Source organism: Caretta caretta, chromosome 8 (assembly GCF_965140235.1).
Source record: "Caretta caretta isolate rCarCar2 chromosome 8, rCarCar1.hap1, whole genome shotgun sequence".
NCBI classification, from domain to species: Eukaryota; Metazoa; Chordata; order Testudines; family Cheloniidae; genus Caretta; species Caretta caretta.
The window spans coordinates 89,345,390-89,396,253 of record NC_134213.1 but is presented as its reverse complement, the minus strand read 5'-3'; the positions used below and the strand labels follow the sequence as shown (position 1 = coordinate 89,396,253).

At 40.9% G+C, this 50,864-nt stretch overlaps 1 protein-coding gene across 3 annotated transcripts; it reads left to right on the top strand.

Moving 5' to 3' along the window:
- The first annotated feature begins 3,702 nt into the window (after positions 1–3,702).
- IL12RB2 (interleukin 12 receptor subunit beta 2) lies at positions 3,703–41,117 on the top strand. 3 transcript variants are annotated; one of them, XM_048861789.2, is made up of 17 exons: positions 3,703–3,806; positions 4,102–4,244; positions 10,469–10,559; positions 12,271–12,486; positions 13,530–13,644; positions 16,182–16,357; positions 16,648–16,790; positions 18,166–18,310; positions 21,288–21,367; positions 26,621–26,840; positions 28,016–28,207; positions 29,267–29,368; positions 29,453–29,608; positions 34,381–34,518; positions 36,075–36,162; positions 38,446–38,545; positions 38,859–41,117. In XM_048861789.2, exons 3-17 carry the CDS (start codon positions 10,502–10,504, stop codon positions 39,402–39,404), a joined length of 2,475 nt encoding a protein of 824 aa, XP_048717746.1. In that variant the 5' UTR covers positions 3,703–3,806; positions 4,102–4,244; positions 10,469–10,501; the 3' UTR covers positions 39,405–41,117. The 3 variants fall into 3 exon arrangements, with proteins under 3 accessions (XP_048717746.1, XP_048717745.1, XP_048717744.1); XM_048861788.2 differs by having other exon boundaries at positions 13,494–13,644; XM_048861787.2 differs by lacking the exon at positions 3,703–3,806 and having other exon boundaries at positions 3,855–4,244; positions 13,494–13,644.
- Positions 41,118–50,864: the final 9,747 nt, after the last annotated feature.

Sequence of the window (50,864 nt, the reverse complement as noted above, 5' to 3'; positions counted from 1 at the left end):
GTCCAGGGTATGATCACTCCTAGAATAGAACATTCAGTTCTGGTACCTCATTACCAGAACAATATTGACTAACGGGGATATTCAGAGAAGAAAAATGATTGGAAGGAGTGACTTCAAAGAGAAGTATTAATAGCTTAGGTAAGTGATGACAATACGGTAACAGTCTAGAAATATTTGCATGTTTCATGGACGGAGAGGAATTATTTATGGTGATACAAGGAAATATAGCTAGGGACAGTGTGGCAATATTAAACAAAATTAAAAAGAAAATGTAGGTTGACTGAGGTCTTGCAAGCAGAGTGTGGGATTGTTTACAAGGAGTGGAGATGGAAGCGTGGTGACTTGGGACTTTTCTAAATTGGATTGGACAATGTGGTAATACAAAGAACAATGGTTTGCATGGCAGGGGAACAGAGTAGATGATGTATTTGTCTTTTCTCAGATTTATGGGACACATAGCAAGAAATGCTCTTTCTTTCAAGGTTCAATTCTGAAAGGTGCAGAAAGCGTGTTCTGCACCTCAGTCTAGAAAAACATTTAAGAATGTGCTTAATTTTGAACACAAGTAATCACAGATGCTTAAATGATTAGCTGGATTGGGGGCCAGAATACTCATCATATTGCAGGTTTGAGCCCTTAACCGCATTGAAAAGAGTGACTATTCAAGTTGTTCGCTAGCTTTTAGCTGCCCTGTGAATAGTATCTCCCAGTTCTGCACCAGACTGTTTTAAATTGCTAAATGATGTACTGCTCTTTGTAAAACTGGCCTGCATAATCCTTTGTAGAGAAACAAAATGATGCGCAGAGACCGCGGTGATGAACACAGTAGAAATGCTTATAAACAAACAAACAACTATTTACTGATTTAATACACTGTGAAGAGTTTTGCTTTAATCTTTCGTGACTGTCTAGTGCCTCCACTTTTTGACAAGCTCAGTATATTGTCAGTAAAGCATTTGCATATAGGATATAATAAAAATAATTTCAAATATGATAAAGCCTTGAAAAGGGCAATGGGGTTTGTATGGTGACCAGCACAATGGGGTCCTAGTCCACAGCACTACCACAATACACAAATAAAAATAAAAGATCTAATTACTTGAGCAAGTGTTATTCTTTTAAAAGGCTTAAAGAGATTGCATCTGAATTTCTAGTTTGACTTTTTGTTTTGTTTCCTTTCTTGTCAGACTCCATAACACTAAGCTGGATTCTGATACCCTCGCTCACTGTGAGGTGCTCCTTGCTTCAATGGCACCACTTGTATAGTAATGTGCTATGCATTCGCTTAAGTGATTATTCTGAGAAGTGAGCGATCTTCTGATTTGGAAGCATTTTGCACCCACTTTCCACTGATACAAAGGACTACACACAGTGCCCTATTGATGAACTGAGCCCCAGCATGAGCAAGGGAGTCAGAATCTAATCCTTTATGAATAATAGGAATCTTTGTTTTACAAATGGTAGAAAGACTATGCTGGAACCAACTGTAATGCAAAGAACTCTGAAAATAAAAGAGAAAAATTAAGCGTTCAGTATAAGAACATGTAGAAGTGGGGGGAAAAATTCACACCTAAACTGAAACTGGGGAAATTTGTGTTTTCATAATGTATGTGGTCCAAAACTGCACTGTTCACACAAACCAGTGCTGTGAACTGTCAGCAGTTTGGTTTTTTTTACTAAAACTACTTTGGGTTTTGGTAAATGGAGGTGCTGAGGAAGCTGAAGTTCACAGATTAATCCTTTGGACCCTTCAGACTTTATATGCATCTTTGGGCATTCATTTGGTTGGCCGTCCAGAGAATACCGGTCTTCTGAAATTCAAGCTAGTCAAGGGGATGTCATTATTATCTGTGCCCTCTTGTTGTCAGATCCTGAAAAGAGAAGCAGCAAGGACAAATATACAAATACATTTTTTTAAAAAGCTAAATTTAGGTAGAAATTGACTATATTTTTCCTTAAAGTTTTGTAGTCTGTCCTATCAGATAATACTGAGCATGTGATTACAGAAAATTAACTTTAAAAAGCTCTTTGGAACACGTAGTTTGAAACAGGAGAAACTATAAGGCAAAGGATTTCCAGCACATGGAAAGAAAAAGTCACATGGGATTAAGCACAGAACAAAAACTACTCTCCAAGTTTTCCTATAACAGGAAAATACAATGACAATAGCTTTGTCTTTGTGTCACTGCTCAGAGAAAGGAAAAAAATTAGGTGGGAGGGAATGTTTGAGCAAAATCCTTTCAGCAATTCCTTTTCTTTCTCTCCAAATTTCTAGAATGTTACAATAGGCACGCATCCTATACTCTGGTCACCTAGCCCATATTTTAAAAAAATAAAAATAAAAATGCAGAGGACTGCCCCCCTCAGCCCACCATCTCCTTGAGAGCTATTTTTGTTTGTGTTTTTTTAAACAGAATTTTAAAAGTAATTAACATTTGAAGAGTGGGCATACACAGCAGATTGTGTGTTGGGTTAGACATTGCCCACTTAAACAGCTGTAATGTAGGTCAGGGTCAGCTTGAAGTTGGGGAATACATTGTTTTCAAAAGTTGGTTAAGCAGCAGAAAAGGTTGGACTTTCCCTAATTGTTGTTTCTTAACCTGTCCTTTTCCATCTTGCTGTCAATGCTTCAGCCTCCTTGCTGTCTCCAGAAGCGTTTTGGAATTTTTTGGAATATTTGTGAAGATTAAAAATAGAATGTATCCTTCAAGTGATTTAAGCAACTTCAGCAGATTTCAAGCTTTTAGACTGTAAGCTCTTTAGGGCAGGGACTGTCTGTATTTGTACAGCACCTACCACAAGAGGGTCCCTGTCAGTGGCTGGGGCTCCAAGGCACTACAAATCATATAATCATTACGAGGGGCATGATCCAACACCCACCTAAGTCAAGAGAAAGTCTCTCATTGGAGCAGAACCTGTAGATTTGATGATGCTACTGCAGAGATTTTAAACAACAACCCACCCCCGTCCCCAACCATGGAGGGGACGGAAGGTGTGAGCCAAAGGGCTGGCAGGATACTCCCCAGCCATGCAACTGGCCCTGCATGAGCAGACTGCGAGTAAGGGTGGTATTAATAAATACAAGCACCCAAGGGTGCTGGAACAATTTGTATAGTGTGTGTGCGTGGAGGGGGGAGGGGTGCTGAGAGCCACTGAACCAAACCCTGAACCATGAATATGAGGCAAATCGCTTCAAACCAGGGGGTGCCGCCGCACCCCTAGTTCCAGCACCTGCACCCCTGAGCTCTGCCCAGTGGCTCCTTTAGTTGACGCGGGGCGGGGGGGCTCATGATGGTACCCAGCGCCTCTCACCAGCTTCCACCGCTCTGAGTATGCTCAACGCTATCCCCGCCCCCGCCCCCGCCAAACCCGGCTCTCTCCCCCGCCTCCCGCCCTGCGGCCAGCCCTGCCCGGGGCCGGGGCGCCGGCGCCCACAGGGGCAGAGAGGCGCCGCGGGGGGTTCCGCAGCAGCGAGCTCCCCCGGTGCCCCCGCGGCGCGGTTTGCCCACGACCCGGGCAGGCCGCCGGAGGAGCCCGGCTCACGCGGAGGGCTGAGCCCTGCCCCAGCCCGGCACTTCCCCCAGCGCTCGAGGGCTGCGCGCCCGCGGAGAGCCGCCGCCAGCAGCGCCGCTCGGCCCGGGGGCCAGGCCGCGAGCCGGAAAGGCCGGCGGGGCGGGGCGGGGCGGGGCGGGCGCCGGGGGAGGGCAAGGAGCGCTGTCCTCGCCCGGCTGGTGCTGCGCGGCGCACGCGTGTGCGCGGCTCCGCGGGGCGGCGAAAGCGCGGAGCCCGGCTGGCGCTGCTGGGGGGTGAGTGGCCCCCGGGCTGTGAGGGGAGAGTCGGGGGGCGGGGGCAGCGCGGCCCGCCAAGAACGGGGTGGGGGGAGTTTCCAGCCTCTTCCCTGGGCAAGGGTCCCCTCCTGGAGGGAGCGGTCCTGTCCCCCTCACCTCAACTCAGCTCACTGCAACCAGGGCACAGGGGGCTCCTTTTGGGGCTTGGGGGTGAGGGGAGCAGCTCAGCGCCGGGCCCCACAGGCTGGGCTTTGAGGGAGTCTCATGCAGGGTCAGACTTTGCCCCCCCCCTTGCCAAATTCCCTCTGAACAGGAAAGCTGCGCCCCCTGAAGCCCGCTGTGGAGACACGTTGGAAGGGACGTGTCATGGTGGGTCAGTGGTGGAGATGGAGCCGGCCTTTCTTGGGTACCTCAGGAGCTCTTCCCTGGTGACTGGAGCCACATCAGTGAAACCAGGCAAGTCTATTCTGTGATCAGAATAAAAGGACAGAGAGAGGAGTATCTTGCCCACAGAAGTTAGAGATGGAAAAGGCCCTGCTGGATCAGCATCCTGTTTTCAAGTTAGTTGAGACAAGCTTTTGGGAAGGAGGAAAGACTATCCTGAATGATAAACTGCAGGCCATGCGTTCAAATATATTTATCCCTGAGAAAGTGCTCACAAACGTTTTTGAGACTCTTACTCCAGGCTGAGAATGTCTGATGGCATTACGCCTTTTAGGAGACAATGTTAGGAATATTAATAAGTACTGACACTACACCATGGCTAAACGCTATTATTAGCGATTCAATACTTACTTCTGTTATTAAGGCAGGACATCCTGCCTTTTTATGTTACAATTACATTTATTGTTATATCAATGCATATTGGATACTTCCACAATTCAAATATGCATTTTTAAAATACATTTTGCAAGCCATTTATGCATAGGAATGGAAATTAAGATATTTCTATTATCTAATGGGTCCAGTCCAGCTCCCATTGAAGCCAACAGGAGCTGTGCCGTTGATTTCAATAGGAGGATGAAGCCCAAAGTAACCATATTAATGGTTAAATATTTTATACATTTATTATTTGTATTACTATTGCACCTACGAACTGTAGGCATGGACCAAGACCCCAGTGTGCTAGATACTGTACAAAACAGAGAACAAAGAGACCATCCCCACCCTAAAGAGCTTTTGCATAACTATCGCTAAATATAAAAATCCATATTACCATGGAATGGTTTCTTATTATTGGATTCACACTATACCCTGTAATGGGTTCCGTTGTCAATAATCCAAATGAAAACTATAAAAATGTAATATTTTGAATAAAAGCCCCACCTTCAAAAAAAAAAAAGTTGGAGGGTCCCCCCCCAGACCATATGATTGTGTTAAGTAAGTTACAGGTATTTTGTTGGTGGTGTAATGGTGCATAAAAACAGATATTAGATTTATTAGTATAGTATTCATGATCCCTAAATAGTATGTGATCTGTCATACTGCATATGCTGTAATGCATGTAAGGTAATGCACTGTCAGAAATCATGCTATCATTAGAAAGACATTTCAAATGTTCCTATCAATGGCAGTATATCCTGCTTAGAATGAAGTTTCTGCCTGAACTCTGAATTTCTTCGCTCTTGGAATGAGAACCATGAGACTTAAAGGTGAACTGCAAAGCCTTTGTGAAGGATATACTTCACAAACTATTTAAGAAGTAAAAATTAGTAGATCAGTTACTTTAACACAATTGTAATACTTTCATGGACACAGAATTCACAGTCATCAGCACTTCTGCATATCATGTAGACTTCATAGTTGTAAGCATGCATAAGCACGGGGTACCTTTTACTTTTTCTTCATAGGTCTGCTACCTCACAAGCTTAAAGAGAACCTCAGTTATCTTTTATTCAGTCTGTGTACAGGTGGCAAAATTTCCCCTTCCTGATGTAGAATCTTAAAGGTTATTGTTTTTTTAAAAAAGAAAGTTTGAAGTTACCTCTGATCTCCTTTGATATTTGCTCTTACATTTTATGCTGTATGAATTTTGCGTATGTGACTTGGGCAGTTCATTTTATAGTGGTTTCATTGTCTAGAACTTATGCAATAAGCAACTCTCCAAAGAAGGATATGAATAGATGCGTTGTTGGCATGTTGACTCAGTACTATGGCTATGGTTTTGCTGTCATAAAGCAAGCTGTCTGAAGGATGTTTACAGTTACTGGGCAATTTCAGTTTATTGGAAAACACCCCATTTACTTGAATCACATTAGTGCTCTGATTGCTCATCAGTATGGTAGCTGATGATTTCAGTGACTGCTGTAAGTAAAGTTTGGCAGAGGCTGAGGAATTTTCAGTTTGAAGGACTTATAATTACAGGTTTAAAAAGATAGTCTTTGTAATTTTTGAAAATCTTACATATTTCATAAACCACCACATATCAACTCCCCTCTGTCTTTCATCCTCAGATAACTCTCAAAAAAGGAAATAGTTCACATTTCTTTGCCTAAACCCGCTCTCCTCCCCCCAAAAGCCTGGAAAATAAACTTCATATTAATGTAAAAATAGATTAGCAAAGACTGGATTTTCCAGAACAATGTCTCAGGCTTGTCCCCCAAAATGTCATGAAAAGGGGTCAGGATTTTCAGAGCTTTAACAGCACAAATACTTTAAAGTAAAGAATTAAATCATGAAAATGTTTCAATAGAAGTATTTTCATTACAAAATGTCAAACAATAAGAGTTATAATAGATTCACTCTGCTGCAACATGCCTGATATACCTTCACTCCTCCAATATATAAAGTTCAAACACTTCAACATCATCTATGTTTTAAAGTTGTTTGTTGTGACCAGAACTAGTATAGGTTTGCAGTTGGAGACAGATATTATTTAGAATAAAATAAATAAATAAATAAATCCTTTGGAAGCTTGAAGCTTAAATCTCTTTTAGTTTTAAAAAGAGTACTTGTGGCACCTTAGAGACTAACCAATTTATTTGAGCATGAGCTTTCGTGAGCTACAGCCTAAGGTGCCACAAGTACTCCTTTTCTTTTTGCAAAGACAGACTAACACGGCTGTTACTCTGAAATCTGTCTTTAAAAAGAGTGTTTGCCTCCACTACATCTGCCTGGGCATTTGTTTATTGTATGGTAGACTTTAACTAACGGTTTAAAAGTCAGCAGTGTTTTTATCGTGAGTGCTGCCTTTCATTTTGTGGAAGTGGATGGATCAAAGAATTGTGGTATTGCCAACTTCCACAATTTTATTACAAGTCTTGCATTGTTTGATGTTTTTTGTAAAGTTCATAGAATCATAGAATCATAGAATATCAGGGTTGGAAGGGACCCCTGAAGGTCATCTAGTCCAACCCCCTGCTCGAAGCAGGACCAATTCCCAGTTAAATCATCCCAGCCAGGGCTTTGTCAAGCCTGACCTTAAAAACTTCTAAGGAAGGAGATTCTACCACCTCCCTAGGTAACGAATTCCAGCGTTTCACCACCCTCTTAGTGAAAAAGTTTTTCCTAATATCCAATCTAAACCTCCTCCACTGCAACTTGAGACCATTACTCCTCGTTCTGTCATCTGCTACCATTGAGAACAGTCTAGAGCCATCCTCTTTGGAACCCCCTTTCAGGTAGTTGAAAGCAGCTATCAAATCCCCCCTCATTCTTCTCTTCTGCAGGCTAAACAATCCCAGCTCCCTCAGCCTCTCCTCATAAGTCATGTGTTCTAGACCCCTAATCATTTTTGTTGCCCTTCGCTGGACTCTCTCCAATTTATCCACATCCTTCTTGTAGTGTGGGGCCCAAAACTGGACACAGTACTCCAGATGAGGCCTCACCAATGTCGAATAGAGGGAAACGATCACGTCCCTCGATCTGCTCGCTATGCCCCTACTTATACATCCCAAAATGCCATTGGCCTTCTTGGCAACAAGGGCACACTGCTGACTCATTTCCAGCTTCTCGTCCACTGTCACCCCTAGGTCCTTTTCCGCAGAACTGCTGCCTAGCCATTCGGTCCCTAGTCTGTAGCGGTGCATTGGGTTCTTCCGTCCTAAGTGCAGGACCCTGCACTTATCCTTATTGAACCTCATCAGATTTCTTTTGGCCCAGTCCTCCAATTTGTCTAGGTCCTTCTGTATCCTATCCCTCCCCTCCAGCGTATCTACCACTCCTCCCAGTTTAGTATCATCCGCAAATTTGCTGAGAGTGCAATCCACACCATCCTCCAGATCATTTATGAAGATATTGAACAAAACCGGCCCCAGGACCGACCCTTGGGGCACTCCACTTGATACCGGCTGCCAACTAGACATGGAGCCATTGATCACTACCCGTTGAGCCCGACAATCTAGCCAGCTTTCTACCCACCTTATAGTGCATTCATCCAGCCCATACTTCCTTAACTTGCTGACAAGAATACTGTGGGAGACCGTGTCAAAAGCTTTGCTAAAGTCAAGAAACAATACATCCGCTGCTTTCCCTTCATCCACAGAACCAGTAATCTCATTGTAAAAGGCGATTAGATTAGTCAGGCATGACCTTCCCTTGGTGAATCCATGCTGGCTGTTCCTGATCACCTTCCTCTCATGCAAGTGCTTCAGGATTGATTTTTTGAGGACCTGCTCCATGATTTTTCCAGGGACTGAGGTGAGGCTGACTGGCCTGTAGTTCCCAGGATCCTCCTTCTTCCCTTTTTTAAAGATTGGCACTACATTAGCCTTTTTCCAGTCATCCGGGACTTCCCCGGTTCGCCACGAGTTTTCAAAGATAATGGCCAATGGCTCTGCAATCACAGCCGCCAATTCCTTCAGCACTCTCGGATGCAACTCGTCCGGCCCCATGGACTTGTGCACATCCAGCTTTTCTAAATAGTCCCTAACCACCTCTATCTCCACAGAGGGCTGGCCATCTCTTCCCCATTTTGTGATGCCCAGCGCAGCAGTCTGGGAGCTGACCTTGTTAGTGAAGACAGAGGCAAAAAAAGCATTGAGTACATTAGCTTTTTCCACATCCTCTGTCACTAGGTTGCCTCCCTCATTCAGTAAGGGGCCCACACTTTCCTTGGCTTTCTTCTTGTTGCCAACATACCTGAAGAAACTCTTCTTGTTACTCTTGACATCTCTCGCTAGCTGCAGCTCCAGGTGAGATTTGGCCCTCCTGATTTCATTCCTACATGCCCGAGCAATATTTTTATACTCTTCCCTGGTCATATGTCCAACCTTACACTTCTTGTAAGCTTCTTTTTTATGTTTAAGATCCGCTAGGATTTCACTATTAAGCCAAGCTGGTCGCCTGCCATATTTACTATTCTTTCGACTCATCGGGATGGTTCAAGTTCTAGATCCTTGAATCACATGATTGTGAGAATCTCAGGTTTCATTAAAAAAAATTGTGTATGGCCCTCATATAGGGTTGCCAACCATCCAGCATTGGCCTGTTATCTCCAGGAATTAAAGATTAATCTTTAATTAAAGATTATGACATGTGATGAAATCTCCAGGAATACATCAACCAAAATTGGCAACCCTAAAGGCTCAAAAGCCAGAAGGCAAATAAGAACCACCCCACTTCTATGTTTAAAAAATTCATGATTGTGTAGGGCCTGATCCATGATTTTCTTGGAGTCAGCAAGACTGATTCCTAGGAGAACATAGAGCCTTTGACGTATAACCTATCTTTTGAATGTGGCAAGGTTGAACTAATTTCCTCATGCTGGAATAACACTTCCCAGAGTGGCTTTCTCAGTAGTGAGGCTGGACTATGCCCCAATCCCTAGAGGAGTTTGGAGTTCATTAACCCGGAAGCTTTCACTGCCTCTCCTACCTGTTCTGTGTATAGAAGACAGCATTCTGGTCCTTTCCACAAGCACTTACTCACTTCAGGGCAATATCTTGGGTCAACCAAGAAAAGTCAGAACACAGACTTTGAAGAGTGGCGGCAAACACTGTGCCCTTCCCAGTCCCCCCTCCCGTGGCTTTCTAGCCAGTGGATCATCCAGTTCGCAAAACCACTTACTGTTCTCTTCTCACCATTTGCTTGTCCTGTCCCCTAACTCCTTCTCCCCTGGGCTCCTACAGAGCAAAATTGCAGAGTTTAACTCTGTAGCACACAAGGGTTGCAGAGTGTCCCTACCTGGCAGGTCGTCTTCCTTGTAGCTATGCAAGGACTAAAATATGGCGGAACTCCAGGGAGCTGGGGAATGTCACCCTTAAGAAGTTCTGGATGACTAATCCTGCTCAGATATACAAAGAAGTGGAAGAAAGGGGAGGAGAGCAAGATGTGAACAGGGACCCTTACACCTGCTTTGCACAGGGGCTAGTCACAGTCTGTCTTTGTGGTTCCTAACCATAAAACACTACAATGGCTAGCACTTGCAGTGGTGCTAACCTCCACATAGCCTTTTTAGACTGGTGGGCTGATAAAAGACGGGCTATTGGGGTGGGGTGGGAAAAGCATATGCTATATCCTTTTAAAGTGCTGTGGAAGGAGGCACACTTAGTCCATATGTTCCCATGGATAGAGTGTCTGCCAGAAGCACTCTAGTCAATGCCCCCAGTAAGACACAATTTATCTGAATGTGAAAGGATTATTTTTGTGTTAAATATTGCAACAAGCATCTTTGGATGCTCTAAGTTTCAGATGTTGTAACAAAAGGAGTATTTTAAAATGTTTTTTATTTTTTAAAACAGGGAAAAGGAATTTATTTCACTTTAGAGAGCAAAATGTTCTCCACATGGCTTGTGCATTTGGCAATTTGGTGTTTAGTACAAGCAGTAACAGGTAAGTGTTTGATTTCTAAACAGAAACTTCGCTTAGAAAATCTTGAACAGTTTAATTTGTTTCTCCTTCAGTCTTTGAGTGCTTTGTTGGAAAATACCTTCCTTATATCTTAGTTCCAGAGGGTCACACTATTGTAACTTCGATGCCTGGCTGGGTTGTTTTCTTGTAAAAAAAAATTCATTTTCAGGTAATTGGATAACGCTATTAAGAGTAGTGGATGTGATTCTCTGTTGCCTTCCGCCTTGTCACTTACACCTGGTCATAGAGGATGTATGACACTACTGTTCTGATTTGGCAGCATTTTACACCCACGGTGCACAACTATAAGCAACCCTACAAAGTGCAAGGCATTGGAGGATCAGGCCTGGTGTTTATTGAATGTACTTTTCAGAACCAAATGGTGCACAAGATAAGAACCAATACATGCAACCATTGGCGACTCACTTTCATTTGTTTATACTGCATATAATCAAAGTTTCACTTCTGTTTGATGTGTGAATTCAAGGCTACTACAGGAAATAACTGCTTGTAAGTTATTTATTTATTTATTTAAAGATAGAGGTTTGCTGTTGGTTACCTGAGAGGCACATCTTTCATACAATCCATTTCCAAATAGGCCAAGCTGACTACGTTAACAAATAAATAGCAATTCTGCTCCATCATTTTCCACTGCCCATATCAGTTTTTTATAAAATGTGTAGTTTCCTTTTTCTTTTAGATTTGTATTGATTCAAAGGGTAGCCTGAAGGGCCACTGAGCAACATCAAATGTATATGCACATCTGTTTGAATTGGGTGTTACACCTTCCTATCCTTACATCTACACAGGAACTATGAAAAGGAAAATAAGGGATATCTTCCATGGAATTTAGAGGGAGGTTTACCATTCACTTCAATAGGGGCATGATTGCTGCTATTTCACCAATATGCATAGTGTTTTTTGTTAAAAGAGAAGATAAATAAAGTTCGGCTATCAGGTGGCTCCTTGGATTGTACTTTTTTCAATAAGAAAGTAGGTTGGCTTTCATTCATGATGTCCCTTAAATCAATGAAAATTTAGTGCCATGCACAAATCATAAACTGGATTATGGTGGAGGATTCTCCTTCGCTTTGTAAAATACCCTATACTTAAGGCCCTTCTTTTTCAGTTTATAACTGATTTTTTTCCAAAAATTCTGAAGTTTTAGAAAAGCTATTACTTGGGTTGGTTTGTTTGTTTTGAAAAACAACAACTTTTACACAAATTTTAGACCACTTTACATGAAAATACTGATTATGGTAAAAAAAATCCAATACATTACATTAGATAGATGTGTAAATTATAAATGTATAAATTAGTCTAAGTATAAATGTGATGCTGTCTGTTAAAATAAAGCAATGTAGTGAAGGATGCATGTGCATACAAATGCATCCCAAGTCCTTAAAAAGAAAAGTGACAGAATTCCCTGGACCCAGCTCCCCACTGTGGAAAGAGAGACGGCAGCTCAGTAATCTGTTGCTATTTTTTCCCCTGTCCTCCTGTCCCCCAGTATTAACCCTGATATTTACCCAAAAACTGAAGTTAATTTTTTGCACTGATTTTCACCCCTTTTATAAATTTTTGCAATAAATACTGATACATTTATAGGAAATTTCAAACAAAAGGCTTTGCACACTCTTAAGAAGAGATCATGTGAGTATTTATACTGTTTGTTTTTCCCATTGTATTGTAGAAAATTGCAAAAGAGGAGACATGATTGCTAGCACAGATTCTGTAGTCCTTCCTGGATCAAACATTACCCTCTCATGCCAGCTAAAACAGGGTGAACAATGCAAGGAGCTAATTTTCAATAAGTCTGAAATAGTCCTTGCATATGGAAGACACACATTTAGTTGCAAATGTAAATCGAATGGAAAAATCATCTGTGGAATTGACATCTATGTTGGAAGTAAGGAGAAGCCATTTCCTATTTCTTATTCTAACACTTCTTAGGATATCAGCTGTGATGTACCTCTGAGAAGCACATCATAAAGTGGTAGTGGGATAACTACTTTAGTGAGTCCATTGGGTGATGGATAGGTTATTATAGTCAGAGTTAGTTAATTATTTAATCTGGGTCAGATTGTGCCTCGGGGTCCTCCATACACTGATCTCCCCCCATGCATATGTGGGCATTCACTATTGTAGTATCATATGCTTTACTTTGGGAAGGGGTTGGACATATGTATCACCAGCCCACTGTATACACATTGACCCTTCCCCCTTTGTAAAATACTACATGAGGCTTTATTAATGTTTGTGCCTCTCCCACCCTCCTCAGTGGAATGCCCCTTTTAGTGTGATGGGGACAAAAGATTCCAAGGCAGTGGTAGATGGAAAAATCCCCAACAGATTCCTCCATTGGAGGGTGCAGGGTTCCCCAAAATGCAGACATAGGGTCTCGGCATTGATGGATCCAGTGGATCCCCAAGATTTGTGATTCAGGGCACAAACTCCCAGTAGTTCCCTTATGAATCCTATTGTGAATAAAAAACTGTGAAATGGGAATCCCACAGAGTTTCTAGTAGCCTATGGGAGCTAATACTCCTGAAGTGGGTTGGGGTTGCATCTCTTTTGTCTCATGGGGAAAGAAAGCTTTTGAAGAGCAGTTGTCAGTTGCTGTAGGCAGGCTTTTGGGCCCCAATCCTATCCAGGCTGTGCAAATTGAGGCCCCTGCATCTATGTGGAATCCCATTGTCTTCACTGGGGCTCCGCACAGTGGTCAGCCCATGCAAAACAGCTTGTAGAAATCAAGGCTTTAATTTGTTCTTCTAAGTAAGTAAAAAGCCAGTCTCCCATAAAAGAGCTAGGTAAAAAGACAGCCTGAACCCCAAATTCTTTGTTTTTAAAAACAAAGGCAACAAAACAAAACTCAAGACTGTGTCAAAGAGGGTTTCTTATTACCTCTGTTACCAGTGTTTACCTCAAATATTGACAAGAGTGTCTGTTCAGATCCTCCAGACCAGCCAGGAAATGTATCCTGTATTCTGTATGGAAGAGATGGGAACCTTACTTGCACTTGGGATAAAGGAAGACTTACTCACATAGAAACTACCTATGTGGTACAGTAAGTAACTGATGGATAAGGTTCTTTTAAACCTACAGTTGAATAATAGCTTGAAAACTTACTATTTCTGGCAGGCCTATTTCTTTTTATTAAGGCCCCAAAAAAAAGTCAGTTGTCTTATGTTTAAACCATTTGGGGAAAAGCACAATGGAGACAGTATATGACTCAAGTTCATGAAAGTGAGTCTAGTTGCATAAGGAGCCTATTCAGCTCACATTTTTCTTGCAGATGCAGCACCACATTACCTCAGCACCTTCTGGGCTAGGCAGGTGCGGGGACTATACCCCATTTCTAGACATGCTTCCCCCTTGAAACTGGATGTTTAATACCGGAACTGGTATTAAAACAGCTGCTTAAGCTTGCCCCTTCCTAGGGAATGTTCTCAAACTATCCAGTGTCCTAATATATGTCCAGGGCAGGTTCTTCTCTGCTCAGTTATGGCATGAGCTGAAATTACTTTTACTAAGAGACCTATAGCTTGTATCTCTGCCATGGAACTCTGCTAGGGAAATGGAAAGTGGCCATTGCTCTGAAATATATTCCCCAAACTTGCTGCTCAAACACAGGTGTTAGGGGGCTTATTCCTTCACCCACTTACTTCCCTGGTCCTTCTCACATGAACAGAGAGCAACAATACCCGAAGTCCAAAGGTGCAAACAATTCGATGTTTATTGGGGTGAACTTCCAGCAAGCATGATTCCAGTTTCCTTCCTTAGTATCCTCCTTCCCAGCTCTGACACCACAGAGCCTTACACCTGTGTCCCTGTTCCCATTCCTGCCCTTAGCCAAACATGATTCCAACTTCCTTACTCCCATTCCCTGTTCCCATTTCCCCCTTTAGCAAAACATGATTCCAATTTTCTTACCCCCATTCCCTGTTCCCATCTCACACACCCACATGCCCACCCACACCCACCCCCCGTCACTTCCTCATTGACTACAGATTATATAGTAAAATTTGAGTTCTGCTTAGCTATACCTTAACCAATCATTTTCCTGAAATTTAACTAACCAATCCTAACATATTGTAACATGATTATGTAACCAATTATATCCCACCACCTCAATTAGTTTACACCCAGCAAAATTAATTATACAGCAGACAGGAACAATCACAGAACCAGACAGAGATTATACAGACAAACAACAGCAAAGTGGGAACTATAATGACAAAACAATACAGAAGTGAGGATTTCACATCCCAGCTATTGATAAGTGAGTTCTTGCCAGACAGGATGCTATCAAACTAAGTTTCCTTTTACATTTTCTAGGCACTTCCCTTTCTCTGGAGGTGATAGGAATACAATCCTGTCCTGATAGTGCCTAACAGCCCAATAGCACCTTATTTCAATGTGACTAGTTTGGAATGTGAGGATGTGACCGTTCGCTTCCCAGCTTATGGCTGCCTCTGCTGCTTAGCCAAAGGCCTGAGCCTAAGCACAGGGCCACAAACTGTCACAGTAAGAGAAGGCCCTTACACTGGCAGACAGTGGTTTTGATTCTTTCTTTTATACCTCTATCACTAGCCAAGTGATAAGAATACACCTAAATTCTTAGAGTATAGGCCTTTACAGACAGGCCTGAATATCTATATCCTAACAACAGGGACCGGAGGGAACTTTCTCCTCTGATCCTATTGAGGACCCATGACTGACTCCAAGGGAGGGATATAGGTTTCCCTATATCCTGCTGTGGAGACCTAGGGAGCTTGTTCTCAGCCCACACAGGCTACCTTGGTATGTGAAAGGAAGAGAACTAGATCGTTTAGGGACTCAAAATGCACGGGAGGTGGGAAACTCCTTAACAGAAACTCTCCTCCCACCCAAGTGGCTGTACCAAATCTGCCATGGAGTTGGGGTGTATTCGTATCATCCTTTACAGCCCAGCTGGACAGGCTCAGCTGCTGCCCAACCAGGCTTTGGACACCAACAAGGCATTTTGTCCTCCTAGAGCACCTGTCATGCTGTGCTCTTTGCCATAATAGCAATGGTGCTTGTATAAATCATGGAAACCTGCTTTCAAGTCTCTAATCTGATAAGAGGGTATACAAGTAGATTATAGACTAGGAGGAAAGCGTGTATCTCACTGTTGTAAAGAAATACGAGGTAGGTTGCTATCCCCATCGTTACAAGAGTAACCTATCCTGGATTCCTTCTAAGCTGCAAGAAATGTATAGTTTTTGAAATAATTTTGTTTTAAAAGTACACCATGGGCCCTGTGCTATCATCTTGGTATAATTTTGTTTACTTTAAAACCTTCCATTGCTTTGATGATATTTTAGGCATTTTAGAAGCTACAGATAAATGCTACGTCATGTACAGACCGTGCCATCTGTTTTCAAGCAGAACTGCCCAGCAATTGAACAGTACAACCCCATATTAATAATATTTTGTTGTTCAAAGAAGAACTTTAGGGCCAGATTCTCAGCTGACATAATCCAGTATGACTCAGTTGAAACTACAATATACATCATCTGAGGATTTGGCCCACAGAGTGTGTGTTGAAGATTTTAATCACAGGTTTATCTTTTGTTCTAGGCTAACAAATGAGACAGAATGCTTAAGTTTTGCAGAAGAAAGTATGAATCCTAAATACGGCTCACTGAATCTGACCAAGTTGAATTTTGAATCCAATTATACAGCTATGGTTGCTGCCTCAAATAGACTAGGAAATGCTTCTTCCCTACCCTTTACATTCATGTTGATAGACATAGGTAAGTGTTACTTGTCTCTTAAATGAGCAGATCTAGGGAGCTGGTAAGAAGAGGTTGAATATACCAATATATGCCGTAGTGAATCAATTTCAAAAGGTTGCCAAAGGCACCCAGAGCTTTGGATGGGGGCTCTTATTGTAAAGTAACAGCAATCTAAATAAATGAATAAACAAGCAAGCGACCCAGTGTAAATTTACTGGAAATTTATATTCCATCATATCTTACACAACTATTTCTAATCACATTGCATATCTAACTGGCTTTTTTTTTTTTTTGGGTCTTTGCTTTAGTGAAACCTCATTCTCCAACAGATATTTTAGTGAAATTTGACAACGTTTCTGAAACAAATTGCACTGTCTTGTGGCAGGATCAACAACAGACACAAAGCTTTCGACTAAGATATCGACCGGTTAACAGTCACTCCTGGAATATGGTAATAATTCTTTCAAGAAAGAAAAAAAAAAGGAAGTTGCTGGTCATTGATGTTTGGTTTTGTTTAATTATTTTTACCAGGTTTTATTTCTTCAAATTTGCATCTCTTCTTGTTGGCACCATATTTAGGATAATGCAATAATCCATATCAGAAATTATTAACTTTAAATTAAACATCCATCATAAACACCATCTTTGGTCTGAAGTTTTCTGCATGTGAGGCCCTAATCCTGCAAGAGCGTATTCATGTACTTAATTTTATGCATATGAATAGCCCCAGTGAAGTCAAATATTTATTTGTATCTTTTCAGGATCAGGGCCCTCATGTCTGACATAGCCCTGTGTTCAGACATATATTAAGTAACTTGCTACACCTCAGCAAAAGTCAGAAATTTTTTAATTATGCTTTCAGAGTTACAAGATATAAACTACAACCCTTGTTAAGCTGAAGAAGGGCTTCATCCAACTCCTATTGAAGTCAATAGAAGTTTTTCCTTTTACTTTAACAGGATCCAAGTTGGACCTCAAATAAACATTAGGGTTTTTTTAAAAAGTACAAATCATATAAAGTATTGAGAACAGAATTTGTGAACAATGGAAGAGTTTGTTATCTTCAGGTTATTAACTATAGAATTTTGTAGGAAAACTGTAAGCCAAAATATTCATTACACTTTTCTTTTTGAAAAGGTTATTCAGGGTTGAACTGAATTAGTTTGCCATTGGTTTTAAGCATTGTATTTTATTTTTTTTTGCTACGTGAGGATAGTTGTAACTCCCAAATTCATATTTCAGTGAGTAACCCCAGAACTTGACAGTACTACAGTAATGAGCAGTTTGCTAAAACTAGAAAATTAGTGAGCCATCAGGAGTTACTATGGTGACACACTAGGAGTCACTATGAGTTATGTGCTTTATTTAAGTTAGCTATAAAATGTTAGACAAAATAATACGCCTTGGAGCAGTTCAAGGAAACTTGTCTTCAGGCAAGGAGCTGACACCTAAACTCCCAATCAGACGGAAGAAGGGCTCCCGGAAGCCTGACTGGTGATCATCTCAGACTTTGGGTAACTGGGCTTGGGGTACTCGGAACAGTATATATTAAGACCTAATTAAAAAAAAAGGTAGTTTTAGGTAAAAGCACTCTTGTTTGTACCAATTACTTATCAAACGGAGGAGCTATCCCCATTGATTTATTCCTGACACCACCGAAAAAAGACCATTAAGTTACCACTGCTTTGGGTTCTGAAAACCCTGGGTAAAAGTACAGGCTTCAAGCAGAATAGAAATTATCCATAATTCATAGCATTACTTCATTCAACCTTTATTTCCTCTTAAGTTTTAACATTACATATGCTTTACATTTAATGCAATTAAAGGTTGAAACTTTAAATTCTACAAGATACAATCTACATGATCTGAAGCCACATACAGAGTATGAATTTCAGGTTTGCTGCAAATTTCACCCTAACAGAGGAATATGGAGTGACTGGAGCACATTTCGAATACAGACTCCAGAAGCAGGTAATAAAATATGCAGTTTGCCACATTAATCCATTGTTTAACATGTATTTAGAAATTGTTTGAGAACAGTTTAATATTAACAAATGCAAAGTGTGGGGCAGATTCTATCGTCAGTTACGGCCATGTAAATTCAAAAGTAGAGCTAGTCGGAAACTGGAATTCGTGTTCATTGGGAAATTCCAAAATGTCAGAAAAAATAATTCATTTGGAAATGGAACAAAAATTAAATTTCTGAAGTTTCCTGCAAAACAGGAATTCCAAAAACGTTGTTTATTATCAAGATGAAATAAAACTTCAGCTTTTCTTTTTGAAATGTTTCCAAGGCTCTTGAAGCCCAGGAGTCCACAGGCAGGGAGCCCAGGAGCCAGGACTCCTAAGAATGCTGAGGAGCTGAGAACCTGGAAGCCCTGGTTCTGGGGCTGTCTGCCTGACATACTGCCCTGTAGCTGGGGACCCTTGGAGCCCGGACTGCCAATGAGCCACAAGCCTGAGAGCAGAGGTTGCCAAGGAGCTGCACCCCTGAAAGCCACGACTTTCAAGCTCTCAGCTACCAATCAGCCTACCAGGTGGTCTCCAAGAGGCCAAGAATGGTGGCAGGAAATCCAGGCAGGCTTCCATTAGAAACCTGCCTGGTTTCTGTTGTCAGTTTCAACTAACTTGACATATTTCTGTGGAACATTTTGATTGAACCAAATTGGCATTTTCTGTTGGAAAATTTCTCAACAGCTCTATCCAGAAGTCAATGGAGTCACTTCAGACTTACACTATTGTAACAGAGCATAATCTGGCCATGTGTTCTGACAGTCAAACAAACACACAGTAAAGTATGAGGTGAACAGGAGATGTTGCCACTATTCCATATTGTAGGAATAGGTGACAGTTTCCAGGAACACATAGTAAGACCATAAAGACAATTAGTATTAATCAGTTTGTGCCAGCTTTAATATAAGATGTGTGATGCTCACTATCAGGTCATGTGTTTGCTTGCTTGACTTCAAATTACCCCCTATGAAATTCACATAGTACAGGATTTTCAGTTCTTCTTAAAGAAGAAAACTTCTCAGAAGTTTGTCTCCCAAAGTTGTGTTAATTTGGCACCAACTCCTTTGATCTTACACATACCTTTGATATATTTGTAAGTTACTATAAAACCTACTGGATCTTACTGTGACTCATGCAATTTACCACCATTGACAGCATCAGTTTCTGTATGAAGCATTGACTGATGCAAGAGAGAAGTGTGAACTTTTCTCCCCACTAACAATTTCCTTCTTGTAACCCTTTGTACGCACATTGGGTTGCTATAGTATTTCAGTTAAATGTTAGGATTTCAGTTAGGGCGGGGAGAAGCATTTTGTCTTTTTCCCAGCTAAATGTGAAATAAGAAACTCAAACTAATCAACAAGTATGCTCTAGCCTCATTACAACTGATCTCAATGGGAGTAGTGAATGAGAAGTCATAGGTACAAAATGGCTACATTACTACCTAAAGTAACTAATGTGCAGAATTCAAAGCTCTGCTTTTAATATAATAATGCATTTTTTAAAAAGCTACTTATTTTCAGGTCTCTACAGGTCTGGTCCTGCCATGGGACATGTTATATTTAAGCACCATTCTGAAATTTCTGTTCATTCAAGCACCTTGTATAGGATGTATGTGAAAATAGCCTTGAAGGAGGAATATTTGAGTTTGATAAATTCATTTTTGATTCTTTGAAGAAAGAAAAACAACCCCTCTCACTGTCTAATAATGCTTAGAATTGGGAGAACTAAATCCTACTTTTTTCCCTCCTTTAGCTAAGATTAATAAGGTTGTGGGAGATTTACAGGTGATCACGGGCAACAGTTCTTAGCATTGCTTATATTGAGAATTTATCTCCTCCTTGCATGCAGTCCCAATCACATTCCAGTCAGATTTGTCCAAGAGCGCCTTGCTTTTGTTTTAGGGTTATTAGTAACAATTTGTTTTTATTTGAGTTGTGGTGTTTTTCTTTAAGCATACATTAGTGAAATCAGTTTTGAAGAACCAATCTGTAGTACCTATTGTTTTACTAGTTTTCTTCTTATCTTGCTACTTTTCTGATTTTGAACTACCTGAGCACGTAGACCAAAAGTTGGTGGACATTCTCCACACTCAATTTTCTTGATTTTTGCTACTGTGGGTTTGTTAAAAACTTTAGCCAAAGCTTATCAGATATCTTATTTCTGCTAAATCTTAAAAGGTCTTTCATGAACATTTTTCTTCTTTGAGCTAACTGCAAGTTTTGACACCACTAATTATTATGAACATTTATTATTTTCAGTAACATAATAAGAAACAGTATATTCCCATTAAGCTTAGAACAAGTGCTCTTTCTACCAAGAAAGTAAGTCACAAATAGATATAAATCGTACAAGAAAAACCCTACCAGAATGTTATCTATGGAGCTGTTGATCTGTCTTTAGTGGCCACAGAAAAGTTTGCAGGTGTTGCGCCAGTAAGAATAAAAAACCATCCAGTGCTTGAGTGCTGTGGCATAACCACAAGTTTAATTGGTTTAGTGCTGAAATGGTATACTCTCTCCAAGTGTTATGCAACTATTAGCAGCTGATCTTGTTAGCACTTTATTATAGATCAAGTGATGGCAGGATGTAGCCTTAAGAATGTATCTGAGTTTTATGGTTTGGGTGGATGCCCTAGAATCTTGGGTTTTTTGTACTTAATCACACCACTAACATAACCTACCTGTCGTAGTACTTATATTGCCATTCATCTAGAAACATTTCTAAATTGCCTCTCACCCTAGACTCTAAGTACCATACATAGATGAAAAATTCAAAAGGGTCCCTTCAGGAATTCCAGGCTGCATGGTTTTGGGCAATTTAAAAAACATTTCTGTTTCAGTTTAATTTTGTTTTCCCTCATACCTTTCAACATTTTGCAGATTTGTATCAAAGTGCAGTCATAAACTCTACACATTTTTTCTCCCCCAACCAGTGCCAAGTGGGTTGTTAGATGTCTGGTACATAAGGCAGGATATGGACTCCCAAACACAGAAGATCATGCTCTTTTGGAAGGTAAGATTTTACTAATCTAAGTGAATTTAAAGGCATATAGTTAAGTTTGAAGCAGGGACTGTGTCTTACCATGTGTTTGAAGAGAGAGGTCTCAGAGCAAGGAAAAACACAGCTGCTCTTCCCCTGCTAAGAGCAGAGAGAGAGCGCGCTACCTCCTTGCCTCTCTTAAGGGAACTGACCAAGAAGGAGAGGAAATCCAGCTACCTGTGAGTTTTCTTCTCCTCTTTGATCAGTTCAGCAAAAGACTCACCAGGCAGGGGAATGTGAAGAGGGAGGAGGAAGAGGAGCCAGTTCCTGGCTGAAGAGTTTTTGGGGTTCCAACATTTCTTGCCAGTGGATGGAGTACGAGTAGCAGTACCTGATCAGGGGAGTAAAAGTGTCCCAGCTAGGGTTTCCCACCCCTTTCCTTTAAAAGGAATGCTCTTCATCACTACTTCCCTCTTCCTTCCACAGAGATAGGAGAGACAATACCCATGTTCTCATCCTCCTCCCCAACATTTCAACTCTCATCCCTGCTGTGGGGAGACATACTTTGAAATATCTTTTGTGGTGTTATTTATATCATCTTAGTCTGAGGATCTTCTAAAATGCAGAAAGTTTCATGGGGCATTTCAAAATTTAAGAACATCAGAATGTCCACACTGGGTCAGTCCAGTGGTCCATCTAGCCCAGTGTGCAGTCTTCCGACAGTGGCCAATGCCAGGTGCTTCAGAGGGAATGAACAGAACAGACAATCATCAAATGTTCCATTCCATCATCCACTCCCAGCTTCTGGCAATCAGAGGCTAGGACACTCAGAGCGTGGGGTTGCAGCCCTGACTATTAGCCAAGATGGACCTGTCCTCCATGAGTTTATCTAGTTCTTTTTTGAATCCTGTTATAGTTTTGGCCTTCACAACTTACCCTAGCAACAAGTTCCACAGGTTGAGTGTGCGCTGTGTGAAGACATACTTCCTTCTGTTTGTTTTTAACCTGCTGCCTATTAATTTCATTGGGTGACTCCCAGGTCCTTGTGTTATATGAAGTAGTAACACTTCCTTTGTATCTGGTAAGTTATTGACACAGTAGCTGCTACTTCTAGTCACAACAAATATGCTTCTGCTAATTAAAAGCAATATATTCAGGCCTTCTCCAACATGAAGTGCCACCGCTGACCAGCTACTTTCTGATAATGAGTTAAGTTAACCAGTCTCAATAAGCTTTCAAATAATGCTTAGGGTGTTACTGTACTTCCTTCCTACCTCTATTCCAGAAACTGGAGGAAGTGAAAATTTGTTATTAAAGGACAGTTGTTGATACGAGTGTCATTTTCTAGCAAAGAGGACTATTACTGTAAATAGATGTCTGAATCAGAAAAACGTTACCTCACCTTGAAATGGGTATTGGAAGGAACTGTGGCTGAGTTACTTAAAATAGGCAGCTTGAGCTTCTGAAGCAAGATGTGGAAGATGTGAAAAGCACTGAACAAACAGATAGTTTGTCATTCAGATTAGTGACAGACCACAGTAGTGACGATTGGTAGGCACAGCAGCTGTTCTTGAAGTCATTCCGATTTCCTGAGTTTGTTTTCCAATTCTTTATTCTCATAAGGAATACACGCACATCAGACTGTACCCCTTCCTGGAAAGGAGAAAAGATGTGCTGGTATATTTTTTCAGGAAATGACAGCTCTCCCAGCTGCCATCAGAGGAGATGCTGAATTAGGGCCTGATTCAAAGCTTGTATGGAAAGACTACATGGAGGACAGTGGGCTTGAAATCGAGCCTTTAATGGACAAGCGAAAGCCCACACGTAGTATGTTCATATTATAAAAACTTACAACAGGGAGATTGTATATGAGGAGGCACAAGAATCCATTTTCTTTCATTAGGCAGACAGACAGATCTAGGAATTACTATTTCTATTGTTCTAATCAGTGCTTCCAGAACTGTCACAGATCCCAAGATGGTGTTCATTAGTAATTTTCCACAGCAGGGGGAGCACAGGTAGAATATCTTTTTGCAGGTATTACATGAGCAGCGATTTTTCTTCTTTATATTTCTCAGTGACAGGACTTCCACCTCCCTCTCTCCTTCTCCCTGGATAGCAGCATCTAATTAATCGTTTTCTCAAAAAAAAAAAAAAGAGAGAGATCCTTTCAGCACTGAAGTGAAGCTAAGGTAGCAGCTAATGGCACAACTTTGCAATGGGGATTCTCAAAGGAGGAGGAGTTAGGTGACCAATTCCCGGTGAACTGATCTGATTGAATGGGATTTAGGTGCCTAACTACCTTAAACTCCTTTGAAAATCCTAGCCATAAGCGTTACTTTAATTACGTGTAGCTGCCTGGTAGAAGATCCATTTGAGCAGAAGCAGAAACACAGTGGGTTATTTTAGATGCACACAAAGCTATCTAGCAAATAATTGCATTGTTTTTCTGGGTTTTTGAATGGAGTCAGCTAACATTGCTGATCTCAGGTTTGTTAGCTTACGGACACAGCTCTGGGAAACGAAGTGCGTTAGCCTCCATGGAACCACCACCCAGGACATAAGCCATTGTTTTACCACAGGTCCCACAAATACCAGCTTTCCATTCTTCTCCTCTACAGAGAGGGAAAGCTGGATTAAAGTTTTATATATTTGTTTCCCTTAAGGAAAAGTAATTTAACAGAATGATGACCTTTCTGTATAATTTGAAACCAACCTATAAAATCCTGTAGCAGGGATAAGACCTATAGTGGTTTGTACAGCCTTACTGAGTTGCCTAGGATGTTTTCTTAAAGGTATAATTGCACCTCAAATAGTTCATTTATGAGCTAAAAGTTTTGCAAAGCTGTAGAAATCATAGACAGGTAGAGAGATTGCTCTGTGATTACTATATAATTAAGGTTCTCTGCCATAGAATTAGTATTTATCTTGGCAAAGATTTTAAGGCCAGAAGAAACCATTAGATGATCATTTAGCCTGACCTCCTGTAGAACACAGGCCATAGAACTTCAGCCCACATCTCTTTGCTGTATATTTTGTTGTATAAATTGCAACGGGCTTATGAACAATAATAAAAATGAGGTAACTAGAGAATGTTGTCAGATTGTAATTTGGTATCTAAGCTACAGAGTAGTGTCCCTTTGATCGCTCTAGTGTCTGCATATAAATAAATTAAAAAAAACAAACCCCAGATATGCCTATGCCATCTAAATGGATTCTTTAAAAAACTGAAGATAGCAGGTTCATAACAAAAGTACATAACAAAAGTTGAAGTCTCAGTTTTTGATGCAAAGGCAAAAATATAAAAACAAAAATTGTAAGCCTGATGCTACTTTGGGAGGATTCTGTGTCAGTGTAATTGCAGCACTCTCCATCAGTAGATGGGGCTTTCACCAGCACACTTCCCTTCAACAGTAGGGGTTTTCATAGATATTAAGGTCAGAAGGGACCATTATGATCATCTAGTCTGACCTCCTGCACAATGCAGGCCACAGAATCTCACCCACCTACTCCTGCAATAAACCTCTCACCTATGTCTGAGCTATTGAAGTCCTCAGATCATGATTTAAAGACTTCAAGGAGCAGAGAATCCTCCAGCAAGTGACCCGTGCCCCATGCTACAGAGGAAGGCGAAAAACCTCCAGGGCCTCTTCCAATCTGCCCTGGAGGAAAATTCCTTCCCGACCCCAAATATGGCTATCAGCTGAACCCTGAGCATGTGGGCAAGATTCACCAGCCAGATACCCAGGAAAGAATTCTCTTTAGTAACTCAGATCCCACCTCATCTAACGTCCCATCGGGCCTACTTACCATGAATATTTAAAGATCAATTAATTGCCAAAGTCATATTATCCCATCATACCATCTCCTCCATAAACTTATCAAGTTTAATCTTAAAGCCAGATAGGTCTTTTCCCCCCTGCTTCCCTTGGAAGGCTGTTCCAAAACTTCACTCCTCTGATGGTTAGAAACCTTCGTCTAATTTCAAGTCTAAACTTCCTGATGACCAGTTTATATCCATTTGTTCTTGTGTCCACATTGGTACCGAGCTTAAATAATTCCTCTCCCTCCCCGGTATTTATCCCTCTGATATATTTATAGAGAGCAATCATATCTCCCCTCAACCTTCTTTTGGTTAGGCTAAACAAGCCAAGCTCCTTGAGTCTTTCATAAGACAGGTTTTCCATTCCTTGGATCATCCTAGTAGCCCTTCTCTGTACCTGTTCCAGTTTGAATTCATCCTTCTTAAACGTGGGAGACCAGAACTGCACACAGTATTCCAGGTGTGGTCTCACCAGTGCCTTGTATAACTAAAACCTCCTTATCTCTACTGGAAATACCTCGCGTAATGCATCCCAAGATCTCATTAGCTTTTTTCACGGCCATATCACATTGGTGGCTCATAGTCATCCTGTGATCAACCAATACTCCGAGGTTCTTCTCCTCCTCTGTTACTTCTAATTGATGCATCCCCAGCTTGTAACTAAAATTCTTGTTATTAATCCCTAAATGCATGACCTTACACTTCTCACTATTAAATTTCATCCTATTACTATTACTCCAGTTTACAAGGTCATCCAGGGTTGTTGTATCTCATTCTGTTTGTATCTGCTGGAAGAGTTCATTGCTGTTTTTGATAGAGTGGAAATGGCAGGATCCTCGTAAACTTTCTCCAGTCTTCATAATATCTTTTCTAACATCCAATGCTGATTCTTTAATAGCTGCTGCATTTGTTTCATAATTACAGAATTCTCAGGAACAGAATGTTACTGTGTAGAAGGCTCTGGTACATCTTGAATATGAAAAGCCTTTATGTATATAAAAACAAAAACACCCCAATTATATTCCAAATATTTGATCTGAATTCATGTATTTTTCTAGACATGATTCCTCATCAGTTATTACAGCCTCTTCTGCTGGCATGTTTGTTTATGCTAATTTTTTTAGACATTGTACCTTTTACTGTTGAGTTAATTATTACTATATTGACCTTTATATTGTACTTGCATTATGCACAGGCTATTGTAAAGGCACCAGACGCTCCTGTGAACTGCTAGCCATAGCTTTTGGTAAGATGTGTAGTTCTCAGACAGCTAACAACATCTTTATCCAAGAGCAGATGTGAAAACTTTCCAAAGTCTCTTGAAGCACTTCAGTTAACTAATTTCAGTTGAACAGTGCTAGTGCAAGGTGCTCTTAACAGTTTTGACAAATTCCTGTTTTTGAATATTTGTGATCTTGCCAGGAAAATAATGGGGAAAAGTAATACAGTATATTTCTTCGTAGGTTATGAAGAAGTCAGAAGCAAGAGGAAAGATCCTGCATTACATACTGGACTTTCAAGCACTAAACCAGACGAGTCCTAGAACAACAAACGTGACCATTACCACACAAACCCACTACACAAGAGTCCTCCCCAAGGTGGATTATAACATAATGGTCTATGCTCATAATTCAAAAGGAAACTCACTTCCAACATCCATCATTACTGATCTGAGTATTTTAGGTAACACCTTTACTGCTTGAGTTGCGAGAAATATTGGCTCTTGCTTTTGAACAGAGCAGAACTCTGTGTTCTGAAGTATTCAGCTTTTGTGCTACAGCAGCCTAAACTGGAAGGTCATTCAAAGCCCTGTTACCTCTTTATACAGTTAAGATTAGTGCTTATGAAGCTTGCTGTCTATGCTATAATTTGTCAGAGCTTGTAATTAATGAGCAATATGATTGGCTCTAAGCACATTGTGTCCACGTATCATGGTTAATATTCAGCAGCTGGACTCAGCTAGCCAGGTTTCATCCTTCTCTGAAGCCTAGGCTGGCACATAGTTGCCTTCTTGTAGCCCAGGAGTAATGCTTATTTTTAAACTATTGATAGGATCCCCTACTGGGCCCTGTCCTAACTTTGCAGTAGGATATTCACAGGGTGCATTACTCCACATGTTGCTTTTTCTGCTCTGCATTACTGTTTCTAGACACTCTCTCCCCAGCTGAGACAGTACGGCATATCTGCTGAGAATGTGTTGATATAGGCCCTCTTTATTTAGGCTGCCTGAGATGGCTAGAGACAGTTGATACATGGCTGTATTGTGAAAAAAGCAGCTGCGTGGACACACCTCAACCATGTTTGTTGTACCAAGGTCAGATCTGTGGCATGGTCATACTTCAGTGGTAGACAGAAACTTCCTAACCCACCTTCGTCACCAGCTTCCCTCCCACAGCTTTTCCCTGCAGAAGAGAGTAATGTGGCCCTGTGTCTGAAAGCAAAATTTTACTATTATGTGGATCACACATGTTCCAGACTCTTGGTGGAAGCATGGGCATTATTAGAATGGTTGGTAGGTAGAAGCCATGTGAAGACCAAGGGGATAAAGGTGTAAAGCTAGCACTGCTCCGGTTGCTGTACCGTGATACAAGATAGCAATAAAAACAGCCAAATGAACAAACCCCATTGTTTTAGCAGCTTAGTTGTAATCAGACTCGCACAAAGAGCTTTTCCCTCTGATGAAGGATTCTGTACACCGTGTAGCACTAAGATGAAGAAAGGCAGCAACTGCAGTAGATTGTATATGTGTCCTCTCACAAGTCAAAATACAACAGACCATGAGTAACAGATTCAAATAAGTCATATTGTTTAAGGGAGTGTAACAGGCAACTTGTGTGTTTTTTTTCCTCCTTTTTAAGATTTACCTCCTCCACAAAGCATCTCTGTTAAACCAATGGGGAATAACAGCATCTTTGTCAGTTGGGAGCCTCCTGTTGAATCCGCAGCCTTCATCAATGGATATATAGTGGAATGGGCAGAGACACGTAGCCCTGAACCCCATCTGAACTGGATAAAAATTCCAGTATCCAATTTGTCGACAACAATATCAGGTAATTGTACAGTTTAGAAGTGGATTCTCCTTCCAATTAGAAAGCTCTTTGTTAGGAACCATCTGATTCACTGTTAATTTCTACTAGACCAAGATGAACAGTTACAGTATTTAAAGCATTTAAAAAATATTTAGTGGCTGCTATATAATAGTCTAACCTAGCGCAACTAAGATTGTCAGTGACTCCTTGTATGTTTGTAACTGGTAAATGGACTGTTCTGGGTCAGTTCTCTCGCATTCCATAAGTAGTAGTCCTTCCAGATGATTTAAGAACAGTGCTACACAAAGTCTGAACACAAACAGATTAACAAGGCAACTTTATCATTAATCCCACCAGTACCACAGAATCAGTACAAAGTATGCTGAAGGACCATCTAGGCATTAGTACTTTGCTTTTTACAGCTATAAATAGTCTTTCTAATATACTGTATTAGGACTGTACCTTGTTGGCTGGGCTTTTCAGGAGTAAGGACCGTGCTGTCTCTGAAGTAGATCAGAAAACAACAAGCAAGCTCATGCTACTACTATCTTGTACTCTCCAGGAGCAGAGTGAGTTACTAGCAGCATCTCACAACCCCCGGAGACCCTTCTAGTGGGAAGGTGCTCATATTCCATGGTTATGAATGTGGGATAGGAGGCCATCACTGGCACTGCTTCCAATTTGGCTTTGCTACAGCAGCCATCTATCATATATATTAAAGCTGTGAACCGTGGAACAGCTTGTTTCCTCCTCTGCTTTCCCATTACTCAAAAATGGTTGAAGAGATTTTCCTCAGACTTTTGACTTTTCTTCCACTGTGGTGGCCTGTGCTGTACCCACTCCATGGCTATATAAAGGACTTCAGTCTTCAGGACTGTTAGCTTGACATCTTTCACAAACATTAAAGCTACTTACACAAACAGAGAGATGATGCAAAGCTGCCAGAGAGGAGAACATAAAGAGCCTCTTGCTCAATGTGAAGAATACATGCAATAAAATTGAAGACTAGTCTCCACTTTAGATGGTTAGTTGGGTTAATAATATTTCAATTGACCACATATCCAATCTCTCTCGTTTCAGAGAACATAAAGCATGATGTGTGCTATGACATCAACGTATTTGCACTTTACAGGAACAGAACTGGGCAAGTGGCTTCAGCTAGAGGATACTCGAAACAGGAAGGCAAGCTCTGGCTATTCAGTCTGAGACGTTTTGTTTAAACTAGCCTAAACATTTGTCCTTAAAAGAAAATCTTGTGTTTTGTAGCACCATCAGCTGGCCCCCAGGTTTATACAGCAGTAAAAGGAGATGGTGTTTGGGTTTCATGGGAAGAAATTCCAGGCCACCAGCAAATGGGCTGTATCACTAGCTACAAAATATACTTGCAGAAGAAAAACTCAGAGGAAGGCCCTAAAGTTTATGGTAGGTATCTGGCAAAAAATAAGTAGAACAGAAACCCTGTTCTTGTACAGGACATTTGAAAATATGAACCCCATTGTTCTAGGTAAGAGAAAAAACGCATTCAGAAAGATACACATGGGCCCAAAAGCCACAAGGCTTGGCTCCAGAGCTGAACTTCCCCAGAGTTTGGAGCCAAAGATTCCAGGTTTTGGTTTGGGCCCCTCTCTACTAAAAATATCTGCAGAAGGGACTGGAGAGTCAGTTTTTAAAAAATGTGTCACTTGTACTAGCAAGACGAAAGTAGAATAAACTAATGCAATTTGATATCTGTGCAAACTGCTACTCTTGAATTATCTACTTAAAGTTGTTTAAACAGTAATTGATGTAGTCCTTTAGTTATAGATTGGATAAGGTAACAGATTTACCCAGAAATCATGCAGGATATACACATACCAATGAAGTTTTTAAGCAGTACATACATATATATATATACACACACACATACATACATACATACACACACACCACTTTCTTATTGTGCAAATCGTCTATTATCCCATGAACACTGTAATTCCTATATCCACCACCCCCTCTCAGAAGAGACAAACCCATATACATTCCTTTCTCAATTGTATCCAGGCACTGCAACAACAGAGTTCTTAAAACACAAATATGCCTTTCAAAATGTCATCTCATAAACATCTTTTGAGGCAAGGGTGATCTTTCACCACTAACCAGTGATATGCAGAGGATAAAAATATCCAGTCATCAGGCAATATCTAGTAATCATTGTACTGCAATAAGTCTTACTACACCCACAATAGTGTTAAATCTTCTGTATGCTTTCTAGGTTCTCAAGATTAATACAAAAAAACTTACCTCGTTGCAGCCACACATGCCCCTCTGTTCTCCTTACTCCTACTTGCATCACTTCAACTGCAAGGTCCTTTACTGTTTTAGAACACTGTGTCTCTCAAGTATCTTCTCCCCAGTCACACATCTTTGTCTTTACATAGCTTCTTTTCATTATTGATTCTGTTTTTGGCTATAAACCATATATAGACTCACCTTTTACACTGTAACCAAACAAAACAAACCCTGAATCCCACTTTTTTCTCTGCTCTCAAGTTTCTTATTGACAGCACCTGTGGGTAAGATTAGGTCAATTAATCATTGTGGGAAGGCCACAAATCTCAGCCTGTAGCATCTCCATGATGCTGGGGTGGGTCTTCTGCTCATTAAGTATGTATGAAGATGGCCTAGAAGACATGTTTCTTTTGACTTTCTTTAAATGAAATTCAGGTCTTATCTACCCAGGTATTTTGGGTCACCAGAGAACTAGTAAGTTTATGACATCAGAGATACCAAGGAAGCGAAACCTAATTGAGACCTTGATGCTGCTTGTGCATGAGTTTAACTTTATTATTGTGAGTAGTTCCACTGAAATCAATGGGACAGTACATAGTAGTGAAGTTAAGAATGTAAGTGTTTGCAGAATTGGAACCTAAGAGAGGAAGCAGTTTATAGTCACTGCTTAAAACTATGGATTTTTTTCTTTTTTAACAACACCCCTTTTAACTAAAGAATTGGAGAAAACTTCTTGGATAAGGATTTGGCCAGCTGGCTCCTACATTATGGAATGAGAACCCTCCCAACTCACATTTCTGAGGCAGCCAAGAATTCTGCCAACAGACAGAGAGACGATTTATTGTTTCTAAGAAAGAGAGAGGAAAAAAAAAAGCAAAAACCACTTCCCACTTAAAAAACAAACAAAAGCAACCCCCCCCCCCGGCCCCCTTACTCCCAACAGCCTCCTGAGAAAATGCATTCAGGCCCTTTTTTAAAAATATATTAGAAAGAAGCAGACAAAAAAACCCACACACTCTCATTCACCTTCAAAGTAATTTTATAGGAGCCAGTTTAGTTTTTAATTTTCGCCTCTGTGCTTTATCCAGTTGGTTTTCTTCCTTATGTAAATGCAGTTTATTTCTACACAAATAGCTAATACAGAGAAGGACAGCAGTTAGGGCACTAGCTTAGGACTTGAGACATGTAGGCTCAGTTGCCTGCTCTGACAGAATTCCTGTATGACCTTGAGCAAGTCAGTTAGCCTCTCTGTCCCTCAACATCCTGTCAGTTAAAAAAAAAAAAAAAAAAAAAAAGCCAGTATTACTCCCCTCCCTCACCAGGTGTTGAAAGAATAAATACATTAAAAGATTATGAGGTGTTCATGTACTACTGTAATGGGGGAGTACAAGATCGCTATTGTCTAGAACAGCAGTTCCCAAAACTTGTTCCGTCGCTTGTGCAGGGAAAGCCCCTGGTGGGCCGGGCCGGTTTGTTTACCTGCCGCATCCGCAGGTTCGTCCGATCGCGGCTCCCAGTGGCCACGGTTCGCTGCTCCAGGCCAATGGGAGCTGCTGGAAGTGGCAGCCAGTTCGTCCATCAGCCCGCGCCTCTTCCCGCAGCCCCCATTGGCCTGGAGCAGCGAACCACGGCCACTAGGAGCCATGATCGGCCGAACCTGAGGATGCGGCAGGTAAACAAACCAGCCCGGCCCACCAGGAGCTTTCCCTGCACAAGCAGCAGAACAAGTCTGAGAACCACTGGGCTAGAAGAAAACATGCCACCGTCTGCACTGATTTACATCCAAGTTCACAGTTTGAGGAATAGTTTTGCTACCACAGGGATTTTGATGAGATTTAATAAAATAATAAAAGCTTAGATATAGGACACTCACTATGGATCTATTCAATGAGCAACTATTAGCTAGCTCCTAATCCTGTGAACAGACCACTTTGTGGTCTGGGGGCTTCTGATCCATTTGGAGCTACAGGCAGGGATTTTTTACATTCAGAAAAACTAGTAATGAATCATCGGTAAGGCTAAGATTTTGTCACAGTATTTTTAGTAAGTGTTGATAGCCGAAAATACTATCAAACTGCAGAAAATACTGCAAGAACTCAACACAAAAAGCAGCCAAGTCAGACTGAAAATTAACTGCTCCAAAACTAAATTTATGCAGTCTGATACCTTGCCAAAAACCCAGATAACAAATCAAGGGAGAACAAATAGAAGTTGAGCAATATGTCTATTTGGGCCAAGAAATTAACATGCTCCACAATCAGGAAGGTGAACTCTTGCGAAGAAAGAAAGCAGGCTGGTGCGCATTCCAATTCTATCGAGGATGTTCTCTAAGGAAAAAATCAACAAGGCAACACTCGCCAGCCTCTTCAATTCAACAGTACTGCTAGCAAGGTTGTATGGCAGTGAAACATGGACGCTGATGAAGTCAGAGGAGCAGCAACTGTCTGTCACGGAGAGGGCGATGAAGAATTCTGGGAATTTCAGTCCGCGACCGAGTTCCCAAAGAAGTGATCAGACAGCAGAGTGAAGTGCAAGACATTGTTATTGAGAGCAGGCATAGTAAAACGCAATGGGTCAGGCATATAGTGAGGCTCACTGACAATCGATGGACTGCAGCTGTTGCTGAGTGGTACCCATGGGAACTGAAACGACCACTCGGCTGACCTCCAAAGAGATGGGAAGATTTTATTGTGAAAAGACATGGCCGTACATGGAGAAGGGAGGCCAGGATATGAGAAGAATGGCAGATGTGTTGTGATCGGTGCAAACTGTACAAGGGCTGAAGGACCGATTGAGCAAGGTGATTTTTAGTAAAAGTCACAGACAGGTCACAGACAATAAACAAAAATTCATGGAAGCCCACAATCTGTCCCTGACTTTTACTAAAAATACTTAGGAGAGGAGGAGGGACAGAGTGCTGCCAGGACTTGCAGCTGCTCTAGCCCCACCACTGTTCCTGCGGCACTGTTCCAGGGGACGGCTGCTCCAGAGGCTATGGGGCTGAGCCCTTGGTCAGTTGGTCCAGTGGCCCTGGGGCTGCCTGCTGGTCAGCTGTTCAGTGGCTTGGGCTGGCCGCCGCTAGTCAGCTGTTCTAGCAGCCCTGGGGCTGACAGCTGCTCCAGTCCTGCCCCCAAAGAAGTCCCGGAAAGTCACAGAATCCATGACCTCCATGGCAGAATCATAGCCTTAATCATTGGGGTAGAAAATGAAAGCACATTTATATAATTTGTAAACCTGCCCCACCACGTCCTATTACAAATGCTGCATAAGCAGACCCCTGTGACCACATGGAGCTGCACTGACTTGAAGTAGGGCTCCAAATGGGAATTTGAGTCCATCCTTCTTGGAGCTCATTGCAGGAGCAGCCGATAGAAAGTAAAAGTAGCTGTTCAAATATGAACACTACTAATCTATGCTTAGTGTTCCTTTACAATTTAGGAATCACACCAGTTAAAGTCGGGCAGAAAATGGTACTGTTAAATTCTTTATGTACAGGACATGGTTATTTACAAAGTCCTTTAAGCATACTTAGTGCTTATCAAACATAGCAATCATAGTCCCTACCCTGAGCAGCATGTGATCTAATTCAGACAAATAGGATAACAAGACAATGGCTCAGATTCAAAAGGGCAAAGGGGACAGAGATCTGGGTTGAAAAAGCTTCATGAAAGAAGCTGCACAGAGATTTAGAGGAGAAAGCAGGGCACTTGGTGAAGGAGGAGCCTGTTCAGAGCACAGGTCATAAAGAAAAATAAAGATGGGTAGCCAAGAGTAGGAGAAAGCAGTGAAGACAAGATTTGGAGAACAAGGAGAGGGAGGGAGCAAGAAGTGAGATGGAGAATTGATGGTTCAGTTCTTTAGAATTAAACAAGAGAAATAAAAACACTGCATTCTTTGTTGATTTCTCTTTTTTTCACTCTTTTCAGTCATCCATAAAGAAACTTCCAGAAATTCATTTTTAATGAAAAACCTGCAGCATGGTGTGAACTATGTTTTGTGGATGACAGCTTCAACCATGGCTGGAGAAAGCCCTATTGGGAACGAGGAACTGGTTTACCTAGAAAGTAACGAATAGCTTCATCTTAAGATCTTTGTGTGAGGAGCTAGCAGAAAGACACCTTAGCCTATCCCTTGCCCCAGCCCTTTCACACAGATTTGGATTGTACCTACTCCCGTTAATCCTTACAGAGAGTAAATAATCAGATATTTTCAGCTGGTTATAAAATTGTGCATGTGTTTTTTTTCTTCCAATTGCCCACTTTCCCCCAAGACATCTGTAGAGACAAATAGGATATGCAAGTAGTAATTTGAGCCCAGTGGGACTGTTCACACGAGTAAGGCAAGTTTGACCTCACTGAAGGTAATAGGAGTTTTGGCACAGACTTCAATGTAAACAGTCCCATTGGCCTCAAATTACTACTTACATATTTAAGCTAGGGATAAAGTAGGGCCTGATTATGCTCACATTGAAGAGAATGGCAAAATTCCCACTGACTCCAGTAAATAAATAAAATAAAATAGTATTATTTCTGAATTCCTGTAATTCTCAGCTATTTCAGATGTTTCCTATATTCAGAATTTTCTCTCTTTGTGTGTGTATTCCACACAATTATGTCTGTAATGCCAGTTACAAAGTCAGACCCCTTTTTACATTTTTTGACTAGAGCTGGTAGAATCAGACTTTCCAACCCCTGGGAAATTCCCATAGTTTGAAATTTGTTTTCATCCCAAATTGGGACAGAAAGTCAAAGAACAAAATTTTACACATATAACAGAAAGTTCAGAAAAATTGTGATTAGTAAATATCAAAAAGTTTCATTTTGGTTTGTCAGCTCTCCTACAATGTACAGTGATTATGTGACTCCCATCATGCACCACAGCAGTTCAGAGGAGAGGCCATGGTGCATCATGGGAGATGTCCAGGTAGGGAGCCTGGCCTGTAGCGAATGGGGGCATGAGGCACCCCAAGTACAGTTCCCATGAGGCACTGTGGCAGCTGAGGCAGACACAGATTCATGTTGGACTGACCTTAAATGAAATATTTTGATTCAGTTCGACAAACTGAAGTATTCAGATTTGAATCGATCTAAACCAAAATATTTCATTTCAGTTTCCCTAACAAAAAAATTAAAAACTTCAGCAAAATCAAAATGTTCCCTCAATGAATTATGATTTTGCAAAAAGTGAATTGTCTGTCAGAAAAATTCCTGACCAGCTCTAATTTTGATTTTCACAGATACAGCATAGTATATTTACAGTTTAAAAGCTTTTCTGCCTAGCTTAGCGCTCGCTACCACAGTCCCTCTTACTGACTCTAGGTTTATTTGCTGCATATGTCGATGTTAAGTGCAGTGGCCCAAGACAAAGATTAAAGGGCTGCATATATTAGACAGTCTTGGGTGAAATTGCCAAATGGAGAGCCCCCTGTTACAAAGTACTCTTTTTTCTTAGCATTTCAGCAGTGCCAAATTCCAGTTCTTAAATGTACTCAGTTCTTTTTAGTTTATGAGAAAGAGAGCATACCCCAGGACTATCATAGTTAAACCATCCACACAGTTGAGTTAGCATATTTAAAACCTGATTGTTGCTGTTTATCAACATGGATTTGCTGGATTTGCAGGTGCTTCTGAATGGATTATTGTTTCGGCTGCTTGCATCTTCTTCGGCATTTCAACCTGCATTTGCTTTGTGCAATCTGTTCAAAAAGCGTAAGTGAATTCTTTTTGATCATATCTGAACTCCAAAAATAAAGTAGAGTTTTCTTTAGAATGTATAATCATGTCTTTTTACAACTTGTTCTAAACGTCTTTGAAATTTTACTTGAAATTTATAAGATGCCAAACAAAATGCATAAATGATATTAAATAAAAACAGAGCACAAAGTTAGGTATTTGTACATGTAAATAGATGCAGGTTCAGAAATGCACCAATTGAGAATGCGCACAGACCCCCTATATATAATTTTTTTTTTCAAGTTTAACCCTTAGGACCTAATCCTTCTCCCACTGAAATGAATGACAAGACTCCTGTTAACTTCACTGAGAACACAATCCAGCCCTTAGACTGAAAACTCTTAGGAGGAGGAATTTGTCTTCATAAAGCAACACACACCAAGGAAATAATAGATGTCTAGAGACCAGAACAAAATATAGGTCATAGAACAGAAGAGCTCTCTAATTATCTGAGGTTACAGAACAGTTTTGATGCCACAAGGATTTCCCTATATCAGCTACCTTCCAAATTTAATTCATTTAAAAACTTGAAGGGTCCACTTTTTTTTAAGATATACTTAAAGTTAAAAGGCAAAGTAGATTATATACTAGCTTGTTGACTCAATGACCACCACAAAATGCTAACAGCAGAGACAACGAAGTTTGGGAGCTACATCAGAAGAGTCATTATCTGGGCCTCCAGCTTAGCAAATTTCAGTCTATATGGTTAACAAAAATATCCAGCATTACCTTAGTAAGGAGCTATGGAAAACAAGAGCTATGGAAGGGATGTAACTCTCATGCTTCTGAACATAAGACAACTTCTAACTATCAGAGTTAGGATGAAACTTCCTGAAGACAGACCACTCCATTACTGCTTACTGCATGAGTTTCTGTTGAAGCATCTGGAAGCATCTGTTGAAGCATTCTGTTGAAGCATCAGCTGGCCTCTATCAGATACTAGCTAGACAGACTACTGGTCTGATGTAGTATGGCAATTCCTATACTTCTAAGGGAGCAGCATCACAGAGGTGATACATTACAGGTGGGAGCTACTTGCAGTGTTTTGTCTACTTTGTGGTAAATTATGATGCAGAATCAGTGTCTCAGAAACAGTCCCGTGTCCTGTTGGCCACAGGAGCGAGAGTAGTGTTTGCAGCTGTGAAGAATTAGGATAGGATATTAAAACAGCAGCCCAGAATGTAGAGTTGAACTACAATCCCTAATAGAACTGGCCAGAAATTTAGATTCTAAGCTTTTGGGGGCAGGAATTGACTTTTGGGGCAGGGGGGGGTTAGATACCCACACACGAGTGTCTAGCACTGTGGCCCCCAATCCCTGACTGGAGCCTCTAGAAGCTATTGTTACACTGTTAGGTGAAAGTTCAGCCTTGTCAGGTGCTCTGCACAGAGTCACTGGGGCTAAGACAAACATGCTTGAGGACCCTTTTTACATCCCAGCACTAGGAGCAGGGATGGGAAGAGACAGTTTATTGGCTTGTAGGGGTGTACATCGTGCAATATTAGTGTACACTTTACATGGTTTAAATTGAAAGTCCATCTAATGGAAAGCCTGGACAGAGATGCATCTTCCATTAGGGTTCAATGTGGTCATATATGAGTTTAGAAAGTCACTGGCAGTTGGGACAGAGCACAGGTGTGTTCCTGTTTACCTGGACAAGTCAAACAGCTGCATTCCAGACTAGCTTCTTCAAGGTCAACTCAAGGCAGAGGTTTCTGCAATAGTCAAGCTTTGAGGTAAACAGATGTGCGGTCCACATCAGAGAGGAAAAAGTGCATGTCTTGGCCAGTTGAAAACTGAATACGAGATTTCTTGTCACTGTTGCCATCTGGGGAATCCAGGAGCAGCAATAAATAGCAAGACCCTGAGTTTGCAAACCGTCTGAGTGTAGGTTGGCAGGTGCCCTCAGCTGAGAGAGCAGCCACAGATGTTAACAAAGCGAAGAATTTGAGAACCTACCAGTCAACATCACAACAGTTTTATCCAGATTGATCTTAAAACTAAATTGCTTTAATACAGGTTCCAACAAAGTAAATTGCAAATTACCACATAGTGGCAGGCTGGAATTTCTACTGGTCCAGACTAAAGCAGTCTACACTGAGTAAAATATTGATTATTTGGTATCTCGGCATTGTGTGGTGTCCCAATTTAATACGTCATTTTTAAACATGAGGGTGTATGCAATATAGTTTGAAGCCATTACATTTGCAGGAATTAGCAATTGTGATTGTAATGCCAACATGTTCAATTTGTTTGTAGATTATGCTCACTCCTTTCCGTCCTTGTACCTCAGTGGTACAGAAAAGCCATTCCAGACCCAGCTAACTCTACGTGGGCTAAAAAGTACTCCTCTGTAGAGGTAAGTCACCTTTCAAAATTATTTTTATACTAAGCTTGTCAAGCTCACCTTAAAAATGATTTTGGCCATACATGTCCATAATCTCTCGGTACAAAAAAAGTGTGAATTTATTATCAGTGGGCTGATTGCAGGAAATTACTTTGTGAATCTTATGGCCTGTTAAGATTATCACGTATCAGCCTGATACAAGGACAATGCAGAAACTTATTTTTAGGAGTAGCAGTATTAGAAAGGATGTTGTGTGGAAGCTATTTGCATTTTGACAAGGTGGAAGATACTATCTGAATAATTAATATTTTTCCTCACCCATCAGGATAAGCTGAACTTGGATTCCAATCAGTTCCTAAGCTACTTCAGCAGTTTTGAAGAGCCTGAAACTATAGAAGTAGAGGAAGTCTTCATAAAAAGGGAACCAATGGCTTTCAAGGACATACCCAGCTTCAACAACTTTAAAAACAGTGAAGGTCATGATTGGCAAACAATAGAAAACAGCGTCGAGAAACAGGAATCCACTGAAAAGAACTCTGAGTACAAACCTTTGGCCTCCAGCTCACCAGATGATGGAGACAATTATAAGTGTCACCTGCCTTACTTGTACAAAAAGGTAGTACTGGAGGAAACAGAGCAAGTTCAAACGGTTTCTGAGCACCTTACCAATCCACTTACAGACGTGACTGTGAACTATTTGCCTTCAAACATATTGTCTCCCATTATGGACACGAATGAAGAAAGCAATGAATTTGAATGCAAATCCTTCTCCATTTTCCCAGCAACTTCTGTTCTGATGCCAATGTTTTCTTGTGGAGGGAAACTTACTTTGGATGCAGTAAAAATTGACTGCAATTCTTTCACAGACTAAGCAGTCCAGCTTGTATGTCTGTTTTTTGGTATTCTGGCCAGGTTCTGTGCACTTTAGTCAAATACACAAATCACAAAATTGTATTTAGTTAGATAGTACCAACTCATCCACTTCATGAAATTTAAAGGAAAGGTGTAAAATCTAAACATACAAATGGTTCGAGTTGTGTTTTGTGTCTTACTTTGTGAGATAGTACATGTTTTACATCTCTTTCTTGTGTGGATCTTATGAGAACCTGCTTTTGAGGTAGGTGACATGTTCATACAGATAAGAAGTTGAGAGTTCTTACAGCAGAGCATACTTATATATTAACTGCCAAAAGTTCCATTGTAATGTAGAGCAGAGGTTCCCTAACTGGGTGAGGGAGGGAAATGGCACTGAATGTATTCTGGGTGTGTATGAGAAGCTTTAGGGGGAAAAAACCCTTACTGTGCAGATTGTACCCACAGCTATGAATAACTCTTGAGGTTTGAGGGAGACAGGGCATCCATCTTACACCCTAGCAGCTGTTCAGTATGCCACTCTTGCACTGCTGCTGGTGGTGACACTGCCTTCAGAGCTGAAGGAAGGTGGTAAGGTGGAAATCCCTTAAACTTAAATGGCTCTGTTTGAATCAGTGCCTTACTGTTTTTAATATTTAGTGAGAGTTGCGTGTTTTTTTTTTTAAATCGGTATATGTGCTAGTGGGGGGGGGACTACTACAAACACAAAGCAGAGTGGGGGAGGAGGGGATGCGATCAAATAAATTGAAGAACCACTGATGTGGGGTAAAGGCTGCCCATCCCTGCCTTGTACCTGTGCAGAATATGGCTACACTGAAACCTTTGAAAATGAAGAAATACAGAGGGCAGATCCACACAACCCTCTCTCATCAACTTTAGACAGCCCACCCCGCCCCCATCTTTGAGGTCTCAGATTATTTTTGTGGAGGGAGACCATGATCGAAAGCATCCCTGTATTCACACCCTACGCATTACTGTAATAATCTTTGTACAAATTATGCCTTGTGAGGTATCTTTTGAAAATTAGTAACTTGCTGGTCAAAATATGGTGAAATGTATGTAGCAACATTATATATTATGTAAAGTTATGAATTCCCCCTGCCTGATATTAGCACATGTTCCAAAACCAGCTGCTCTGCCTAGGCAAACGTGGTTAAACAAGCCTGTTCTAAGTAAAGAACTGTGAGTTTAACCTCAGTTTACATATAAGATGTAAACAGGGCCTTCAAGACAGTAGGGGGAGAAGATGGCAGGAAACAAAACAATTTGGATTTCAGCAAACACAAGTAGGGGAAGAAAGCATGGAGCCTCCTTCACCACCAGACTCCATGTCACCTTCTTTGCTGATTGAATTAACTTTACTTTGAAGAGTGACCCTCAGAAGAATCCACTTCAAAGGTTCATCAGACTGTAAAAGAATGGGGCAGAGATGCCCAAGCTATATCTTTCACCTAAGACAACAAAGGCACCAGCAACTTTGGGCCTCTAGGAGAGATCCTAACCAAGGAAAGGGTCAGTCACCCTGGTGCTGGAAGACTGGGGGTGAGAAAGGCCACCTTAAAACAAAGCCTTCAACCAAAATTTGCTAGTTTAAGTTTTAGACACGTGGTTTCACTTTTATTTGCTTGTATCAATCTCACTTTATTTCATACTTGAAGTCACTTAAAATCTTTTTTACTAATAAACTTGTTTTATTTTTAATCTAAACCAATCCAGTGCTGTGTGTGAACTGAACTGTTTGGTAACACCAATTAAATTAACAAATGGTAAAATATTGACTCTTTACAGGAGCAATAAACCATAACGTCTGAACTGTCCAGGAGAGGGCTGGACATTGCAGAACACATGTTTTTGCGGAACTCCAGGACTGGGCATGCATTGGGGTCACCCTGCAGGTTGTAACTAAGTCTGGTGGAAGCCAGAGCGTGACTGGAGTGTTGCTGACAGGTTGCTGGGGTCAAAGCTGTTGGACCAGCCACAGCCATGCTCAGATACTCAGGGTGTGACCTCCATGCTGCTAGTGGCCCAGGTTGGGAGTGACAGCAGCAAGGTGTTGTGAGGTAGCCTACAGGAGGTGACACAACCCCTCACTGGCCTGGATTGCACCTGAGTGTGACAGAGGGAGTGTCAGGGGAAGGGGCTCTAGGTTCTGACTCATCTCTGCTCCTGCCGCCCCAGAAGTGTCCCTGGTGGGACAGCTCCTCCCTCACCCTTAGCACGCCTCTTCTCCAAAATTTGCATAAGAGATCATCACCAAAGGGGCTGCTTCTCTGATGGGGCAAAGCCATAAGGAGAGGAGAGAAACCACCCCCACCAGGGTGATGTTAAATAAATAAATAATTGATTTCTTTTGGGGGGGGGGGACCCCAACCACCTGGTTTTTATTTCAATTGGATTTTTTATTTAAATATTTTAGATTTTTTTTTTTTTTAAAAAAACCCTGTTTAAAATGAAATCTGAATCCAATACTAATTATGTTAAAGCCTAAATGTATGATAGTCTCTTAAAACATTTTAAATAAATATGCTGAATCCATGGTGGAGCCTCTACCTAAAACTTAAAGGCTGTTTTGCTAGATGAAGGATATTTCCCCCCCCCCCCCCCCCGATTCTAACTTTTGAGGTCAAGTTTTATAAATATGGCACAAATAGGTCCTGTACAGTATTAAGGACTTATCCTGTGGAAGACCCCAGGTGCATTGCTACTGGCTGCAAGACCCTGGCAAAGTCATCACAGGCATTGGGACTTGGCCTCTGACTCCAGGAGACACCATTATGTATCATCTCATCAGGATCATACAGTGAGCCACTGGGTGGTCTCATACTCCTATTTTATAGCTTCTCTCCCCGAGTGCTGATGGGGTCACAATTGGAGAACTGAACCAATCTACCACGGAAACTTACTCTCCAGCCCATGGGGAAACACTGATCTGCTCAGAAACAACCAGCCCTTGCTTCTAGCTGGTTCTGGGCACTTGTCTACTTGCACCTGTACCTTGACAGAGATACAAAGAAATCCATTTCTCAACTGCCCTCTCCATCTCTAAACCCATGGTTCTCTACCTGCGGTCTAATCAGCACACGGCTGCAGCCCATGTGACATCCTCAGGGCCATACAGGGAGTATATATATAGCATGGATGCAGCCCACATGAGAATATACAGAGCTGTATATGCAGCCCACAATGGTAAATAGGTTGAAAACCACTGCTTTAAACAAAATGCTACCATGCAAACGGCATGTGGGTTCATCAGCAGAAGTCCTGGATTGTTAGTTCTTTTGTTTTTTCTGGGGGTATGGGTGGGAGTGGGGCAAGGGAGCTGCATAACAAGGGAGAAGCAGCAAGTATGCAACCAGAAAGGAGCAACATTGGTGTCAAAATCAGACATGGGGAAGAGACAAAAGTCTTGAGAGTGCAGCCTCTAGTGTGAGTTCAACACCTGGGAACTATAGGGGAAAAAACTACCAAGGCTGGCAGGTCATAAAAAAAAAAAAAAAGACCTTATTTGGGAATGTTTTCAAGAAATGCCCGGACCTCTGGGTAAAAAAAAGGAACACATACCACACATAAACAAACAGATGCAAGACCTCATTGTCCGAATGAAACATGAAAAATGCTCTTCAGAAGTAATGGCTTTGACTATGATTACATGGACATCTCTGAACAATCTGGATCAGCTGGTTAGTAAACTTAATTTTTGCGCTATTCTTATGGACTGCCTACCATGTTTTACTGCTGAGGATTGGCATAAATTTGTGTTTTGTGTGGATTACACATTTGAATTTCAAAATATAATTGTCACGTTAGTTTGTTGTGGGAATTACCTTTTTACTGTTACTGGTGGACTTCTGAAATGAATTTTATTGCTCAGTACAAATAAATCTCAAGTGAAGATTTCCTGTTTGAAAGTAAAGTCTTATTAGGTTTTTATGAATTTTAACAAGATTTTTTTTCCCCCCAAAGCATTTTGGTGTGTTGCTAGAGATAAGGGTTTAAATAGATTTTGATAGTCCTTACAATTTATTATTTTCCCTATAAAACTGGGCTTAGAATAAGTTATATCACCTAGACAGTGGTACAGACAGCTGCAGTAGGAGGAATCTTTCGTTTACAATCTTTTTTTAAAAAAGCAGCGTACTTAAGTAATAGAGTGAGAATGACCTTTGTTGCCATTTTGTTTCAGAGGGTTATGAATGTCCATCACCTGCAATAGCTAACTTCAGAGTCAGCTGCTGTTACTGCCAGCAGTGCTATAAAGTAAACATACAAGACACAGACAGTAAATTACCTCTATTTTATTTATATACACACACACGACTTTCATCATCTAGTAAAGCCATGGATGAGTTCATCATCAGGACCAGCAGGAATGGCTGGGAACCACAGACCTCAGAGCCCTGCAACCCTCAGCTTCCCCCTCTGTGCCCCATCAGGTTTGGGGGTGGGGGCAGGGACAGAAGGGTCTCTGGTAGTTGAGAGGCTGTGAACAACCCAGCTTCTCCTGCCACAGCCAGGAGCTGCACCACTGAGGACTGGGGCAGAGCTGGGCTCCCAGGAGCACTACAGCCCTAGCGCTGCCCATCGCACTGTTTGGAGGCCAGAGCTGACAGCAATGCAGGTCCCACCTTAACTCAGCTGCAGACAGGGCGGGTAGGGAGTTGTACTCCTCAGAGCTCCTCATTTTGAAAAATGAGGCTGTTTAAGCTCTCAGTGCCGGAGCCCTTCAACTGCATTTACCATTCGAGTACAGGCAGAATAGTCATGTGCAAAGGGGAGGATGTGAACTCACAGTACATGGGTGTTGCTCTGGTTCCTCTGATGGCAGGAGCCTGCTAACAGTCTGAATCCCTCTCCTGCTGCACATGCACAAAATGACTTCACATCAACTTGGCTGGTGCCACCTGCAGATCCAACTTTCACCCGGCATAACTTTTTAACTATTGCTTCGCCAAAGGGGCAGAGGAATGCTTGACATGAGCTGAGTCCAGGCTGAGTGTGTGAATCAGAATCACCATTTTGAGCCCCAATAGGAGCAAAAAAACCCACTGTAAAACTGAGGTCACATGGTCTTTATATTTTTAAGGACACTAGAGCGCCACGCTCAAACTCCAGCCTTAGACCACACCCAGAGCCTTGCTGAAGCACAGTTCACTGCAAGGCACCGGAAATATGCACAATTTTAGAGCACTTCACTGATTTTTTCTTTTGCCCTGGTTAAGCAGTACACTAGTCTCAACTTTACGTATCATGTAGCCATTGGCCACTGTATTACAGAGGTGTACCTGGGTAACTGGAGAAAGGGCTTCCTACTACATTTTTGCAGCAGGTTATATGAATCACTAAGCAAAAGTGATCTTGCTTTTTTGGGTGAACCAATGGCGGTTAGGAGGAATAGTTTCCAGGAATGAACAAACAGGCAACAAGAATCTGCCAACAGCAAAATCTTTGACTGTTTATTAAAATATTCTAGATACAGATTTTAAAATATTTTCTATACATTCTGTGATTTTATTCACTTAAAATCTTGGAAATCTGAAAACGAAGTTGCTTTGTTCACATAATCTTCTTTTCCATTGGATACTGACTTGTTAGCTGCCGTATGACTGATCACACGTTCTGGGCTACAGCCACAGATTGTGTTTTTAATATGAGGTTTTTTAAAAGGTAGACATTTCAAACAGATCTGAAGTAGTTCAGATTTTTGACTTACCTTTAATGTGTTCCTTTGACCTTCTTTACTCACAATTTATAACAGCAGTTCCCCTTTCAAGGCAGGTAAAGCAAGTGCTTCAACAAATGGATTAAGATTTTAGCTTGTTGCATTGCAACTATTTCAATACTATCCCAAACTGCTACTGTTGAAATGCTATTTTCTAATTTCCTGATGAAACAATCCTCAGTGAATCTGCAGAGATCTATACTCCCAAAGCAATAATACAAAAGGAGAATTTCCCATACTCCCCCCTCTCCCCCACGTAGTAGAAACGCACCATTATTGCAAAAGACTGCTGCATTTGAAGCATAGCTTTTTCCACTGAGACCAACATAGCATCCATACTCAGAAGTGAAGGACCTAAACTCAAGTAACTCTTGCAGGTCAGGGAGGAAGCCCTTTATTTGTCTGCACAGTTCCAAAAGACTTTTTATTCCAACTGTTGCCTCTTTATCAACATAGAAACTTACCATTGTGGAACCTAGCACATCTGTCCTCAACATCAAAAGATGTGTCATGACATTCCTGTGGATTTTGCATGAAATACAATCACACATTTCCCTATAGTCATTGCACTTGGTCTGTAGTCAAGCATCAAAACAATCAAAGATAATTAGCAACAACAAAATACTATCTTATGATCTTATACATCACTCTAATAGTTTGATATTGCTTGTACATAGGGATTCATTTTATTAAATTAGAGGCTGTGCAACTTACATATTGAAAAATAGCTTATTTAGCTTTTTTTTTTTTTTAGTTGGAAAGAAGAGATGTGAAGGTTCTCAGGTGGAGCACCCTTCCGGTTGCTGTACAGATTAGCAGCAGAATGAGGCTCCAATGCCCGCAAGATTTCTTTTAAAGCAAATTTTAGTCTTAGAATTAAAATAGCCAAATTATGATCACCTTTGAAATGGTTCCTGCAGGGTTTCAAATACATTTTGCTTTTAACAAGCCCTTCCGAAAAATTGTCATCTTGTTCCTCTTTATTCCTGGGCTGAGAAGAAGACTCAGTTAAGAGCCTTACATCAAATTCCTTCTCTGTCATACAATTAGACATGTGCATGTGTTACCTTCATACAACCAATCATGGCATCTTAACGAACAAGAATATAAAACTTAGGCTTATGAAAATAGGTTACATACAAATAAAATAAATCTAGCCAGTTGTCATCGATATACTTCTACAGTCTTGAAGAAAGTTTATTTCCATCATATTTATTAGTCTTTTTTTTAAACACCTACTTTTAAATTTGGGTAGCAAAACTGATACATTAAAAAAGTGCTTTGGTATAAATCAACAAGTAAGCCTGAGGGAGGACTAAAACTGACAAATGTACAGGAACTGCTATAGTACATCTTGTTCCAGATGAATGCCATAACAACAACAGAGGCTGCAACATTCGGCCTAAGGTCTGTACTCTAACTAAAGGACAAGTGTCTGCACAAAGGAGTTGCCCCAATTTAACTAAATCAGTAATTTCCTTGTGTAGACAAGGCTTAATGTGACCAACCCGACTACCTCAATAATTGCTCCTCCTTGGCCTTCTGGTTAACAGCAGGCATAGTGTCTGTTTAATGTTTTATCCTATCTATAACCTACCTTTGCAGTGGGTGGCCTGAAAGATTCCAACTGATGCTTTCCATCTCTAAATTGTATAGTAGTCTGATCGCAAGTAACCAATGGCTTCTCAAACATTACTAATTCAGTGCTACACATTTCTGCTAGTCTGCAATAGGTCACTGAACTTCAAAATTAGAATTGGTAATTTATTCTTCCCCCACCGTTGAAAGGTCCTTTATAGGTAGAAAAGATTACAATCACTTTTAAAGACATTTGAGCTAAGGTTTTAATATCTGGTCAATGAATGACAGCTGAATCCAATATATCACAAAGCTTGTCTAGCAGCTCTAAAGTCTATTTTTGAACATCTGCCAATTGCCACTGAGACAAAAATAAGTAACCTTGTCCTCATAGTCTCTCTTCTACACCTAATTCGGGCTTGAACTAACGTTCGGGAGATCTGGAGTCTGCTGGCCTTTAAGAGGTAGGATTATATGTAATTTGGAGAGGCAATTTTTCAGAGCTGGAAGGAAATCTGGGAACAGGAAAATGGATTACACAAAATTAGAAGCTCCAGAAACTTTTCAGCAAAATAACTGTACCACAAAAAGGCACACTGGAATAGCGTGAAGTTCTATAAAGGAACCTCATTTTATATCTTACTTAGCAGATAATGGCCATCAGCAGAGAGTTCAAAGCCACTCAAATCATACAAGGGTTAAAAGTCTTTCCTATGCATATTTTAAGCTGCTCTGCAATGAAAAATGGGGACAGCAGTTTTAAAGAACTCTTCCAGTCCGCTTTTTAATTTGGAAATTAGTGATGTGCTTTATTGCTGGGGAAATCTTCACAAAGCTTTGTAATGGCTCCCTTGCCACCGCTCCAATACAAAAAAAGACCATGCTCATTTGCAATCACAAGCCTTAGCAGAGGAACTACACAACTTGACATTCATTGTGTCAAGGGCTTCACAGAGTTTCAATCTGCTATGACTGGAACTTAATATAAAGCCCAGTACCAGCGTTAGGAGACAAGTTCAATCCCCAACTCGCTGTGCCACCCCGGCCAAGTCCCTTAGCCTGTTTCTCATGGTAAAATTGGAATATTTCTACTCTTCACAGCTGTTGTAAAGGCTATTTATTAGTACTGTAAAGTGTATTGTGCTCCCTTGACAACAGATGCTACTTATGCTTATTGTCAAAACACTTCACACTGTAATTGTCATCAAGCATGTTGTAGAAATTATCCACAATATATAGACTAAGGAAAGGCAGAAAGCAAGCTTCCCTCCCATGCCAATGTATGTGCATAATTACTACTAGCCCACCACTTGTGTTTGGGGTGTATACTCCCACTGACATGCAAGGTATTTATGCCCCAAACCCATTAGCCCTGATCAGAATATTCCCTCTAATCCCCACAGATATCAGTGGGAGGAACCTGGATCTCCCCCTCCCCCAAACCATTTGATCCTGGGAGTCAGGATGAACAAGTGTTTTAAGATCACTAGGATCACTTTCAATATTCATTTTATTGTTGCAGTTAGGATGGCCAAACCATAGCTAAGGATGGAGACAGTTATAGCAATTGAAAACGAATGCAGCAATAAATTGGTTGTTTCATTCCCAAAGAATTTGCTTGCTAAGTGGTTTCACAAAAATTTGCAATGAGAGAGAATATCACCATCACGTTTGTGCTGCTACTGACAAAGCATATTTTCTCTCGAGTACAACATAAAGGTATTTGAACTCTAGAACATATTTGTATCATCACCTAGGAAACCAGGTCATGGACCAGAAGCCCATTGTAATATACAAACAGAACAAAAAGATGGTGACTTGTAGTGATATTAGAAGGGGCTTGAAGGGGAAATTTTTTTTTATAGAAAAACCCCAAACCTGCATGTTTATTTTATACTATCACCAGCAACGGACAATTCAGTCTCTTTTCACCTTAAAAGTCTTAAATATCTATGGTTAGAAAGTTAATCTTCTATGTAGCAATGCAAGTCTCAATGCTACCATTTTGCTGAAGGAACAGGATTGCTCATTGCCATTTTATCTTGTGATTCCAGTATTTCATTTTGGATTTAATCAGACTTTAAAAACTGAGCAACTGTTGCCTTGTGATCACAGAGAGAACAGTGAAGTCTTCATTTTTGTTCCGTGTTCTGTATAAAAAGTGAATTACAACAGACAATGTGAACTCTCTGAAGTGCGCATCTTAAAGGTTGCTTAATATATTGATCACCTGTTAATTAACTCAACTGCAATATTCTGTGACCAATCCCATGTCACTTGTATACTCTCTCCACCATTAAACACTGGGAAAATTCAGTGTTTATGTAAGTAAGAGTGCTAACATTGGCAAGAGTAAAGCCACCCACACTCGGCACTATTAAGCAACATGGTGGCCTTGTCTAAGACTAAACATTTGAAATAAGTTTGGCCGTTACAGAATTTGGTGCAGATACAAATTTTCTCAGACACAGAAGTGGTTTTATGTCATTACATCCAATAAAGAATGGCCTTATTTTAAACTGTTCACACACGCGTAACAGGTATACTGTATGTCCAGCACTGTTTTGCCGCAGAGCTGAAAAAAATGAAAAACGTTTAGTATTTGTAGTCACTGCTAAATTCATTTTAAAGAGACAAGTATATATGAGGCTACATAGCATATTAAAATGGTTTCTTTTCAGCTCAAAAAGCACAGCAGCCAGCAAACAATACTTTGATCTTTGAATAGAAGTGGCCATATAATGACCTAGCTGCCTGAAACCCTGGTAGACTATAACCCTCGAATTTGATGCCAGAATTCTACTTGGGTCCCTAAAATGCATGTCAGAGATGCTGAACACTGCAGTTTCCACTGAATTTCCAGCCAGCAGTGGGAATGTTGATAGAGAGCGCTGACTTCTCATGTGTAAGTGCGAGGCTACAACTAGTCAAAGTGGAACTGCCGCTGTTTTGGGTCCTTAGTAGTGCAGGTGTGTGGTATCCTGCAAGCCTCTTCTGACTGCTACTGCATCTTACCCTGGACGAGCTCTAACAGCCCCAGGACTGAGCAGACGGCCGGTTATCAGAGCAGTGCACACTACAGCTACTTCACTAGTGACAAGAAGAGAAATGACTGCTCTTTTACTCTTATTCTATGTAAAACTGAAAGCTTGCTGAAGGCAAAATGAAAATAGCTTTATGTCAGGACAAAGATTTGTTCTGAAGGAAGAGCAATCTTTACAATGGAAGTGAAAATTCACCTGTGAATAAAGTACACTTAAATCATCACGCCACATGGCTTCAAGCAGCCTTGCAGACAGCCAATACTACATTTGAAGTTTGTCCTAGCTTTATACAGGACCACTTTCTAATGAAAGTGGTCTGCAAAACAAAGAGACACTTTCTCCCTAAGGAAATACTACCAGCTTTTTACCCTATCTGCTTCATTTTCAGGTCCCAGAGGTTTATTGCTCTACAGCAACACACAGCCTGGAGTACATGCAAAGGTCTTCAGTCCTGTGTGTCCAATGGTTTATCATTAGACTTAACAGTCAGACAATACAACATATTTGGCTATGACATCCAAGATCTCACCCTTTTCAAGAGCCACATATTTCATCCGTTAATAACTTTGGTAGAAGATTCTGGTAGGGCATGTCAAAGAAAAATTAGTACCTCAGGGTAAGTACCTTATGGCATCTTCCCACAACCAAATTAGATGCCTGTATTATAAATCATTTGAGAATGGGAGTCTAAAAACAGCTATTTTATTTGACAAACATTCTCCTAGCACTCAACCACTTAGGCTTTACATACTGCTGCACATCACTTCAAGTACAGCTAGCTGATTCTAGAAGTTCAGCATCAATAACTGTAATTAAGCAGTTAATATATTCTTTGCTATTATAGAATTTAAGATCTATGAAGTCTGTTGACCCAGTAGTCAGTTTCAATGTGAAACTTGCTTAAAAGCCTCATTTCAAGCTTGAAAGATTGATTGGCATCAATCATAAAATCCATTCAGACCCAGAGATAAAAGTACTTAAACTCCATAGTCTGTATAAATGCTCGTGAGAATAAAACATTTCTTTCCCCAACTTTTCTTTATTTCACTACCAAGAATGTTACTTTTCTGTTTTTATTGCAAAGCCAACACAGCTGCCTGGGTGTATGGATCAGTGA

Coding starts and splice junctions, on each gene's coding strand:
- IL12RB2 (XM_048861788.2), top strand. CDS start 10,502: ATGTTCTCCACATGGCTTGTGCATTTGGCAATTTGGTGTTTAGTACAA. Junction 16,791..18,165: donor ACAGTCACTCCTGGAATATG/GTAATAATTCTT, acceptor ATGCAATTAAAG/GTTGAAACTTTAAATTCTAC. Junction 29,369..29,452: donor AGGATACTCGAAACAGGAAG/GCAAGCTCTGGC, acceptor TGTGTTTTGTAG/CACCATCAGCTGGCCCCCAG.